This window comes from Pongo pygmaeus, chromosome 18, assembly GCF_028885625.2.
Source record: "Pongo pygmaeus isolate AG05252 chromosome 18, NHGRI_mPonPyg2-v2.0_pri, whole genome shotgun sequence".
Classification (NCBI taxonomy): domain Eukaryota; kingdom Metazoa; phylum Chordata; class Mammalia; order Primates; family Hominidae; genus Pongo; species Pongo pygmaeus.
Window position 1 is genome coordinate 33,943,802 of NC_072391.2, and position 72,089 is coordinate 34,015,890.

General features: G+C 38.4%; 1 protein-coding gene across 2 annotated transcripts; it reads left to right on the forward strand.

Moving 5' to 3' along the window:
* The first annotated feature begins 1,837 nt into the window (after window positions 1-1,837).
* Window positions 1,838-45,618, forward strand: ZNF267 (zinc finger protein 267). 2 transcript variants are annotated; one of them, XM_054452834.2, is made up of 5 exons: window positions 2,075-2,272; window positions 9,000-9,096; window positions 12,777-12,903; window positions 13,450-13,545; window positions 42,782-45,618. In XM_054452834.2, the coding sequence occupies exons 3-5, from the start codon at window positions 12,870-12,872 to the stop codon at window positions 44,785-44,787; spliced, it is 2,136 nt and encodes a 711-aa protein (XP_054308809.1). In that variant the 5' UTR covers window positions 2,075-2,272; window positions 9,000-9,096; window positions 12,777-12,869; the 3' UTR covers window positions 44,788-45,618. The 2 variants fall into 2 exon arrangements, with proteins under 2 accessions (XP_054308808.1, XP_054308809.1); XM_054452833.2 differs by lacking the exon at window positions 9,000-9,096 and having other exon boundaries at window positions 1,838-2,272.
* Window positions 45,619-72,089: the final 26,471 nt, after the last annotated feature.

A 72,089-nucleotide genomic window follows, 5' to 3' on the forward strand; every position in this document is an offset into this window, starting at 1 on the left:
GCAGAAGAAAATGTCTTCTCAGCAGATATACCTTTGTGTCTCTTGCTTTCAGAGTAAAAGGTTGTTTCAGTCACAGTTAATCTGTATTGAAAATCATCAACAGCCTACAAATACTGAAAGGGGACAAAAATAATTTGCAGACATATTGAGCCCATTACAAGTGCTTTCAAATCTCTCCTATAAGAAATGAAAAATAGAATGTTAGGCCTTGATCTCTTAAACTCAGCCTTCAGCCATTTTCCCAAATTATTCTAAATGTTTCCAAGACATTTCAGAAGCATTCTCTGGTGGGGATTATTTCCAATTGTGAAGAGTACTAGAAGGATGAGAATCAAAACAAATCTTTCTTCTATTGCAAAAGAGTCAGTCTCCAGGATTTCAAAGCCCTAGCGAAGCTGCTTGAGTTGTGAGGTCCATGGAGGTGCATGGGCTTTGGAGTCAGGCAGAGTTGATCCTGAGTTCCAGCCCAGCCCCTTAGTAGGCCCCAAGGACTCCCGTGGTGCTGTCACAAGCAGTGCTGCCTTTGGGAGCCCCTAACCTCCTGCCTTTTCTCCCCTCAGTGTGGGAAAGGGGTTTGGTCAGCCAGGGGTGTCAGCAGCCCTGTCCCACACCCATTGTCTACACCTAATCTGGTGGCAGGGAGGCCACAGAGTGCAGCGACTGGAACTGGGTGAGAGGGTGAGAGGCAGCCGGGCCCCACGCGGAGTCAAGCGCATGGAATCCTGACTGTCAGCAATCAGGGATCTTTCTGCTTTGGGGAGGGAAGTATTTGTTCCACATGTCTCACTGAATAAGGCACAGAGTCTGATCTGTCCCAAGTGGGAGTTTAACCAAGCTAGACGGGGGCCGAGGGCCCTGGCCCAGTTTGACACCCACCTCCTCTCCCACCTTCTACTCAGCCAGAAGACTAGAAGAATCTGAAAGCAGAGGTGCTGCAGCACCACTAGCTCCAAAACTCCAGAAAAACAGGAATAGGGCATTCTTGCAGGTCAAAGCAGACAGAATACTTGAGCTCAGGAGTTGGAGAACTGACTACTAACCTGTAGCCCCAGCTACTTGGGAGGCTAAGGTGGGAGGATCGCTTGAGCTCAGGAGATCGAGACCAGCCTGGGCAACATGGTGAAACCTCATCTCTACAAAAAATACAAAAATCAGCCGGGCGTGGTGGCATGTGCCTGTAGTCCCAGCTACTCAGGAGGCTGAGGTGGGAAGATTGCTTGAGCCCCGGAGGCTGCAGTGAGCCATGACTGCACCACTGCACCAGTGTGGGCAATAGAGTGAGACCCTGTCTCAAAACAAAAACAAAAACAAACAAAAACCAGAGGTAGGGCTGAGGAGTCCATGGCCACTGAGCCTGAGCCAGCAGGGCCCAGAGGAACTGAGCTCCCAGCCCTGTCGCTGCCAAGGACCCTTCTTCCCTGAGCTTGAAGGGATTGAGAAGGAGAGACAGACGGACAGTCAGCGGCCCCGTTACCAGTGATGCAGACTCCAGGAGATGCGGGCAGAGTTGTAGATTAGAAGAGGCCAGCCCCTCTTCCATGTTCCACCACCGCCCGCAACATCCTCCTGGGACCCCAGCCTGCATGACCCTATAAGATGCTTTTGCACTGGTTCAGTGTATGTATCATGCAAGGGCCTAATTGAAAACACGTGAATGAAGTGTATGGTCTTCTGTTCCCAGCTGAGGGGCCCTCTCCCACGGTGGCGTTAGCAGTGGGGTACAGTGTGGTAAGAGAGGTGCTAAGGGACAGGATGAGGGCCTTTCTTGCTTTAAAAGTGTCTAAATGTACTTCTTCTTAAACTTAATTAGGTAATAAGATGTCTTACACAAGCAGAACCAGGTAAGGGAAAGAGCAAGTGCATTTCAAGTCGTAGCTCACCCCTTAATCAGCTGTAATACCCGCCAACAGGCGGCCCCACCTCAATGCTCAATGAGCCAGGCTCCCTTCCAGAAAAAAAAAAAAAAAAAAAAAAAAAAGCACTAATAATGAGGGGGCGGGGCATGGAGCTTTATCCAATCAGGGGCGCTGGAATGGAAACCGTCCAATCAGGAGTGAAGCCGGAGAGCAGAGGCGGCTTCCGGGATTTGGCGGGGGCCTTTGTCGGCTCCAGTTAGAGCTCGGGTCTCCTAACCACAGCCCCGAGTCTTTCGTTCTGGGAGGCCCAGGCGGCTTCGCGTTCTGAGAATAAACAGAGCCTCTGTTGCTTTGTGACCTGCAGGCACTGGGAGATCCGTAGCTAAGACGCCAGGCATCCCGGAAGCTGGGAAATGGTGAGTGTGCTGGGTCGGGGGTCCCCAGAGGAGGGAGCGGGGTGGTCGGAAGCGGCGGGAACCCGCTGTAGGGGCACCCGGGCCTCCCCGCAGTCAGCTCTGGAGTGTCCCAGCGGGCGCAGCTCGGCCCTCTGTCCCCTCCGCTGCAAGATGGCGGCCAGGCCGGCCGCCGGGACCCCGCGCGTCCTGTCCCGTCCCGACCCGACCCCGCAGAGCGACCTCGGCCCTGGCCAGAGCTCTCTCTGGGCAGCTCCGCGCCGCAGCCCCGCGTCTCCCCCAGATTGTGCGGTGAGGACGGGAGCGCCTCAGGGGAGACCCAGGTTCGGTGTGTGGGAAGAAACTGTACCCTGTGGGGTCCTCAGTCACTCCTTTCTCCTATTAAGAATTAAAGGGAGTCACTGTTAAAACGTTGAAGAATTTGAGCAAATAGCGATTTGTGACATGGGAAGCCTGCAGTCCTGGTTTGTGGTTCGGAGAGCCCCAGAGGGGCTCAAGGAAAGGTTTTTACAAGGTGCATGAGGAAGCGGACCAAATTAAATAACCGATGGGTTACAGTTCTGTAGTTGCCTTATTTAGACTATGCAGATGGAGGTGAATTGGAGCTTTGTGGTTCGTTAAGTCTGAATTTTGTTTTTCCCTAAAGTTGTAATTTACAAGAAATGCATTTGAGTTTGGTTTTGGTTTTTCTCCCTAGAAACCTGGGGCACTATAACCACTTCCTTATAATCGCCTGCTCGTTAATCTTAACACTGCCCAGGGGAACTGGTTTTCCCCCTGCGGTTTCCTAACGTGTGGCACGCAGAGTCTCAAATCCACCACTGTGTTCCTCCAGTCTAACTGGGCTTGCAGTAAAATATTAAATTTCCAGTTCCTTCCCGACATTTCCAAAGGCTAACTTCCCCTCTCCAATTCACAACATTATTAACTATTGGTCATTTACTGTACGTTTCAGACAGAGTATTTTACTCATTAATCATGATTTCACAGAGCAGTGGATGACACTTTTTTAAAGATTTGTGTTTTTTTGGTAGAAAAAACGTGAGAGGAAAGCAGAGAATAAAAAGTCCCTGACACTCCACTGCAAAAAAATCTTTGTGCCTCTTTTTCATTCATCTTCCCTAGGCACAGACACGTTATCAGAAAGAATGTCTTTTGACTTGAGGTTTTGCTTTGGAAACTTTACAGGGCCCTGTATCTAGTCTTTTCCTGTTCCTGAATTTCAGAACTGTCTGGGATGACTCAAGGTGCCCACAGTGGCCATGTCTCTTGGAGTGTTTAGTGACTGTCAGCTCCAGGTCACCTCCTGTTAGAGGGCGGCCCAAGGTATGGAAGTGTAGCCCCCCAGGGGAGCAGCTGGATGCCCTGGGGCTGAGAGAAATCTCCTGGGACACCCTTAACCTAAAAAGATAACTCCTTGGGACATAAGGATTTTATTTCTTCAAAGCTAGTTTTCATCCCTTGGAGACACATTGCTGGTCAGCCAGTCGTTTGCTGGTGTTGAGAGGAAACAGTCACAAATGATTCCTGCCCCCTGGATTCATTCAGATTTGTGAAGGGAGAAAAACTCCCAAACGACCAAAAATGAAAACCCCACCCCAGTGAGGTGGTGCAAACTCCGCTGCGGTGTCCATGGGGCACAGTGCAGGATCTCCTGGGAGGATGGTCCCTGAGCATTTTAATGAGCAGTATTGGGGTAGGAGAATGTCTCAAATGATACCGTGACCTGACTTGACACTTGAGCCAGATATGTCTGTATTCCAACAGCATTACCACTCCCTGAGTTTGCTGCCTTAGATTTGTTCGTTTATTTCTACTTCAGTTTTTCAATTAGTGTAAATTTCATCAGTTGAGCTTGAAAGATAAAAAACATTTCCAAGGCCATGAAAGGTGGATTTCAGAAAATTAAAATATCAAGTCATATACTTCATTGTTAAAAATTCTTACTATCTTTTTTTCAGCAGAGTGAGTGTAGTAAGTTTCTCAGGTTTGTTCTTTTTTTGGGAGTAATTTAAAACAGAATCTCAGGGCTCACCTTTTGGAAATGCTGCCAGGGAAAAGAAACAGAAAATCTTTCTTTCATTATTGGCTGTAGAAAGTGAATACATTTTCACAACAATATGTGGTAAATTGGTGAATTACATAGTTTCATCAAAACATCAGTTTCTTTTTTTGTAGGGTGAGGAAGTTATGACAGTGGATATCTTTGTTCTTTATCCTCTTGTCTGGATGTTGAGTTTATTTTTTATTTTTTGTTTTTGGAGACAGAATCTCCCCTCTGTCACCCAGACGGAAGTGCAGTGGTGTGATCACAGCTCACTCAACCTCCTGGGCTCAAGTGATCCTCCCACCTCAGCCTTCTGAGTAGCTGGGACTTACAGGGGTGATCCACCATGGCTGGCTATTTTGTTTTTCTTTTTGTAGAGATGTGGGTCTCGCTTTGTTGCCCCCAGAATGGTCTCAAACTCCTGGGCTCAAGCGATCCGCCTTGGCCTCCCAAAGTGCTGGGACAACAGGCATGAGCCACTATCCCTGGCCTTGGATGTATAGCTTTAATGCCGAACTTAGCATCTGCTAGAATTGTTTATATATGATTATTTACTAAATGATCTGTTATCATGGAAATAAGTAAGTGGCCTATTTATTGTCTGAAAGGGGTAGATACTTCAGTGTTTTCTGTTGAGGTATAAATTATAAAGGCGTTTCAGTTTCCTTTATTCTATAAACACTGTTTGAGTAGTTTGGCTTTCTTCAAACACTGGGCATTTTCTCATTGAATACTAATTGAATAACCCTGACTGGGAAGCCTGAGCTCAGTGAGTGCAAACTAACCCAGTCTTGAGCCTGCAAGAAGAGGTCACTGAAGCCCCGTTAGTTCTTCTAGGGGAATTTCCCCTGCAGGTGTCCCAGCCTGCTTACCCCATCCATGGAAGGAGCCCTTTATACTGAGAAGCTACAGAGCCCTGGGAAGCTGAAAGCTGAAAATCCACAGAAAGAGGCATTTGGGGTTGGGATGGAAGGAGGGTTGGGAGGCTCTTTCTGAGGATAGAAATTGTTATTGTCCTGATTTTGGTTTTTCTGCCTAGAAACCCAGGGCACTACAACCACTTCCATATAATCGCCTACTCATTAATCATTTTAACACTGCCCCCGACAACTGGTTTCCCCCCGTGTTTTCCTAATGTGTGGCACGCAGAGTCTCAAATCTACCACTGTGTTCCCCCAGACTAACTGAGGCTTGCAGTAAAATATTAAGTTTCCAGTTCCTTCCCCACATTTTATTTGATTTTGTCAAATAAAACAAATTCAGGTTTGGGTAAGAAGTTCCTTAATTCTAAAGGAGTATTGCAACAGGGGGAAAGCACCAGCTCTAAGATCTTTGTGGATCGCAAAGGTTAGGCAGACAAAGACTTTCTTTCACAGGGAGGAGCAAACAAGCTCAGAAGGTAGGAGGGGAAGGGCAGGATTAAGGTGCCAAAATCAGATTCTAGATCAGAGAATGTTTCACTCTGATGTCAGCCTGTTCTTAGGAGGGGCTTAGGGAGGGGTTGAATGTTGACCAGGCTGTGAGTGTGTCAAAGTCCAGCAACCTGGAGAAAAATACAAAGTTTTGTTAAGTAGTTTATTCTGAACACTGAAGACAGAACTGTTCAGCTGAGTCAGAAGGGGAATTTGGAGAGTCTGTGGCTTTGTGATGACTAAATCAGGGAGCATCATCGAAGTCATAATAGGGTTGTTTTTTGCAGTAAGCTGTTCTTGGAAAACACGAAAGATGGGGGATTTCTTTAATCACAGCTATTTACCAGGTTACTATTCCTATCTTTTCCCACTACTTTTTTTTTGCCCTATATGTATTTATCTCATTTGGCTGTTCTGAACTGTATCCTTATGATAACCTGATAAACATAAGTAAAGTGATTTGCTGAGTTGAGTAGATCTTTGAAATGACTGAACTTAAAGATAGGGTTATGGGTGCTCTCGATTTACAGGCAGTAGCTTGGAAGTATAGATAGGGCCCCAGGCATTGTGACTGGCATCTGAAGTGGGGGCAGTGTTGTGGGACCGAGCCCAGAACTTGTGGGGCCTGCGCTGACTCTGCGTGGTGTCAGAATTAAGTTGTTGGCACCCAGTTGATGTTGGAGGATTGGTTGGTGTTCAGCAAACTCTACACATTTGATATCAGAAGACAGACCTCACAGAGGCCTGGGCTGGAGAGAGACTCCCAAGTGTCTGGGGGAAGAGAGGCTCTGTTCTGCACACAGGCTGCCACACTGTGCGTTGTCCTTTGATTCCAGGTCTCCTGCTAGGGTGAGAGGGGACTGAAGACTGAGAGGAAAGGAGTTCTGAGAAGAGACCCCCTCCCCCACCCAGCTGCCACCACATGATTCCCACCCACTCCTGGACATACCAACTAGGCATTAACATGTCCCCGTCCCTCAGAAGGCTTGACTGTCAGGAATTGCACCCACAGCACCTTTGCTTCCAGTTTCCTGCCAAAAACCCACACAAGTGCCTGAGGACTCCTGGCTTGTTGTAATCCCGGACACTGAATCTGTAGCAGCAGCCTAGTTTCTCCATCAACCTAGGCTTGTGGACCATCCAATCATAATCTCATCTGCCTGCATGGACCCAGGAATATGTCAGAGCACAGCCCCACCTGGGCCAGTATCTGTAGCACAAACCAGTCCTTCCACCAACTTGGTACTGCCCCCTGCTCATGGCTCAATAGCACCTTCCTCTCTTCTGCCTTTTACTTCCCCACAAGCCCCTTCTTTATGTGTACACAGTGTTCCCAAGGTCACCCCACAGGTGCCTGAATCCAGCACCTATTGGAACTCAGATGTCCATGAGCTCAAGACCATGGCCCTAGATCTGGTTGTTGTAAGAGCAAATACAAATTAGAAATACAAGACTTAATCCTTCTTGAAAAAAAGGAAATAAATTTTTCTTTTTTTTTTTTTTCTTAAAGCATTTACTTTGGAAAACTTTCATATGTAAATTATTTTTCTGTTTTACAATCTGTCTAAATCACTCTAACAGCCAAATAGGCCATTTGTCAGTCTTTTTGACTCAGTACTGCCTTTCTCTAGGAACTGGGAATCATTAATATAAAATGTAAATAGCAAAGAAGATAGAGCCGTATCCTACAGTTTCTCTAGGAGGGCAGGGACCTGGCTCCAAGTTGCAAATCTGCCTGTCATGAAGACATGAAGTTTATTTTTCCTTTGACTATAGCCAATTAAAAAACACAGATGGCCTCCCAATTCCCAGGTGAATTTAGGATGAACTCTATCTGACAAATGGTGCCATCAGGTCTTCTATTGAGGACTAATTATGGTGACTTTTCACCAGTGGGTGTTTTTCTAATCTCTTAGCAGGTTGCCTATCATTCCTTTACATTCTGGGCTAATTATGTCTCAAAACAGTTTTCTTTCTTTTCTACCACTGTGGATAGTTTTTCTGGGGTTGGAGATGATTTTATGATTTTCTTCTTCATTATATTTTTCAAACATTGCCCAGAATTACCACACAGAGTATAAACCTGTAAGGTGCCTGTAAGACTTCACTCCAGTGGGTCCTTTCCCTCTTTGATTTCTGTTCACAACCCACATTTGTGCAGCAAAGTGCCCATTGCCCCCAACATCTGCAGGCAGAATGGTCTCTCTGCTTACTTGGGATCTTCAGTCGCTTCTAGAACAGTTTGACTAGATTTCTATAAAAATAAGTTCACAGGGCATCAGTTAGCCATTCCAGCTCTGTCTTTCCATGCCCCTGGCATCTTCAGACCTGAAACTGATTCAGAGACCATGGGGGTGGAAACCAACCAGGCACACACATACATTGAGTAGGCCTGAGAATCTCAACATTCCCCTCATCCTCTTGCCCAAATGCCCATGAATGTGCAGAAGGTGCATGCCACTTCCCTGCGCCACCAGCACCTAAATCTGCAGCTGCAAATTCTGAACCTAGATCCTGGGGTTCTCCAGGATGTGTGAGAGCAGCCTTCCTGAGGGTCTGTCTCCTCTAGTTTTCTTCACAGCAACACACAAGAATTGCAGAGCCAGGTTGATTCCACCTGGGGTCTGCACATAAAGGCTGGTCTCCACCTGGGATCCACAAGACAGGGCCAGACTTTGGACTCAGCATATATAGAAAATCCAGGGGACATTTTCTGCATTGTGAGAGATCAACATGGATTTTGTAAAGCCCTACTTTTGGAGTGAGGCCCCCAGAGTTTTCAAGACCTTGTCCAGTGAGCTACAGCAGTTCTGTGAGGGGTTCCTTTTTATAAACAGAATCTTGTGGCAGAATCTGTAAGTGTAAAGCAGCACCTTAGCAGAGGGAGGGTGGGGACACCACTGTCCAGAGCCATGAGTAAAACTATGCCTACCTGTGAGCTGTGTTACTGGAGTAGGGTAATCTTGTCCTTTCTTGTACCCAAGAGTTAGCTGATCAGGTATAGGTAATAACATATCTGGATCCTGGATCTGTGGCCCTGCTATGACAACTCAATTTTCTGTTCTGGTTCCACAAGGACAACTTGAGTCTTTCCTGCCTGAATCACTATTGGGTTTCCATCACACAGTTACCAGGGACTCTTTCACCAGCACCTAGGGGACACTTGGCTATATATCCTGTGCAGGCAGGGGACAGGCTGACAATGAGATAATCTTGCTTCCGTCTCAGAGGGAGAAGAATGAGTCATCAGGGTTTGTTTCTTTTTTAACAGAAGGAATCTCCTTATTTGGTATCCAAGTGGGAGTTGCTCCAGTTTTCTAATGTGTGGGTGAAATACAAGGAGGAGGCCTGGAGACTCATACTGATAGGTAAACCAATTGCTTCCATTTCATATGGCCACTAGGAAAACAGATGCAGCAGCCATAGTCCCTGCCATCCAGGAACTTTCAGTCCAAAGCAGACGGATAATGGTTGAATTCAACATCACGTGGTCAGGAGCAAGAATGGAGATGTACAGGGAACTTGGGCTTGATTTGGGACACTGCCCTTATGTTGTGAGTTCTGATGTCACCACCTGAAGGGCCACCCATGGCAAAAGAGTTGTTATTATAATTTTTATTTATATTGCTTTTTTCTTGTTAAATGTAATTATGTAGCTACTAATATAATTTTCCTAGAAAGCCCTACGTATTTTGGTTAAATTGCTTGTTGTCGCGTGCTGCAAAATAGGATGAAGCTTAAACTATTAAAACAAGGCAAACCATGGGAGTCAAGTTCTTGTTGGTCAGGCTTAGGAAAGACAACTGAACATAAAGCAGCAATGTAGAGATGACAAGCCTAGCCCAGCCCCTACCCCAGCTCTGCCCAAATCCGCCCTCTTCTGAGCCTGGTCCAGGTCTGTCCCTACCCTGGAGCCTCCCCTCATAGAACTGACTAGAGGAGATCAGACTTCTGGGTGGCCGCTGCTATCTCTTCAGAGGTGGTGCTCACAATTTCCCCAAACCCAAAAGCAGGTAAATGGGAGCAAAGGACTCACTTTTTCAAAATTATTTGAAAATTAAACTTTTTTCTTATTGAAACCAGTACCTTTAGAAACATTCCACCTGGCAACCTCTTTTTCATTTCTGCAGATCCAGTAGTTGCTCCACAAGTTGTAACAAAGTCAGTGTAAAGATATAAAGAGAATAATGAGAAATTCTTTTTCTTCTTCTTCTTCTTTTTTTTTTTTTTTTTTTTGAGACCGAATCTCACTCTGTTGCCCAGGCTGGAATAGTGTCATCTCGGCTCACACAACCTCTGCCTTCCTGGTTCAGGTGATTCTCCTGCCTCAGCCTCCCGAGTAGCTGGGATTACAGGTGTGCCACCATGCACAGCTGATTTTTGTGTTTTTAGTAGAGACAGGGTTTCACAATGTTGACCAGGCTGGTCTTGAACTCCTGAACTCAAGTGATACACCCATCTTGGCCTCCCAGAGTGCTGGGATTACAGGTGTGAGCCACCGTGCTCAGTGGAGAAATTCTTGTGAACTAAACTTGACTCCTTCCTTTCTGTATCCCTCTCATCTGTCTATAGTTAGCTTTTATAGTGACAGGGAAACAAGAAGAAATAGAAAGGCTGGGCCATTATCTAAATCCTGCTGGGAATTATGGGATACGTAGGACCCACATCCCAGGGGTTTATATGGCTTAACTCACACCATGTGATGTTCCCAGCATAGTACATACTGTGAGCACATAGTGCAAGCTCAATAAACACTGCTTTAATGCATGTATCCATGCTGTTTTCCAAATGCTGATGTAGACATAACTGTCTTTTCCAGTCTCTGTATCTGTAGACTTTAAATGGCTGGCAAAGGATGTGATCTTTCAGGACAGTGGTTGGTGGTCCTCGCTGTGAACGAAAAGTATTTTTGTTGTGATTAGAGTATTGGGTGTAAGGGACTGTGTGCTGTGTCTGCTTCCTCTAGGTGAGTGCTATTGATAATGGGTCTAGGAGGAGCAACATCAGCATTGATGGGACTTGTTAAAGAAGCCAGTTCATGGAAGCTTTCCAAACCTGCAGAATCACATTACTTAGAGGGGGCTCAGAATACCAAATGATATGTATGTGTATTGAACCTTGAGAGGCAATGCTTAGCTAAGTGATTCTCAGCTCAGGCTTGTAAGTAGGGTCACATGGCCAGTTTGAAGATCTATGGCCACCTGTATCTTCCCCCACAGATTTTTTTTATGATTATATTAAGATTATATGATTTACTTTTCCCCTCCACCCATATCACAGCAATGATTATGGGCCCATCTGTGCATTAGCACTGATACCAATTTGTCTTACTACAGACGATGCTAACTTCATTCACTTGGTTCAGGTGCTCTCTGTCAGATTCCTTCGCTATAAAGTTAATCATTTTTCTCTTTGTAATGAGTATCTAGGAGGGAGGATTTACTGAGTGATGTGTATAAACCGTCACATTTAATCCAGAGACTCCCATTTCTTTTTGGTTTCCCTTTGCTTGTAGCTTTCTTTGCAGAGTAAAGGCTCTCACATTTGTTGACAGGAGATAACAGCTTTTAAGACTGGAAGTTCTGAAGCAGGTCTCAGTTCTGTAGGTTTCCATTTTATTTCATCTCATGTCACAAGCATATGCTTATTTATTCTGTATATTTTCAGAGAAAGAACAAGAATTAACATATAACAAATATGTCTATTGTCTTAAAATTCTAAAATATATAATAGCACATAGAATAAACATAACAAAAACTTGAAAAAAAAATACCAGACTCAGAAACAAGAGCTTTTACTTTATTTCATTGTAGGTATTGGTCTTTATAAAGGCATCACAGAAAAGGCATCACCCACAAAGAGTTTTATAGTTTTTATACAATTTAAAATATTTTTAAATTTTATTTACATAGAAATATTCTCTTACTTTTAATGTGTATATAGTTACCATTATGTGTACACACGCACATAAAATGAAAGCATTATTTGATCACTATTGTGTGGCTGCTTTCTTAACTTGTTTTCATTACTCAGTTACGAAATCTTCTGTGAACATTCTGTTAAGGTTGTCTCTTGTATATTGGCCTGTATGTCCCTTTGAGATAAATTCTAAATCAGATAAACTGAGGCAAAATACAAACTACTATATAGCAAATATTTGGAAAATAATTTTTATGTAAGAGGAAGGATATAATTTTTCTCATAGATTATTTATTGGGTTTTATATATGTAAACAACTGTTAGGATGATATCTGATATATAGTGTATGTTCAAAAAGGATTACTACCATTCTAGCTGTTATAACTTGTAAATTTCATAAAACTCTCAGTTTCACATCATGCCTGAATTCTTTCCTCAGTGTTCGACCTCTCTGCTATTCAAAAGTGGCTTCGGGGCCTGAAACATTAACACTACTGGTGAACTTGTTAGACATGCAGACACTCAGCCAGCCATGGTGGCTCATGCCTGTAGCCTTAGCTACTCAGGAGGCTGAAACAGGAGGATCGCCTGAGCCCAGGAGGTCAAGGCTGCAGTGAGCCAAGATTCCACCACTGCACTCCAGCCTGGGTGGCAGAGCGAGACCCTGTGTCAAAATTAAAAATTAAAAATATAGAAATGGACAAACTCAAAATCTAGATCTCCTGAATCAGACTCTGCCTTTGAAGAAGATCTCCAGTTTATTGTTGTATACTATACAATTTGAGAAGTATGCCTCTAAGTCACCATGACTTTTGCACCTGAGAATTATACACAGCTGATTCTGGATGATGTAAATATAGCACCCAAAAATGTATATTCCAGTGTTGATGCCTTAGTTTTATATTTTACATTCGATATAAATATCTACACTAGTTTTGTGGATTTTATGTTATTCTCTTTCCACAGAGTTTGAGACTACATTAGAAAATATTACTGTGTTAAAAATGATCTTACTGAATAATTCAGGTCACTCATATAAGTCAGAACCAATAACTGTAATTTCATCTTGGGACAAATGAAGAACTCTGCCATGGCCACATGGTCAGTGTATTCTTTATTTTTATTTCAGGGACTGTTGACATTCAGGGATGTGGCCGTAGAATTCTCTTTGGAGGAGTGGGAACACCTGGAACCAGCTCAGAAGAATTTGTATCAGGATGTGATGTTAGAAAACTACAGAAACCTGGTCTCTCTGGGTGAGGATAACTTGCCTTCAGAATATCTAATAACTAAGAGTTTTATTTCTTTTCTTTTCAGAATGTCCCTTGGGATCTTGTGCTTTGTATGAGTTAGTTTTAGATTCTTGTTTTCAGGAAAAAAAAATAGGGGTTTTGTTGATGTAGAAAAAATTTCATAATGTTTGATTTTGACATTTGCCTTTTTATTTGAGGTGATGTACAAGTTTCACTCTAGTCGTGATTCTAGAAATTGGTTGACATAAACTGTTGTTGCTTACACTTTAAAATCCAATTTTTTTATGTTTGTTTTTGATTCAGTCAGATTTGCAGGAGAAGCTCAGGATCCCCAGATTTAAAATTCTTCCTAAATATTCTAAAGAAGCTGGTAGGAAACAGTATTTTGAGAACTACTTTTCAAGAATCTTCTATAATGTCTTCTTTTTTCTACTGAGCACAGTACTAAGTTAGAAATTAATCCTGTCCTGTGGGGCCAAAAAAAAGTATAAAAATAAAAAATAAAAAGAACCCTCAGTAAGAGTCATGTGAATTTTTCCAATAAAACAGGTCTTGTTGTCTCTAAGCCGGACCTGATCACCTTTTTGGAGCAAAGGAAAGAGCCTTGGAATGTGAAGAGTGAGGAGACAGTAGCCATCCAGCCAGGTAGGTGGGAGCGAATGAAGTAGATGACATGGGCAAGAGGTCCAGAAGTCAAGAAAGAACCAGACCTTGAAGTGTGGGTTGGGAAGTTCTCCAATGGAAATGATTTTTGAGACACCTGGGTTTATTTCTTTCCGTTGCTGTCAAAGAGGGACATTTTCTGTCCCATGCTCTTAAATTATCTGATGATTCTCCTTCCCCTTCTGTGATCCACCATCCTACTCACAGTGACAGCCTAAGTGCTCCCCTTGGCCTGTGAGGGCCTGCGTGATCTGCCTGTTCTTCCATTGATTTGGGGGCTCTGGGAAAGTCTGTGCATGTTTCTACCTCTATGTGAAACCACTTCCAAAGTTCTGGTTTTGCCTCATGTCAGAAATGTGTGAGGAGAGTGATGGACAGTGGAATTTTTTTCAGAAGTCTCAGGAATTCTGTGGATAGATGTCACATATTTTCTGATACATTAATTTTTAATCCTATGTGGTTTCCGAGGTGATCCTATAGAAATTAAGATGCAGTAATTTTATCAAAATACAAGGCATCTTCCCAAATCTAAGAAAGTCTAATCTTATGTTTCACTTTAACTTCTCATTTTTCCTTACCTGAGCTACGATAAGAAATTTAAACTCTGTAGGCACAAATTCCACAAATGTAAAATAGTTTAATGTGTATTACTTATTATGTAGAATTCTTATCTAAACTTTTGTCTATGGGGAGCTTAGAACATTGTCCAGTATATAATAAACTCTAAACTGTTGCCTTATATCTTAATAACTATCATTCTATAATTTTGTCTGGTTCAGTATGAAGCTGAGAATGTGTCCTTTAGTTCCTTTTTTTTCTTTCTAGACATATGATTCTTTCCACAAATATAAATATTATCTATTTAAAGGGTACATCTTGATGATTTGGTATACATACACATTGTGTAATGACTAACACAGCAAAGTTAATTACCACATCAGTCATCTCACATTAGATGCCAATTTTTGTGTGTGTGGTGAGAACTCTTAAGATGTACACTGTTAACAAATCTCAAGTATACTATAGCGCAGGGGTCTATAGTACTGGTCTGTGGCCTGTGAGGAATCCGATCACACAGCAGGAGGTGTGACCATTGGGCCAGCGAGCATTACTGCCTGATTGCTGCTTCCTCTCAGATCAGCAGCAGCATTTGATTCTCATAGGAGTGTGAACCCTTTTGTGAACTGTGCATGCAAAAGATCTAGGTTGTGTGCTTTTTATGAGAATCTGTCTAATGTCTGATGATCTGAGGTAAAACAGCTTCATCCCAAAACCACCCCTGACTCGACCTCCATCCATGGAAAAACTGTCTTCCATAAAACTGGTCCCTGCTGCTGAAAAGGTTGGGTACTGCTACTATAGAGTATCATTAACTATATTTACAATGCTGTACATTAGATATTCAGAATTTATCTTGTAAATGAAAGTTTGTACTTGTTACCATAATGTCTACCTTGTTTATTCATCCATATTGTCAGAAATTGCAGTACCTTCTTCATTATGTCTGAATAATATTGTATATATTGTGAATAGTTGGCTATGAACATAGGGGTACAGATATATCTTTGACATATGATTTTATTTCCTTTGGTTATACAATTAGAAGTAGCCTTGAAGGTTCATATAATACTATTTTTAATTTTTTTTGAAGTGCTTCATGCCATTTTTCGTAATGGCTGAATCAATTTACATTTCCACCGACAGTGTACAAGGGTTTTCTTTTCTCCACACTCTGACTCTTAATATTTCTTGACTCTGACAGCAGTCATTCTAATAAGTGTGAATATTTATTTATTGACTCTTTGACAACAGTTATACTAACAAGTGTGAGGTGATATCTCATTAAGGTTTTACTTGCATTTTCCTGATGAATAATAACATTGAGAACCTTTTTATAAACTTGTTTGCCACTTCCATGTCATATTTTGAGAAATGTCTACTTGAGTCCTTTGCAAATTTTTGTCAGATTTACTATTTTTTTTTTTTGCTATCGAATTGTGTGAGATTCTTAATATTTTGGATATAAAACTCTTATCAGATCTATTTTCTCCCAATCCCTGGTTGCTTTTTCATGTTCTGTGTTTTCTTTGCTGTGCACACACTTTTTTGTTTGATTTAATGCTACTTGTTTTTATTTTTTGCTTTTTGTTGCTTGTGATTTTTTGATGTGATAGCCAGAAAAATTATTGCCAAGGCCAGTGTCAAAGAGATTGTTCCTTATGCTTTTTTCTAGAAGTTATACAGTTTCTGGTTTTGCATTTAAGTGTTAATTCTTTTGAGTTAATTTTTGTACATGCTATAAGTAAATTTTATTCTTTTGCATATGACTACTTTTTTTCAGCATTATTTGTTGAAGAGACTATACTTCCCCTTTGTGTATCTTGGTGCCCTTGTCAAAGTAATAATTGACTGTATTCACATGGGTTTCTTTCTGGTTTTTGTATTCTATTCCATTGGTCTATGTGTCTGTTTTTACGTCAGTACCATACTCTTGATTAGTATAGCTGTGTAATAGTTTGAAATGAAGAAGTGTGATGCCTCTAGCTTTATTCTTCTTTTTCAAGATTGCATTGGCTATTTGGAGTTATTTGTGATTCCATAGAAGTTTTATAATTTTTTCTATTTCTGTGAAAAATGCCATTAGAATGTTAATACAGATTTCATTGGATCTGTGAATCATTTTGTGAAGTATGGACATTTTAGCAATATTATTTTTTCCAATCCATGAAGAAGGGATATTTTTCCATTTGTGTCTTTTTCAATTACTTTCATCAGTGTTTTATAGATTTTACTGGACAGATCTTTCACTTCTTTTGTTAAATGAAGTTATAAAATTTAAAAAAAATTTTTGATACTATTATAAATCAGATTTTTTTGTAGCTTTTTTCTCAGTTTATTGTTTGTATATGGAAATGCAACTAATTTTTGTATATTTTTGTGGCCTCAACTTTACTGAATGGATATGTTAGCTCTATTTTTTGTTTGTTTGGTATAGTCTTTATGGTTTTCTGTATCTTAAAATCCCTTCGTCTGTAAACAGCAAGAATTTTACTTCTTTATTCCCGATTTGAATGCCTTTTTGTTTCTTTTTCTTACCTAATTGTTCTGGCTTGATTTCTCACTACTATGTTGAATAGAAGTGTTGAAATTGGGCACCCCTGTCTTGTTTCTGATAGTAGAGGAAACTTTCAGCATTTCACTGTTTACTCTGTTGAGATGGATACTTTTGTATGTATGTTGTTTGGAGTTTTTATTATGAAAATGTATTTACTTCTGTTATAGGCTTTTAATAAATTTTTTGAGAGGATTATATGATTTTCATCTTTTTCTTATTGTGATATATCATTTAAATTGTGTATGTTAAAACATTCTTGCATCTCAGGGATAAATCCTACTTGATAATGATGTCTGATCCTTTTAATGTGTTTTTGAATTTGGTATCTAGTATTTTGTTGAGAATTTTTGCTTGCATCTTTATAAGGAATATTGTTTTGTTCCTTTTTTGTAGTGTCCTTATCTGGCTTCAGTATGAGATGTTGGTGACCTCATAAAATGAGTTTGAAAGTGCTTTTTTCTTTCAGTTTTTTGGAAGAGTTTGAAAAGTGTTGACATTTCTTCTTTAAATGCTTGATACAGTTTACCCATGAAGTCATTTGGTCATGGGCTTTTTTTTTTTAAATTGGGAGATTTCTGAGTACTTCTGTCTTCTTTCTCATTATTAGTCTTTTGGGTATTTCTGTTTCTTCACAGTGTGGTGTTCTTTCTAAGAATCAGTTTCTTCTAAGTTATCTTTTTTTGTTATGTAATTGTTCATAATAGTTTCTTATTTTTTCTCTTTCTGTGATATCAGCTGAAATGACTACTTTTCCATTAATAACTTTTTGAGTCCTCTTTCTTTTTTCCCTTGGATAATCTAGGAAAAGTTTGTTCATTTTGTTTTTTTTAAAGACTCAACTCTTAGTTTTTTGATATTTTTTGTTTTTCTAGTCTCTCTCTCTTTTTGCTCTAATTCTTATTATTTCCATAATTACGCCAACATTGGGATTATTTTGTTCTTCTTGATCAAGCTCCTTGAGGATTACAGTTAGATTGCTTATTTGAGATCTTTGTTTTCCTTATTGTAGAACTTTATCATTTTATACTTCTGTCTTAGAACTGCTTTTGTTACATCTCAGAAGTTTTGGTTTCTTGTGTTTCCAATTTCATTTGTATCAAGATAATTTTTTATTTCCCTTTTGATTTCATGGTTGTTCAGAAGCATGTTGTTTAATGTCAACACTGTATTAGTCTATTCTAAAGAAAAGAGATTCAATTGGCCTACAGTTCTGCAGGCTGTACAGAAGCATGGCACCATCATCTGCTTGGCTTCTGGCGAGGGCCTCAGTAAGTTTGCAATCAGGGCAGTTGGTAAAGGGAGAACAGGCAGTCACATGGCAAGAGCAGGAGCACGAGACTGAGTTGGAAGGTGCTACACACTTTTAAACAACCAGATCTCATAAGATCTCACTATCAAGGACAGCACCAAAGAATTCTTGAGGGATCTGCCCCTATTATTCAAACACCCCATATTAGGTTCCACCTTCAAGATTGGGGATTACTTTTCAACATGAGTTTTGTGGTGGGAGACAAAACATCCACACTGTATCACACACATTTGTGAGCTTTCTAGTTTTCCTCCTGCTGTTGATTTTCTAGTTTTACACCATTATGATCAAAAACTTGATATAATTTTAATCTTAAATTTAAAAAGACTTGTTTTCTATTTTTGGTTTAACATATGATCTATCCTGGAGAATATTCCATGTATTCTTGAGAAGAATGTGTATTCTCATACTGTTTGATAAAATATTGTCTATTTAGTTTATGGTGTTATACAGGTGAACTCTTTTTTTTATTAGTTTTCTCTCTAAATATTCCATGCTTTGTTGTAAATAGGACATTGAAGTTCCCTGTTATTGCATTTCATTTTCTCACCACAGGTATGTTAACGTTTGCTTTATGTATTTGGGTGCTCCAGTGTTGAGTGCATACATACTTTTAATTTCTATATTCTCTTAACAAATTAACTTCTTTATCATCATGTGGTGAACTCCTTTCCTCTTGTGACAGATTTTTGCATGGAAGTCTGTTTTGTCTAATAGAAACAACAACCACTCCTGACTCTTGGTTGTTGTTTGCATGCACTATGGTTTCTATTCTTTAAGTTTATGTTTGTCCTTAAGTCAAAAGTGAGTCTTTTGTAAGCAGCATAGTGTTAGTTTAAAAAATTCATTTAGCCACTCTGTGTTTATTCTAGTCTGTTTTGTTTTCTATAATAGAATACCACAGATTGGCTAATTTATAAACAGGGGAAGTTTATTTGGCTTATGATTCCAGAAGCTTGGAAGGCAAAGAAAATGACACTGTTATCTGGTGAAGGCCTTTTCGCTGCATAATAACATGGCCAAAGGCCTGAGGGAGAAGAGAGCTCCCTTTTATAAGACTCACTTTTGTGATAACTAACACACTCCCATAAGGACATTAATTCATGAGGGCAGAGTCCCAATGGCCTAACCACTTCTTAAAGATCCCACCTCTTAATTCCATCACAATGGGTATTAAATTTTATCCTAAATTTTGGAGGTGACATTCAGTCTATACCAGTATCTGTTTATTGGATAATTTAATCTCTTTGTGTGTAAAGTAATTATTGATACATAAGGATTTACAATTTTAGTTTTGTTGTTTTCTGTTTTATAGTTTCTTTTTTTCTCATGCTGTCTTCTGTTAATTTTTGGATTTGTTTTTGTTGTTTTTGTTTTGATGGCTTTTTCCATTTGTGTATCTACTACAGTTTTTTCCTAGAGGTTATCATGAGACTTAGATAAAATATCTTATATTTATAAAGGTCTAGTTTAAGATGATAACAATTTAACATCTATCCATAGAAAAAAACTCCACATTTTTTCTCCCTTTCACACATTTTATTACTATATATGTTATACTTTATAACATTTTATACTGTGTATTCATTAACAAATTATTGTAGCTATATTTATTTTAATATAGCTTTTATTTTGTAGCTTTTATACTAGAGTTAAAAGTGATTTGTACACTAACGTTACGGTATTAGTGTATTCTGAATTTCACTATGTATTTACCATTTCCAGTGACATTTATACTTTTAACTTTTTTTGTGTTTTTCATTAGCATTTGATATGGTTTGGCTGTGTCCCCACCCAAATCTCATCTTGAATTGTAGCTTCCACAATTCCCACATGCTGTGGGAGGGACCCAGTGGGAGGTAATTGAATGATGGGGTGGGTCTTTCCTGTGCTATTCTTGTGATGGTGAATAAGTCTCACGAGATCTGATGTTTTTATAAAGGAGAGTTTCCCTGCACACGCTCTCTTCTCTTGTCTGCTGCCATGTGAGATGTGCCTTTCACCTTCCACTGTGATTATGAGGCCTCCTCAGCCATGTGGAACTGTGAGTCCACTAAACCTCTTTCTTTTGTAAATTGCCCAGTCTTGGCTGTGTCTTTATCAGCAGTTATGAAAACGGACTAATACAGTAAATTGGTACCAGTAGAGTGAGGTGCTGCTGAAAAGATAGATACCTGAAAATGTGGAAGCAACTTTGGAACTGGGTAGCAGGCAGAGGTTGGAACAGTTTGGAGGGCTCAGAAGAAGATAGGAAAATGTGGGAAAGTTTGGAACTCCGTAGAGACTTGTTGAATGGTTTTGACCAAAATGCTGATAATGACATGGACAACAAAATCCAGGCTGAGGTGGTCTTGGATGGTGTATTAGTCTGTTCTCACACTGCTGATAAAGACATACCCAAGACTGGGTAATTTGCAAAAGAAAGAGGTTTAATGGACTTACAGTTCCATGTGGCTGGGGAGGCCTCACAATCACAGTGGAAGGCAAGGAGGAGCAAGTCACGTCTTACATGGATGGCAGCAGGCAAAAAGAGAGGGAGCTTGTGCAGATAAACTCCCCTTTATAAAACCATCAGATCTCGTGAGACTTATTCACTGTCACAAGACTGGCACAGGAAAGACCTGCCCCCATGATTCAATTACCTCCGACCAGGTCCCTCCCACAACACATGGGAATTCAAGATAAGATTTGGGCGGGGACAGAGCCAAACCATATCATTCCGCCCCGGCTTCTCCCAAATCTCATGTCCTCACATTTCAAAACACAATCATGCCTTCCCAATAGTCCCCCAAAGTCCTAACTAATTTCAGCATTAACGCAAATGTCCATAGTCCAGAGTCTCATCTGAGACAAGGCAAGTCCCTTCTGCCTGTGAGCCTGTAAAATCAAAAGCAAGTTGGTTACTTCCTAGATACGTTGGGGGTGCAGGCATTGGGTAGCCATTTCAAGTGGGAGAAATTGGCCAAAACAAAGGGGCTATAAGCCCCATGCAAGTCCGAAATCCAGCGGGGCAGTCCAATCTTAAAGCTCCAAGATGATCTCCTTTGACTCCATGTCTCACATCCAGGTCACGCTGATGCAAGAGGGGGGCTCTTACAGCCTTGGGCAGCTCTGCCCCTGTGGCTTTGCAGGGTTATAGCCACCCTCCTGGCTGCTTTCACTGGCTGGCATTGAGTATCTGCAGCTTTTTCAGGTGTCCAGTGCCAGCTGTCAGTGTATCTACTCTTCTGGGGTCTGGAGGACAGTGGCCCTCTTCTCACAGCTCCACTAGGCTGTGCCCAAGTAGGGACTCTGTGTGGGGGCTCCAACTCCACATTTCCCTTCTGCACTGCCCTAGCAGAGGTTCTCCCTGTGGGCCCTGCCCCTGCAGCAAACTTCTGCCTGGGCATCCAGGCGTTTCTGTGTATCCTCTGAAATCTAAACGGGGGTTCCCAAACCCCAATCCTTGACTTCTGTACACTCGCAGGCTCAACAGCACGTGAAAGCTGCCAAGACATGGGGCTTGCACCCTCTGAAGCCACAGCCTGAGCTCTGTGTTGGCCCCTTTCAGCCACTGCTGGAGCCGCTGGGATGCAGGGCACCAAGTCCCTAGGCTGCATGCAGCATGGGGACCCAGAGCCTGACCCAGGAAACCACCTTTTCCTCCTAGGCCGCTGGGCCTGTGATGGGAGGGGCTGTCGTGAAGACCTCTGACATGCCGTGGAGACATTTTCCCCATTATCTTGGTGATTAACATTTGGCTCCTTGTTACTTATGGAAATATCTGCAGCTGGCTTGAATTTCTTCTCAGAAAATGGGATTTCTTTTCTATTGCATTGTTAGGCTGCAAATTTTCTGAACTTTTATGGTCTGCTTCCCTTATTAAACTGAATACCTTTAGCAGCACCCAAGTCACCTAGGTTACAGAGCTTTAAGATTCACAATGAGACTAATGTTAGCAGGCATGCCTTTATGGGCACAGATGTGTGTGCCTTCAGGGAGGTCTCAGATGAAGCATAACTGCTCCAAACTGTGGCTGCATGCAGCTGGAGCCAGGTTACAGTGCCACTTCAGGTCCACATTCAGATAATTGTTGATGGTCCTATGTATAGAACCACAGATAGATTTTTTTCCCTGAGAATCTCTGTGTGGGCAGGACTTTTTTTCCAGACCATGGGTGAGAGGTGAAGAAGGTGGGTTTTGCCTGATTCATGTGTCACAGAAATTCTGCATGTATGTCACCTAAGACTTAGGTGGGTATAAGTTGTCCTCGGTTCTTGGCAGATGGTCCTAGTGACAGGACAAAGGCCAAGTGGATTATAGCTAAGTCTACAGTGGGATGTGGCAAGTTTTGTTCTGTAGCCAGGACCATGATCAGCAAGCCTGCCACTTGGCCAAGGGCAGTGTCTAAGGTCGACCAGCAAGGTCGCATTTTTCAAGAGTAGTGATTCTCTCTTCCATGTCTTCCTTTTGGGCCATGGCTTTATGGACATCTTCTTGCAATTTGGAGTTCATTTCTTCAAATTTGATGAAATCTTTCCTAGATTTGATGAAAATCTTTCAGATCCTCTTCCAGCTCTGTCACATGACTGGAGAGGGCAGCCAGGTGCTCTTTCATTTGGCTCTGCTTCCTTGACTGTTTATGATTTCTTGGACCTCACTTACTTTAGCAAGGTCTTCCTCATAGCTTAAAGAACCATCAGAAGATCTCTTTCCATTCATGTTTGGTGTATTTTCTTGTTCATGGTTTATGTTAAGCACTCCACCTGTTAGTGTTTTTTTTTTTTTTTCTGACTGTTCTGTTCTTTAAGAATCATTAGCTCTTTGTGTGTGACACCTAATTCTTCTTCTAACAAACTACATCTTTCAAGTGCTGCTCATAATTGCGCTCTCACCTTTTCATCCAGAGCTTTGTGCTGTTCAGATAATGACTTCAGTGCTTTCAGCACTTCAGCTTCGCTGGACATGCCTGCTGGAGACTGCATTTGTTTCTTCACCACTGTCATCCTAAGATACCACTCATGCCTGGAGACAGGGCATTCCAAATGCTCTAATAGCAGCCTGGTGGTGTTCCTTTCTGCTTTCATTTTTCAGCAGTTTCTTCTTTCCTTTCAAGGAGCTGTTCCCTGCATACATTGACTTCTTTAGTAAGTGCCATGAACTCCTATGGAGGTGGAGTATTGAGCTGTCTCTGCAAGGAATCTCTTTCATGACCAACCTCATGTAATTTCCCCTGGGTTAGTGCCAGCATTTCTGGAATCTCAGTGTGTCAAGAAGACAGCCTCTTCCTTCTAGCATGCAGACCATCCACCGTTCAAAATATGAATCTGCATCTGGCTGTGAAGGGGAGCCGGACCCATGGCTCCCACTTCCTCCCAGGGGGCCTTCTGCTTCGCTGATGGCCGACGTCACCTCTCATATCATCTTGCTTGCCATGGGAGCAGGCAAGGAGGCTCTGCAGTGTCTAGCAGGTGGGTGCGAGCTCTGGGTGAGCTCGGGAACTGACGAAGGCAGCCCGCGGCCAGACATTGGCAGACAAAGTATTTATTTTTCTACATATGGCTTATTTCACTTAACATGAGATTCTCCAAGTCCATCCATGTTGTTTCAAATGACAGGATTTTATTCTTTTTTAATGGCCGAAAAGTATTTAATAGTATGTATGTACAGCACATTTTCATTATTTATCTGCTGCTGTACACTTGAATTGGTTTTCTATCTTGGCTATTATAAATAGTGCTGCAATAAACATGGGAATGCAGATATCTTTGTCAAACTCTGATTTCCTTTCTTTGGGGATATACACCCAGTAGTGGAATTGCTGGATCGTATGGTACCTCTGTGTTTGATGATTTTTTGAGGAATCTTCATACCATTTTCTGTAGTGGCTATACTAATTTATAATTCCACCAACAGTGTTTATGCTTTCCTTTTCTTTACCTCCTCACCAACACATTTTTGTTATTATATTTTGTCTTTTTGATTATACCCATTGAAACTGGAGTGAGGGGGTCCCACTGGGTTTGGATTTGCATTTCCTGTGTGATTAATGATTTTGAGCATTTTTTATGTACCTGTTGGCCATTCGTATTTCTTCTTTTGGGAATGTCTAGTAAGGTCTTCCACACATTTTAAAATTTGGTTATATGTTTTTAGTATCTTGAAATCTTAAAGCTTCTTATATGATCTAGATATTAACACCTTTTCATAGGTATAGTTTGCAAATACTGTCTCACATTGTTTAGGTTGTCTTTTCACTCTGTTAGTATTTTCATTTTGTATTTAAACTCTTTTTAGTAGGATGTAATTATATTTGTTTTTTCTTTTGTTATATGTGCTTTTGAAGTCTTTATTTTTAAGAAACAGGGTCTCACTCTGTCACCCAGGTTAGAGTGAAGTAGCATGATCATAGCTCACTGCAGTCTTGATTTCCTGGGCTCAAGTGATGCTCCTGTCTTGTCCACTTGAGTAGGTTTACTATAGACATGTGCCACCACACCCAGCTAATTTAAAACATTTTTTTTTAGGGACAGGATCTCACTATGTGGCCCAGGATGCCCTCAAACTCCTGACCTCAAATGATTCTCCCACCTTCGCGTCCCAAAGCATTGGGATTACAGGCATGAGCCACTGCAACTGGCCATGCTTTTGAAGTCTTATTTGAAAAATATTTTCCAAGTCTGTTGCAAAGCATTTGCTGTATGCAAATGCTCTATGCAAACTATGAAATAGTTTGGGCTGATTACATTTAATTCTTTAACCCAGTTTGAGTTGATTTTTTTGGTATATGGTGAGTGGTAGGGGTGTAGTCTGATTCTTCTGCGTATGGATATTCAATTTTTCCTGCATCATTTCTTGAGGAAACTGTCTTTTCCCCAAAGTGTATTCTTGGCACCTTTGAAAATCAGTTTGCTTTAGATGCATGAATGCATTTTTTGGCTCAGCAGGCATATTGGTCTATATGTCTGTTTTGGTGCCAGTACAATACTGTTTAGCTTACTGTAGCTTTGTCGTAAATTTTGACGTAAGGTATTGTATTGTCTCCAGATTTATTCTTTTTGCTCAGGATTGTTTTGGCTATTCAGGGTCCCTTGTGGTTCCATATAAATTTAGAATTTTTTTCTCTATTTCTGTGAAGAATGCTGGTGACTTTTTGATCAGAGTTGCATTAAATCCATAGATCATTTGGGGTAGTGTGGCCATTTTAATTATATCTTTTCAGTCTATGAGCACAAGATATCTTTTCATTTATTCACATATATTTTATTTTTTCATCCATGCTTTGTAGTTTTAGTGTAGGAATATTTCATCTTCTTAGTTATGTTCATTGCCAGGTATCTTAATTTTAGTACTTAGTAGATGTCTTTTACATCTAAATTGGAAACGAGGAAGTTAAATGGTTCCTGTTAGAGACAAAAAGATCTTACATTTACAAAACCTGAACACAACACCAAACACCAAAAAAAAAAAAAAAAACAGAAAAAAAAAACACCCAGAAACAACAAAACTGTTAGGAGTAATAAATTCATTAAAGTTGCATGATATAAAATTTCATAATTCCATTCACAATAGCTACAAAAAGAAAGTCAGTTCATTTAAAGTTCATGTTTGTATATGGTACAAAGTGAGGTTCAACTTTATTCTTTTCCATGCAAATTTCTAGTATTTCTAACATTCTTTGGTGAGGAGACTGTTCTTTCCTCATTGTGTGTTCTTAGAACCCTTGTTGAAGATAAATTTACTATATACATGAGGATTTATGGGCTCTCTAATCTTTACATCATCTATAATACTTGTCTGTCTTTGAGTACCACACTGTTTTGATTACTGTAGCTTTGTAATATGTTTTAAAATCAGAAAGTAGATGTCTCCTTTTTTTCCCCCCAAGATTGTTTGGCTATTTCTGATTTCTTGAAATTCCATAGATATTTTAGAATATTTTAATACTTCTGCAAAGAGATCTATTGGTATTTTGATAGAGAGTACATTGAATCTGTAAACACCTTGGATAGTATTGACATCTTAAGAATATTGAGTCTTCAAACTCTTAAGTGTGTGTTTGAGACTGTTTAATTTCTACATATTTGTAGGCCTGCCAGTTTTCATTTTTAACTTCAAGCTATTCTGTTGTAGTCAAAAATAATATTTTGTGTCATTTCCATCTGTTTAAATTTGTTAAGACATTTTATGGCTTAAAAAGTTGTCTATCTGGAATAATGTACCATATGTGATTAAAGACATTGTGTATTTTGCTGTTGTTAGGTGAAAAGTTATGTACATATGTTAAGTCTAATTGTCTTTAGTGTTCAAGTCTTCTGTTTTCTTATTGATATTCTTTCTGTTTTTGGGTTTGTTCATTTTTGCATTACTGAAAGTGGAGTATAGAAGTCTTCTACTATTATTATGCTGCTGGCTACTTGCTTCAATTCTGTGAAAGGTCACAATGTATATATGGGAGCTGTGACATTAGGTGCATATATGCTAATGCTTGTTATAGCTTTCTGGTGAGTGGACACTATTATTATTACATAATGCCCTTTCTTGTATTTTGTGACAGTTTTTGATGTAATGTGTATTTTGTCTGATAGTATTTTACTTTGCATTTAATTTCTTTTTTCCATGCTTTCACGTTCAGCCCATGTGTGTTTTTGTATCTAAAGTGGGTCTTTTATTGAAAGCATAGTCGGATCTTGTTTATTGAATTTCAGCCAAATTTTGTCTTCTGAATGATTTAATTTTTTTTATATACAAAGTAATTACTGAAAGGGAATGACATTGCTTTTTGTTTTTTGTTTTAGATCTTGTAGCTTTTTTGTTTCTGTTTTCCTCTTGCTGTCTTCCTTGGTGTTTTATTGATTTTTTTTAGAGTGGCATATTTTGATTCCTTTCTCATTTCTTTTTGTGTATCTACTATAGGTATTTTTGTGGTTACCATAGATATTACACAAAACATCTTAAAATTATTAATTTGTATTAACCTGATAACTTTAGTAGCATACAAAAATCCTGACTCTTTATGTCCCCTTATTGTGTTTTATTGAGGTCACAAATTATATGCTTTTTATTGTGAATCCATTAACACAGATTTACGGTTATTTTTAAGTGTTGTCTTTTCACACACATAGGCTCAAAATAAAGGGATGGTGGAAGATCTACCAAGCAAATGGAAAGCAAAAAAAGCAGGGGTTGCAATCCTGGTCTCTGATAAAACAGACTTTAAACCAACAAAGGTCAAAAGAGACAAACAAGGCCATTACATAATGGTAAAGGGATCAATTCAGCAAGAAGAGCTAACTATCCTAAATATATATGCACCCAATACAGGAGCACCCAGATTCATAAAGCAAGTTCTTAGAGACCTACGAAGAGACTTAGACTCCCACACAATAATAATGGGAGACTCTTAACACCCCACTGTCAATATTAGATCAAGGAGACAGAAAATTAACAAGGATATCTAGGACTTGAACTCAGCTCTGGACCAAGCAGACCTAATAGACATCTACAGAACTCTCCAACCCAAGTGAACAGAATATACATTCTTCTTAGCACCACACTGCACTTATTCTAAAATCGACCACATAATTGGAAGTAAAACACTCCTCAGCAAATGTAAAAGAACAGAAATCACAACAAACTTTCTCTCAGACCACAGTGCAATCAAATTAGAACTCAGGATTAAGAATCTCACTCAAAACTGCACAACTACATGGAAACTGAACAACCTGCTCCTGAATGACTACTGGGTAAATAACCAAATGAAGGCAGAAATAAAGATGTTCTTTGAAACCAATGAGAACAAAGACACAACATAGCAGAATATCTGGGACACATTTAAAGCGGTGTGTAGGTGGAAATTTATAGCACTAAATGCCCACAAGAGAAAGCAGGAGAGATCTAAAATCGACACCCTAACATTACAATTAAAAGAACTAGAGAAGCAAGAGGAAAAAGTCTTAAAATTACATAGTAAAAGGAAAATGTGAGAGATGTGCCTAACTGTGGTATTTAGGAACAGGAAGTCTACATACCTGTATGTATTTCAAAGTTAACAGGCTCTCTAATGCCTAGTTATTGGTTATACAGATTGCATAATGCCACTCAATATTTTTATTTAAAATACTTTATAAGCATATTATAAATGATATACTCATGAGTGTATTTTCTAATAATCTAGATTGTAATACAAAACAAAAATGAATCAAAAAATAAATTGCAATTAGGACTTCTTAATTACCTTTTTAGAAATTAATCTAGCTGCCAATTGCATTTTAATTGGACCCTTGGTGTCAGCCATATATATATATATATATATATATATATATATATATATACACACACACACACACCACACACACACGATGTGTTTGTTTATATATATATAAACTGTGTGTGTGTAGTGTATTCATTTCCACAAGATACTGAAAATTTCTTGTCGTCTTTGTATCCTATATTTCCATGTAATTATTAATAATACAGAATTGTATCAGGTAAATTTAAAAAATTAAAAGGACAGCCATACAGTCACACACACGAGAAAGTGTTTGTCTTTTCAAATGTATAGCAGAATTAAAAGTATTCTATATACTATTATTACAATAATACCAAATACTTTGTGTATATTATTACCTTAACCAGAAAACTTTATACTGTTACATGATTTTGTGTTCCTCCCTACCATCATGTTATTTTTCAATGTAAAGAACTGACTCCTTTAGCATTTCTTGTATGACAGGTCTAATGGATATAAATTCATTTAGCTTTTATTAAGAATTCTTTATTTTTTATTTTATTTTATTTTTCCTGAAACGGAGTCTGGCTCTGCCGCCCAGGCTGGAGTGCAGTGGCGAGATCTTGGCTCACTGCCAGCTCCACCTCCTGGGTTCACACCATTTCCCTGCCTCAGCCTCCTGAGTAGCTGGGACTACAGGTGCCTGCCACCACGCCAGCTATTTTTTTGTGTTTTTAGTAGAGATGGGGTTTCACTGCATTAGCCAGGATGGTCTCGATCTCCTGACCTCGTGATCCGCCCATCTTGGCCTCCCAAAGTGCTGGGATTACAAGTGTGAGTCACTGTACCCGGCGCCAAGAATTCTTTATTTATTTATTTATTTTTCCTTATTTTTATTTTTTTATTTATTTTATTATTATTGTACTTTAAGTTTTAGGGTACATGTGCACAATGTGCAGGTTTGTTACATATGTATACACGTGCCATGTTGGTGTGCTGCACCCATTAACTCGTCATTTAGCATTAGGTATATCTCCTAATGCTATCCCTCCCCACTCCCCCGACCCCACAACAGTCCCCAGAGTGTGATGTTTCCCTTCCTGTGTCCATGTGTTCTCTTTGTTCAATTCCCACCTATGAGTGAGAACATGCGGTGTTTGGTTTTTTGTCCTTGCGATAGTTTGCTGAGAATGATGGTTTCCAGCTTCATCCATGTCCCTACGAAGGACATGAACTCATCATTTTTTATGGCTGCATAGTACTCCATGGTGTATATGTGCCACATTTTCTTAATCCAGTCTATCATTGTTGGACATTGGGTTGGTTCCAAGTCTTTGCTATTGTGAATAGTGCCGCAGTAAACATACGTGTGCATGTGTTTTTATAGCAGCATGATTTATAATCCTTTGGGTATATACCCAGTAATGGGATGGGTGGGTCAAATGGTATTTCTAGTTCTAGATCCCTGAGGAATCTCCACACCAACTTCCACAATGGTTGAACTAGTTTACAGTCCCACCAACAGTGTAAAAGTGTTCCTATTTCTCCACATCCTCTCCAGCACCTGTTGTTTCCTGACTTTTTAATGTTCGCCATTCTAACTGGTGTGAGATGGTATCTCATTGTGGTTTTGATTTGCATTTCTCTGATGGCCAGTGATGAGCATTTTTTCATGTGTCTTTTGGCTGCATAAATGTCTTCTTTTGAGAAGTGTCTGTTTATATCCTTCGCCCACTTTTTGATGGGGTTGTTTGTTTTTTTCTTGTAAATTTGTTGGAGTTCGTTGTAGATTCTGGATATTAGCTCTTTGTCAGATGAGTAGCTTGCAAAAGTTTTCTCCCATTCTGTAGGTTGCCTGTTCACTCTGATGGTGGTTTCTTTTGCTGTGCAGAAGCTCTTTCATTTAATTAGATCCCATTTGTCAATTTTGGCTTTTGTTGCCATTGCTTTTGGTGTTTTAGACATGAAGTCCTTGCTCATGCCTATGTCCTGAATGGTATTACCTAGGTTTTCTTCTAGGGTTCTTAGGTTTTAGCTTTAACATGTAAGTCTTTAATCCATCTTGAATTAATTTTTGTATAAGGTGTAAGGAAGGGATCCAGTTTCAGCTTTCTACATATGGCTAGCCAGTTTTCCCAGCACCATTTATTAAATAGGGAATCTTTTCCCCATTGCTTGTTTTTGTCAGGTTTGTCAAAGATCAGATAGTTGGAGATATGTGGCATTATTTCTGAGGGCTCTGTTCTGTTCCACTGGTCTATATCTCTGTTTTGGTACCAGTACCATGCTGTTTTGGTTACTGTAGACTTGTAGTATAGTTTGAAGTCAGGTAGCGTGATGCCTCCAGCTTTGTTCTTTTGGCTTAGGATTGACTTGGTGATGCGGGCTCTTTTTTGGTTCCATATGAACTTTAAAGTAGTTTTTTCCAATTCTGTGAAGAAAGTCATTCGTAGCTTCATGGGGATGGCATTGAATCTATAAATTACCTTGGGCAGTATGGCCATCTTCACGATATTGATTCTTCCTACCCATGAGCATGAAATGTTCTTCCATTTGTTTGTATCCTCTTTTATTTCATTGAGCAGTAGTTTGTAGTTCTCCTTGAAGAGGTCCTTCACATCCCTTGTAAGTTGGATTCCTAGGTATTTTATTCTCTTTGAAGCAATTGTGAATGGGAGTTCACTCATGATTTGGCTCTCTGTTTGTCTGTTATTGGTGTATAAGAATACTTGTGATTTTTGCACATTGGTTTTGCATCCTGAGACTTTGCTGAAGTTGCTTATCAGCTTAAGGAGATTTTGGGCTGAGACATTGGGGTTTTCTAGATATACAATCATGTCATCTGCAAACAGGGACAATTTGACTTCCTCTTTTCCTAATTGAATGCCCTTTATTTCCTTCTCCTGCCTGATTGCCCTTGCCAGAACTTCCAACACTATGTTGAGTAGGAGTGGTGAGAGAGGGCATCCCTGTCTTGTGCCAGTTTTCAAAGGGAATGCTTCAGTTTTTGTCCATTCAGTATGATATTGGCTGTGGGTTTGTCATAGATAGCTCTTATTATTTTGAGATACGTCCCGTCAATATCTAATTTATTGAGAGTTTTTAGCATGAAGCGTTGAAGTTTTTCAAAGGCCTTTTCTGCATCTATTGAGATAATCATGTGGTTTTTGTCTTTGGTTCTGTTGATATGCTGGATTATGTTTATTGATTTGCGTATGTTGAACCAGCCTTGCATCCCAGGGATGAAGCCCACTTGATCATGGTGGATAAGCTTTTGGATGTGCTGCTGGATACGGTTTGCCAGTATTTTATTGAGGATTTTTGCATCAATGTTCATCAAGGATATTGATCTAAAATTCTCTTTTTTTGTTGTGTCTCTGCTAGGCTTTGGTATCAGGATGATGCTGGCCTCATAAAATGAGTTAGGGAGGATTTCCCTCTTCTTCTATTGATTGGAATGGTTTCAGAAGCAATGGTACCAGCTCCTCCTTGTACCTCTGGTAGAATTCAGCTGTGAATCCATCTGGTCCTGGACTTTTTTCGGTTGGTAAGCTATTAATTATTGCCTCAATTTCAGAGCCTGTTATTGGTCTGTTCAGAGATTCAACTTCTTCCTGGTTTAGTCTTTGGAGAGTGTATGTGTCGAGGAACTTATCCATTTCTTCTCGATTTTCTAGTTTATTTGCGTAGAGGTGTTTGTAATATTCTCTGATGGTAGTTTGTATTTCTGTGAGATCGGTGGTGATATCCCCTTTATCATTTTTTATTGTGTCTATTTGACTCTTCTCTCTTTTCTTCTTGATTAGTCTTGCTAGCGGTCTATCAATTTTGTTGATCTTTTCAAAAAACCAGCTCCTGGATTCATTAATTTTTTGAAGGGTTTTTTGTGTCTCTATTTCCTTCAGTTCTGCACTGATCTTAGTTATTTCTTGCTTTCTGCTAGCTTTTGCATGTGTTTGCTCTTGCTTCTCTAGTTCTTTTAATTGTGATGTTAGGGTGTCAATTTTGGATCTTTCCTGCTTTCTCTTGTGGGCATTTAGCGCTATAAATTTCTTTCTGCACACTGCTTTGAATGTGTCCCAGAGATTCTGGTATGTTGTGTCTTTGTTCTCGTTGGTTTCAAAGAACATCTTTATTTCTGCCTTCATTTGGTTATGTACCCAGTAGTCATTCAGGAGCAGGTTGTTCAGTTTCCATGTAGTTGAGCGGTTTTGAGTGAATTTCTTAATCCTGAGTTCTAGTTTGATTGCACTGTGGTGTGAGAGACAGTTATCATTTCTGTTCTTTTACATTTGCTGAGGAGAGCTTTACTTGCAACTATGTGGTCAATTTTGGAATAGGTGTGGTGTGGTGCTGAAAAGAATGTATATTCTGTTGATTTGGGGTGGAGAGTTCTGTAGATGTGTATTAGGTCTGCTTGGTTCAGAGCTGAGTTCAATTCCTGGATATCCTTGTTAACTTTCTGTCTCGTTGATCTGTCTAATATTGACAGTGGGGTGTTAAAGTCTCCCATTATTATTGTGTGGGAGTCTACGTCTTTCTGTAGGACACTAGGGACTTGCTTTATGAATCTGGATGCTCCTGTATTGGGTGAATGTATATTTAGGATAGTTAGCTCTTCTTGTTGAATTGATCCCTTTACCATTATGTAATGGCCTTGTTTGTCTCTTTGGATCTTTGTTGGTTTAAAGTCTGTTTTATCAGAGACTAGGATTGCAACCCCTGCCTTTTTTTGTTTTCCATTTGCTTGGTAGATCTTCCTCCATCCCTTTATTTTGAGCCTGTGTGTCTCTGCACGTGAGATGGGTTTCCTGAACACAGCACACTGATGGGTCTTGACTCTTTATCCAATTTGCCAGTCTGTATCTTTTAATTGGAACCTTTAGCCCATTTACATTTAAGGTTAATATTGTTATGTGTGAATTTGATCCTGTCATTATGATGTTAGCTGGTTATTTTGCTCATTAGTTGATGCAGTTTCTTCCTAGCCTCGATGGTCTTTACAATTTGGCATGTTTTTGCAGTGGCTGGTACTGGTTGTTCCTTTCCATGTTTAGTGCTTCCTTCAGGAGCTCTTGTAGGGGAGGCCTGGTGGTGACAAAATCTCTCAGCATTTGCTTGTCTGTAAAGTATTTTATTTCTCCTTCACTTATGAAGCTTAATTTGGCTGGATATGAAATTCTGGGTTGATAATTCTTTTCTTTAAGAATGTTGAATATTGGCCCCCACTCTCTTCTGGCTTGTAGGGTTTCTGCCAAGAGATCCGCTGTTAGTCTGATGGGCTTCCCTTTGTGGGTAACCCAACCTTTCTCTCTGGCTGCCGTTAACATTTTTTCCTTCATTTCACCTTTGGTGAATCTGACAGTTATGTGTCTTGGAGTTGCTCTTCTCGAGAAGTATCTTTGTGGCATTCTCTGTATTTCCTGAATTTGAATGTTGGCCTGCCTTGCTAGATTGGGGAAGTTCTCCTGGATAATATCCTGTAGAGTGTTTTCCAACTTGGTTCCATTCTCCCCGTCACTTTTAGGTACACCAATCAGACGTAGATTTGGTCTTTTCACATAGTCCCATATTTCTTGGAGGCTTTGTTCGTTTCTTTTTATTCTTTTTTCTCTAAACTTCTCTTCTCACTTCATTTCATTCATTTCATCTTCCATCACTGGTACCCTTTCTTCCAGTTGATCGAATCAGCTACTGAGGCTTGTGCATTCGTCACGTAGTTCTCTTGCCTTGGTTTTCAGCTCCATCAGGTCCTTTAAGGACTTCTCTGGATTGGTTATTCTAGTTAGCCATTCATCTAATTTTTTTTCAAGGTTTTAAACTTCTTTGCCATGGGTTCGAACTTCCTCATTTAGCTCAGAGTAGTTTGATCATCTGAAGCCTTCTTCTCTCAACTCGTCAAAGTCATTCTCCGTCCAGCTTTGTTCCATTGCTTTCGAGGAGCTGCGTTCCTTTGGAAGAGGAGAGGCACTCTGATTTTTAGAGTTTCCAATGTTTCTGCTGTTTTTTCCCCCATCTTTGTGGTTTTATCTACCTTTGGTCTTTGATGATGCTGAAGTACAGGTGGGTTTTTGGTGTGGATGTCCTTTCTGTTTGTTAGTTTTCCTTCTAACAGTCAGGACCCTCAGCTGCAGGTCTGTTTGAGTTTGCTGGAGGTCCACTCCAGACCCTGTTTGCCTAAGTATCAGCAGCGGTGGCTGTAGAACAGCAGATATTGGTGAACCGCAAATGCTGCTGCCTGATCATTCCTCTGGAAGTTTTATCTCAGAGGAGTACCCGGCCATGTGAGGTGTCAGTCAGCCCCTACTGGGGGATGCCTCCCAGATAGGCTATTCGGAGGTCAGGGGCCTACTTGAGGAGGCAGTCTGCCCATTCTCAGATCTCAAGCTGCGTGCTGGGAGAACCACTGTTCTCTTCAAAGCTGTCAGACAGGGACATTTAAGTCTGCAGAGGTTACTGCTGCCTTTTGTTTGTCTGTGCCCTGCCTCCAGAGGTGGAGCCTACAGAGGCAGGCAGGCCTCCTTGAGCTGTGGTGGGCTCCATCCAGTTCGAGCTTCCTGGCTGCTTTGTTTATCTACTCAAGCCTGGGCAATGGTGGGCGCCCCTCCCCCAGCCTCACTGCCGCCTTGCAGTTTGATCTCAGACTGCTGTGCTAGCAATGAGCGAGGCTCTGTGGGCGTAGGACCCTCCGAGCCAGGTGTGGGATATAATCTCCTGGTGTGCCGTTTGTTAAGCCCATTGGAAAAGTGCAGTATTAGGGTGGGAGTGACCCAATTTTCCAGGAGCCGTCTGTCACCCCTTTCTTTGACTAGGAAAGGGAATTCCCTGACCCATTGCAGTTCCCGGGTGAGGCGATGCCTCGCCCTGCTTCGGCTCATGCATGGTGGGCTGCACCCACTGTCCTGCATCCACTGTCTGGCACTCCCCAGTGAGATGAACCTGGTACCTCAGTTGGAAATGCAGAAATCACCCGTCTTCTGTGTCGCTCATGCTGGGAGCTGTAGGCTGGAGCTGTTCCTATTCGGCCATCTTGGCTCCCCCCAGAGTTCTTTATTTCTAATTCATTTTTCAAGTATAGTTTGGGCAGATGTAGTGTTCATAGTAGGTAGTTGTCATTTTTTCATCACTTTCAATATATCTTCCTGCCATCTTCTGGCTTGTGAGATTTTTTGCTGAGACATCTGTTGATCATTTTATAAGAGTGGCCTTGTACGTGCCAAGTCATCTTTTTCTTTCTGACTTCAAGATTCTCTTTGTCATTTTTGAATTTCTGATTATAATGTCTCATGTGAGTCTCTTTGTGTTGCTGCTAGAGTTGGTTGAACTTTAAATTTTAGGCCATTTTCTCCATCAAATTTGGAAAATTCTTAGTCATTATTACTTCAAATAAATTTTCTGCTCTTTTTCAGTCTAGAATTCTCATGAGTATGTTGGCCTACTTGATAGTATCCCATAGGTTTACTAGGCTCTTTTTTCCTTCATTTTTTTATCCTGTTTGCCTTCCTGACTCTAAAATTTCAAATGACCGGTTATCAAGCGTGCTGGGGATTTTTTACCTGCTATATCAGGTCTGCTGTAGACCTCATCTGGTGAATCTTTAAATTTAGTTTTTATTTTTTACCTCCACACTTTGTGTTTTTATAGTTCTAATCTCTGTTCATTTTCATCATCTGTTTTCTCTTTTAGTTTAGTTGTGTTCTCCTTTAGTTGATTGAATATTTTTAATATAAATATTTTAGCCAGTTATGTGGCTCATGCCTGTTATCCCAGCTACTTTGGAGGTTGAAGTCGGAGGATCGTTTGAGGCCAGGAGTTTGAGACCTGCCTGAGCAATATATTGAGACCCTGTGTCTATAAAAAATAATAAATATGGCTGGGTGCGGTGGCTCATGCCTGTAATCCCAGCAATTTGGGAGGCCGAGGCGGGCAGATCACGAGGTCAGGAGATCGAGATCGTCCTGGCTAACACGATGAAACCCCGTCTCTACTAAAAATAAAAATAAAAAAATTAGCCGGGTGTGGTGACAGGGGCCTGTAGTCCCAGCTACTCGGGAGGCTGAGGCAGGAGAATGGCCTGAACCCGGGAGGCGGAGCTTGCAGTGAACCAGGATAGCACCACTGCACTCTAGCCTGGGCGACAAAGCAAGACTCTGTTTATAAAAAAAAATAAATAATAGTAATAATAATAAATACACTAGGTGTGATGGTGCATGCCTGTAGTTTTAGGTACTCAGGAAGCTGAGGCAGGAGAATCAGTTAACTTCAGAAATTTATGCCTGCAGTGAGCTGTGATTGTGCCACTGCTCCCTAGTTTGGGTTTTTTTGAGAAATGTCCCTTCAAATCTTGTGCCCATTTTTGATTGGATTATTAGATTGTTTCTTATAGAGTTGTTTGAGCTCCTTACATATTCTGATTATTGATCCTTTGTCAGATGGGTAGTTTGTGAATATTTTCTCCCATTCTGTGGGTTGTTTCTTCACTTTATTGAATATTTCCTTTGTTGTCCAGGTGCTTTTTAACTTGACATGATCCCATTGTCCCTTTTTGCTTTGTTTCCTTGTGCTTTAATACATTACTTAAGAAATTTTTACACCAACCATTGTCCTAGAGAGTTTCCCCAATGTTTTCTTGTAGTAGTTTCATAGTTTGAAATCTTAAAGTCCTTAATCCATTCTGATTTGATTTTTGTATATAGTGAGAGATAGGGGTCTAGTTTCTGTTTTTAATGAATAGCTTTTCTTCATATATATGGATATCCAGTTTTTTTTAGCACCAGTTATTGAAAAAAACTGTTCTTTCTCTACTGTATGTTCTTAACATCTTTGTTAAAAACGAGTCCACTCAAGGTGTCTGGAGTTGTTTTTGGGTTCTCTATTCTGTTGCGTTGGTCTGTGTGTCTGTTTTTATGCCAGTTACCATGCCATTTTGATTACTACAGCTCTTCAGTGTAATGTGAAATCAGATAATGTGACTCCTTAAGTTTTGTTCTTTTAGCTTAGGATAGCTTTGCTATTCTGAGTCTTTTGTGGTTCCATATATATTTTAGGATTGTTTTTTCTAATTCTGTGAAGAATGTCATTAGTATTTTGATAGGGATTGCATTGAATCTGTAGATTGTTTTGAGTAGTATGGATATTTTAACAATATTGATTCTTCCAGTCCATTGACATGGGATATTTTTCGTGTGTGTGTGTGTGTCCTCTTATCTTCTGTTTCTTTTCTTTTTTTTTTTTTTTTTGAGACGTGTCTCCCTCTTGTCGCCCAGGCTGGAGTGCAGTGGCGCGATCTCAGCTCAGCTCACTGCAACCTCCGCCTCCCGGGTTCAAGTGATTCTCCTGCTGCAGCCTCCCAAGTAGCTGGGAGTCCAGACATGCGCCACCGTGTCTGGCTAATTTTTTGTATTTTTAGTAGAGATGGGGTTTCACCATGTTGGCTATGCTGGTCTCAAACTCCTGACCTCAAGTGATCTGCCCACTTCGGCCTCCTAAGGTGCTGGGATTACAGGTGTGAGCCACTGCACCCAGCCATCCTCTTCAATTTCTTTCATTCATGTTTTACAGTTTTCATTGTACGGATCTTTCACTTCTTTGGTTAAGTTAATGTCTAGGTATTTAATTTTATTTGTGGCTATTGTGAATAGAATTACTTTCTAATCTCTTTTTTCAGATTCTCTGTTGGCATATAGAAATGCTACTGATGTTTGTATGTTCATTTTATAGCCTGCAACTTTGTTTATCAGTTCTTATCGTTTTTTGGTGGAGTCTTTAGATTTTTCTAAATATAAGATTGTACCATCTGCAAACAAGAATAATTTGACGACTTCCTTTCCAATTTGGATGCCATTTAGTTTTTTCTCTTGTTTTACTGCTGCTGTAGCTAGCACTTCCAGTACTATGTTGAATAACAGTGGTGAAACTGGACATCCTTGTCATGTTCCAGATCTTAGAGAAAAGACTTTCAGATTTTTTTCCTCCATTCAGGGTGATACTAGCTGTGGATCTGGCATATATGGTTTTTATTATTTTGAGGTATGTTCTTTCTGTACCCAGCTTTTTGAGGGTTTTTATTATCAAAGGATGTTGAATTTTATTAAATCCTTTTTTTCAGCAGCAGTTGAAATGATCATATGATTTTGTCCTTCATTCTGTTGATATGATGTATCATATTGATTGATTGCATATGATGAACCATTCTTGCATCCCTGGGATAAATCCCACTTTGTCATAATGAACAATCTTAATGTGTTGTTGAGTTCTGTTTGCTAACATTTTGTTATTTTTACATAAATATTTATTATAGGTATTGGCCTACAGTTTTCATCTTTTGATGTATCTTTTTCTGATTTGGGTATTATGGTAATACTGGCCTCAAAGAATGAGTTGGGAAGTATTCCTTCCTCCTCTGTTTTGGAAGTTTTTGAGTAGGGCTGGTATTAGATCTTTAAATGTTTGGTAGAATTTAGCAGTGAAACCATCAGGTCCTGGGCTTTTCTTTACTGGGAGACTTTTTATTATGGCTTTGAACTTGTTACTTGTTATTGGTCTGTTCGTGTTTTGGATTTCTTCCTTGTTTAATGTTGGTAAGTTGTATATATCTGGGAACTTACCCATTTTTGTTAGATTTTCTAATTAGTTGGCATACAGTTGTTAACAATAGCCACTAATAATCTTTTGAATTTCTGCAGTATCAGTTATAATGTCTCCTTTTTCATCTCTGATTTTATGTGGGTCTTCTTTTTTTCTTAGTCAAGCTAAAGGTTTGTAAATTTTATTTATCTGCTTAAAAAATCAACTTTTCATTTCATTGATTTTTTTGTATTTTTTATTTGAATTTTATTTCTGCTGTGATGTTTATTATAATTTTTGTTTTGTTTTGCTGTTTTTTCTTTAAGATGCAACATTAGGTTATATGGTTTTTTTCTTTTTTGATGTAAGCACATATATCTATACATTTCTCACTCAGTACTGCTTTTGCTGTATCCCATAGGTTTTGGTATGTGTTTTTTCATTATTTGAAGAAATTTTTCAATTTCATTCTTAATTTCTTTACTGATCCAATTTTCATTCAGGAGCATATTGTTTAATTTACATTTGTTTGTATAGTTTCCAAAATTCTTGTTACTGATTTCTAGTTATATTCCATTGTGGGCAGAGATATTTGATATTATTTCACTTTTCTGAATGTTTTAAGACCTGTTTTGTAACCTAAAATGTTGTGTATCTGAAAATTATGTATGTGCTGAGAAGAATGTGTGTTCTGTAGCCATATTAGATAAAATGTTCTGCAAATATTTATTAGGTATATTTGGTTTATAGCACAGATTAAGTCTGATGTTTCTTTCATGATTTTCTATCTGTAGGATCTGTACAATGCTGAAAGTGGTGTGTTGAAGTCTCAATTATTATTGTATTGGGGCTTCTCTCTTTAGCTCTAATACTCTGTGTCTCAGTGCTTTAGTGTAGGGTGCATGGATATTTAAAATTGTTATATTCTCTGACTGAATTGATCCCTTTATCATAAAATGACATTTGTTCTGTCTTCACAGTTTTTGTCTTGAAATACATTTTATCTGATGTAAGTATAGCTACTTTGGTTCTTTTTTTTGTTTTCATTGGCATGGAACATTTTTCCATTCCTTTATTTTTCAGTCTATATGTATCTTTATAGGTGAAGTGTATTTCTTGTAGGCAGCAGATAATTGGTTCTTCCTTTTTCTTTTTTTCACCCATTCTGTGTCATTTAATTGGAGTGTTCAGTGCATTTCCATTCAGCGTTATTATTGATAAGTATGTGTTCACTCCTGCCATTTTGTTATTTGTTTTTGTATCTTCTCTTTCTTTTGTCCTTCCTTCCTGTCTTCATTTTAGTGAACATGATTTTTCTTGGTGGTATGATTTAATTTCTTGCTTTTTGGTTTCTGTGTCTGTTGTATGTTTTTTTATTTGAGGTTACCATGAGACTTACAAATACTATCTTATAACCTATTGTTTTAACTGTTGACAACTTCACACTGATTGCCTAAGTGAACAAATAAGCAACAAGAAAACTAGTAAAAAGTCTACCTTTAACTTTATTTCCCCATTTTTAAACTTTTTGTTGGTTCTCTTTATGTCTTATTTTACTGTCGATGTCTTGAAACATTGTTGTAGTTGTATTGAGTCATCATTGAGTATTTCTACTTGAGTATTTTATACACCACAATTACCATGTTATAATATTCGGTTTTTCTCTGTGCTATTACCAATGAGTTCTGTACCTTCAGATGACTTCTTATTGTTCATTAACATTCTCTTCTTACCGATGGAAGAGAATGTCCCTTAGTGTTACTTGTAGGACAGGTCTGGTTTTAATGAAATCTCTCAGTGTTTGTCTGGGAAGGTCATTTTTTTCTCCTTCGTGGCTATGGAATATTTTCACGGGATACGCTATTCTAGTGTAAAAGCTTTGCTACTTCAGCACTTTAAATATGTCATGCTGTTCTCTCCTGGCCTGTAAGGTTTCCACTGAAAATCTGCTGCCAGACATACTGGAGTTTCATTGTATGCTGTTTCTTTTTTCTTGCTGCTTTTAGGATCCTTTATTTTTAATTTTTGGGAGTTTGATTATTAAATGTCTTGAGGTAGTCGTCTTTGGGTTCAGTCTGCTTTGTGTTCTGTAACCTGGTTGTACTTGGATATTGATATCTTTATAGATTTGGGAAGTTCTCTGATCATATTCTTGAAACTTTCTACCCCTTTCTCTTTCTCTCTTTAAGGTTAATAACTCTTAGATTTGCCCTTTTCAGGGTGTTTCCTAAATCTTGTAGGCATACTTCATTCTTTATTGTCTTCTCTACATATTTTCAAATTGCCTATGTTCAAGCTCAATAATTTTTTCTTTTGCCTGATCAGTTTTGCTATTAAGAGACTGATGCATTCTTCAGTATGCCAGTTGCATTTTTTAACTTCAATTTCTGCTTGATTCCTTTTAATTATTTCAACCTCTTTGTTCAATTTATCTGATAGAATCTGAATTCCTTCTCTATTTTATCTTGAATTTGTTTCCTCAACACAACTATTTTGAATTATCTGTCTGAAAAGTTACTTTTTTGTTTCTCCAGGATTGGCCTCTTGTGCGTTACTCAGTTTGTTAGGTGAGGCCATATTTTACTGGATGGTCTTAATGTGTAGATGTTCATCTGTGTCTTGGCATTGAAGAGTTAGGCATTTATTGTAGCCTTTGCAGTCTGGGCTTTGTGTCCACCCTTGTTGGGAAGGCTTTCTGGAATTTGAAGGTACTTGGATCTCAAACTCAATAACGTTGTTCTTGCAGACTCATGGAGGTACCATGTGGTTGGTCTTGGTTAAAATCGATGAATTATCTGGATTACCAAGCAGAGACTCTTGTTCTCTTCCCTTAGTTTCTTCCAGACGAATGGAATTTCTTTCTCTGTGCTGAGCTGCCTGGAGCTGGGGTGGGATGACACAAGCTTCCCTGTTGCCCCCACCACTGGGACTGTGCTAATTTAGACCTGAGGTGAGCACAGCACTGGGTCTCACCCAAGGCCCAGTGTAATTACTGCCTGGCTACCACCTAAGTTTACTCAAGACCTTAGGCCTCTACAATCAGCAGGTGGTAACCAGCCAGGTTTGTGTCTCCTCAGGGCAGTGAGTTCCCTTTGGCCCCAGGTAGGTCCAGAGATACCGTGTGGGAGCCAGGTATTGAGGTCAGAAGCCTTATTTATCTCATGTTCTATTCTACTGCAGCTAAGCTGGCATTCAAATTATAAGACAACATCCTTCCCACTCCTCCCTCCCCTTTCTGCAGGCAGAGAAGCCTCACAATGTGTCTGCCGCCACCACCACCCCACAGGGGTTTCCACTGGGCTATCACTGATGTTCACTCAACGCCCAAGCACTCTTTAGTCAGCTCATGATGACTGCTTCCACATCTGGGACTTACTCTTTGGTGCAGGGCAGGTCCAGAAATGCTGACTCAGGGACCCTAAGAGTCTGCTTGGTGCTCTACCCCACTGTGGCCAAGCTGGTACCTCAGGTGCAAGACAGAATCCCATTTACTTTTTCCTCTGCTTTGCTCAAACAGAAGGTGTCTTTCACTATACCCACCACAGTGGGAAATGTTCTGGGTCACACCTGAAGCCAGCACATCTCGGAGTCCAATGTTCATGATGTGTTATTGGGGTACCACTGTTGGTTATTCAGAGACCAGCAGCTCCTAAGTCAGAAGGTGATGAATCCTGCCAGGACTCTGCTGTGATAGGGCAGCACTGGGTTCATTGTAGTACCCTAGTCACTGTGCTCTCCATCTCCCAAATGAACAGATTTCTCCCCGCCATGCAGATGCTGCCGAGGGGCAAGGGCAAGGTGGCACAAGCACTCCCTTTCCTCCACTGTTGGTGTCTTAGTAGTTCACATGCCACTTTATTGTAGTAAAGTTTGTATATCACTTGAGAAAACAGGGCCTCAGGTTTTTCACTCAACTGTTGTTGTATTCTCAACTTAGCATAATTTTGTATATTAGATTTGTAAAATATATGTACCTGAATCTAGTAATTGGAATTCTTAAAATTTTTATATCTTTCAGATGTGTTTTTGCATTATAACAAGGACCTGTTGACAGAGCACTGCACAGAAGCTTCATTCCAAAAAGTGATATCGAGGAGACATGGGAGCTGTGATCTTGAGAATTTACATTTAAGAAAAAGGTGGAAAAGGGAGGAGTGTGAAGGGCACAATGGATGTTATGATGAAAAGACTTTTAAATATGATCAATTTGATGAGTCCTCTGTTGAAAGTTTGTTTCACCAGCAAATACTTTCTTCTTGTGCCGAAAGCTATAACTTTGATCAATATAGGAAGGTCTTTACTCATTCATCATTGCTTAATCAACAAGAGGAAATAGATATTTGGGGAAAACATCACATATATGATAAAACTTCAGTGTTATTTAGGCAGGTCTCTACTCTAAATAGTTACCGAGATGTTTTTATTGGAGAGAAAAATTATCATTGCAATAATTCTGAAAAAACCTTGAACCAAAGCTCAAGCCCTAAAAATCATCGGGAAAATTATTTTCTAGAAAAACAATACAAATGTAAAGAATTTGAGAAAGTCTTTCTTCAGAGTATGCATGGGCAAGAGAAACAAGAACAGTCTTACAAATGTAATAAGTGTGTAGAAGTTTGTACCCAGTCATTGAAACATATTCAACATCAGACCATCCATATCAGAGACAACTCATATAGATATAACAAATATGATAAAGACCTTAGTCAGTCATCAAATCTTAGAAAGCAGATAATCCATAATGAAGAGAAACCATACAAATGTGAAAAATGTGGGGATAGCTTTAACCATAGTTTGCACCTTACTCAACATCAGATCATTCCTACTGAAGACAAACCTTATAAATGGAAAGAATGTGGCAAAGTCTTTAACCTTAACTGTAGTTTATACCTTACTAAACAGCAGCAAATTGATACTGGAGAAAACCTTTACAAATGTAAAGCATGTAGCAAATCTTTTACTCGTTCCTCCAATCTTATTGTGCATCAGAGAATTCACACTGGAGAGAAACCATACAAATGTAAAGAATGTGGCAAAGCCTTTCGCTGTAGTTCATACCTTACTAAACATAAGCGAATTCATACTGGAGAGAAACCTTATAGATGTAAAGAATGTGGAAAAGCTTTTAACCGTAGTTCATGCCTTACTCAACATCAGACAACTCATACGGGAGAAAAACTTTACAAATGTAAAGTATGTAGCAAATCTTATGCTCGTTCTTCAAATCTTATTATGCATCAGAGAGTTCATACTGGAGAGAAGCCTTATAAATGTAAAGAATGTGGCAAAGTCTTTAGCCGTAGTTCTTGCCTTACTCAACATCGGAAAATTCATACTGGAGAAAATCTTTACAAATGTAAAGTATGTGCCAAACCTTTTACTTGTTTCTCAAATCTTATTGTGCATGAGAGAATTCATACTGGAGAGAAACCCTATAAATGTAAAGAATGTGGCAAAGCCTTTCCTTATAGTTCACACCTTATTCGACATAATCGAATTCATACTGGAGAAAAACCATACAAATGTAAAGCATGTAGCAAATCTTTTAGTGACTCCTCAGGTCTTACTGTGCATCGGCGAACTCATACTGGAGAGAAACCCTATACATGTAAAGAATGTGGCAAAGCCTTTAGTTATAGTTCAGATGTTATTCAGCATCGGAGAATTCATACTGGCCAGAGACCCTACAAATGTGAAGAATGTGGCAAAGCCTTCAACTATAGGTCATACCTCACTACACATCAGAGAAGTCATACTGGAGAAAGACCCTACAAATGTGAAGAATGTGGCAAAGCCTTCAACTCTAGGTCATACCTCACTACACATCGGAGAAGTCATACTGGAGAGAGACCCTACAAATGTGATGAATGTGGTAAAGCCTTTAGCTATAGGTCATACCTCACTACACATCGGAGAAGTCATAGTGGAGAGAGACCCTACAAATGTGAAGAATGTGGCAAAGCCTTTAACTCTAGGTCATACCTCATTACACATCAGAGAAGTCATACTAGAGAAAAACTTTAAAAATGTAAAACATAGAGCAGATTTTTTACTTGTTACCCATGTCTTATTGTGCATCAGATAATTTATATGGGAGTGAAACCCTACAAATGTTAAGAATGTGGCATAACCTTTAACTATTTTTCAAGCCTTACACAACGGCAGAGAATATAAACTGAAAAAATCCATACAAATATTAAAAATGTGTCAAATTATTTTAAACTGTGCTCAACCCTTACTCAAGATAATCCATACTAGAGAAACACTATAGATGTAAAACTGTGAAAAGTTTTATTCAAAATATCAAACTTATGAGTCACCTAAGGGTTCATAGAAAAAGAAAGTTTGCAGATGCAATAAATGTGAGGAAGTATTTAATAAAAAATGAAGTCTAAATGTGTCAGAATTTATGTGAGAAAGGACTAAAGCACAGACACTTTCAGCCTTTATACTAAATAAGAGTATTTTTTATACAGAATAATCCAAAGGCAAAATAATTAGATAATTTATTTGCTTATATGTTTTAAAGTAGCAAGAACATTGATGTTTTGACAGGTATATTTCATAGATACTTCATTTGTATTTACAGTATTTGAGGTTTTTGGAAAGCAAATATTATTTGTATAATTCAGCTTTCAAATCTGTTGTTGCTTTTCCTTAATCCATGGCACTCATGTGAAAATATGTGTTCTGTTTTTTTTTTTTCGCATCAGAACAATGTGAGGTCCTTCTATGTTAATATCATTAATATCAACATTTTTCATGGAAGTTTAATGCCAAATGTAAAACACATGAAGAAAAAATTTTAAAATATGCTCTTTGTGTTTGAATAAAGTAGTAATGCATGTAAACATGTACGTGTTTAGAGCATTTTCTATATTAAAGTAAGAGGGATATTCTGAATTTTTGAAATTACTTCACCAATTCCTCTGTAAGTTAAAAAAAAAAAAAAAGACTTCATTTAAAGCAGAGGTCCCCAATCACAGGCTGTAGACTGGTTACTGGTCTGTGGCCTGTTAGAAACTGAGCTGCACAGCAGAACATGAATGGTGGGTGAGCAAGCATTACCACCTGAGCTCTGCCTCCTCTCAGATGAGTGGTGGCATTAGATTTTCATAAACCCTATTGTGAACTGTGCATGTGAGGGATCTAGGTTGTGTGCTCCTTAGGAGACTCCAACTAATGCCTGATGACCTGAGGCAGAACATTTTCATCCCAAAACCATCTCTCTCCTTGCCAGTTTATAGAAAAATTGTCTTCCATGAAACCAGTGCCTGGTGCCAAAAAGGTTAGGACCACTGAGTTGAAGTACTAACATATCTTTAAAACAGAACAAAGTAGGAGTCTTTAGTATTATTTGATGTGATAGAAGACATAGTGAAAAAGTTGAGTATTTGATGTGATGAGAATAACATCTTCACCTGTATCAGGGAAATGTGAGGATAATTCCTATCAACATTCACTAAATAATTAGCCTCACTTTAAAAAAAAGTAGAAAACAGAACGCAAGATTAGTATATTGCAAAAAAAGAATGCTTCTTGATTACTTGTAACTGTATTTTGACCAGGAAGAATATAGTGGATTTTAAAATGTAGACTATGGGTGAACTTAATTTCTTTTAATAAAATGAGTTGGTTTTTCATGTTTTAACACTGATGTACAATGAATGAAATGTTGTACTGACACCAGTGTTAAACTATTCCATCTGAGATTGTGGTTAACAGATGGAAATAATATACTATGGGTTAACAGTGAAATGTCTTCCCTAATAGTCCTTTTGCTGGAGAACTTAAACTTTCAATAATTTGGAGAATAGTTTTCTCATAGTGACTATCTTGATAATGATTAGATAAGGCAGGTAAGACTGAAAGGCCACAACTTAGCAGCAAATGTTTTACATTCATTTGAGAGCCAGTTTGTAAGTAGTTCACCAAAAGATGTTGGGTTAAAGCAGTGGTTTGAATTAATTGCATAGCATTCATATAACAGAATACAACTCAGCCTAAAGCTCACACCCTATATGAATCTCATAGACCTCGTAAGTGAAAAAAGGTGGACATGAAATTGTGTTTTGTGTATTTATGTATTGTATTATTTCAGGCAAAATAAACTTATGGTGAAATAAACACATTGATAGCCTCTGGCTGAGGAAGAAAAGATAGGTGCCTGGGACAAAACACGAGTGAATTTTCTGAAGATGATGAAAATGTTCTGTTTCTAAACTAGGTGAAGGTCGTAAGGGTTTATTTGTCGAAAATTTACAACTAGAGTTTGTGTCAGCCCATTGGTGCTGCAGAGTCTGTTTCCTTTGGGTTGGGACCTCATTCCTTTGAGTTGGGACTTCACCTCATTGAAGTCCTGGCAGAGTCACTAGAAGAGACGTGATGATCTTGTCCCAGACCCCAAGAGTGGGTTCTTGAATCTCACACAGGAAAGAATTCTTGGTGAGTTGCAGAGTATAGTAAAGTTTATTAGAGATTACTCGGTTACAGAGTAGGGCATCCTCAGAAAGCAGGAAAAGGAATGTCTTGCAATGAGAAGAGATAGTTTATTGAAAGCTCCTCTGTTAGAGCAGGCCTTCCTCAGAAAGCAAGTGGAGAAATGCACCCATTTCAAATGGTTATATAGTTTATTAAGAATGGTATACTTTATTACAGAGGATTCTAATCAGCTTGTGACAGGCTAATAGTATTGTTACTTTTCTATGTTACTATTGATTTCAGCAACAATTTATGAGTGTACCAAAACATACTTAAACTAATAATGCTTTTTCTTAAAGTACTGGGACATTTTCTTAAGTTTTGAGTTCTTATTTAGTTGATTAACATCATTAACTCAGTGTCTCAACCATAAACATCTTGTGACCAAGAGTGCCCAGCCCCCGTGGAAAGTAATCCGGCAGGTTTGGCTTTTTTTTTTTTTTTTTCTTTTTCTCTTGAGACAGAGTCTTGCTCAGTTGCCCAGGCTGGAGTGCAGTGGTGCAGTCTCGGCTCACTCCAATCTCCGCCTCCTGGGCGTAAGCCATTCTCCTGCCTCAGCCTTCCGAGTAGCTGGGATTACAGGCGCCTGCCACCACACCCGGCTAATTTATATATTTTTAGTAGAGACAGGGTTTCACCATGTTGGCCAGGCTGTTTTTGAACCTCTGACCTCAGGTGATCTGCCCACTTCAGCCTCCCAAAGTGTTGGGATTACAGGTGTGAGCCACTGTGCCTGGCCACAGGTTTGGCTTTACCTGGCCTTTATTCAAGATAGGGCCACTAGTTAGGATACTTCTGGCAGAATTAGCATGATTGTTATCTGAGAGCAGTCCATCACACTGCAGTGAGGAAGGGTGTTGAACAGCGACTAAGGTGTAATGGCTGCTCATTTGGCTACAGAGGTCCAGCTAGCAGCAAAAGTATAATGGCTTGAGTAGGAATTACAGTCAGGAAAAGGATTTTTAAAGAGCTCTGTAGTCAAAAGTTGACTTAATAAAAACTGATATTTACTCTGTGTACATACACATATGCATGGTTTTAAGATCTCCTCTCTCTGTAAAAGTCAAATGAATTCTGTTTCTCCATTTACTTCTGTCTGTCCTTCCTCTTGCCACTCCAAATGCCACAAGAGGGAACCCCCCCCAAAAAAAAAATTCTAACAGAATTCTAGCCTAGAATTACAGAAAACAGAAAAGTTGGCACAGTCTCCTCCTTTTGGGAGGAAACTGCTTTTTCTCATGAGGCCCTCAGAGTTGTAAGCAGAGAGATTCCTCTCAGGTCTAACACTCTGCTCTTTTTTGTATTGCATTACTTGATCTCCTTGGCTTCGGGGGATACCAGAGATTACATTGTACTATGAGAGAACTTGACTAGGTGGATGTAATTGCTGGTGACTCACTGGCAAGAGCTATGGTGTTAGAGAGCTGACAGCAGTAGCTTACGGTAAATGTTTATTACTCTAGAGAGTTGCTTATTTCTTTGAGTGTTTGGATAGAAAAAGTATGGTTTAGAACGTAAAGGCTACAGAAACAGCCCCCAAGCCACCCCACCGAGGGGTAAGACACCCATGTGGGATGCAGTAATCATAGTGTGTGCTGGCATAGGATTGCCTACCAACCTCAAAGGAATGTCTCTCTACTGAGGTGCACTGTGGAATCATTGAACTGCCCAGGCTTCTGGCATTTCCTTTCTTTTGGGGGTTCAGAATTCAATGTAAAAATGGGATTCTTGATTTGGGAGGATCTAAATGTTATGCCTTCCAGCTGCTCCTGCTTTGCACATATTTAAATATTAAGCCCTAAAAACTGCGTGCTTCCTTTGCTTTATTAAGTGGCTCCACCCTGAAGCCAGTAATCTAATTAAGAAACAAACTAAGTTAAAAAGCCCATCTATCCAACTAAATCAGTCTCCAAAATGTGCAACTTTCCGACATTTAGCTGGCTGGTTTGCTGCTCTTTGTAAAAAACAACAACAACAACAAAAAAAACACACACACACACGGGAATACTTTTCTCCAGGACCTGGGAACAATGTATTTGAAATATAAATATGAAAAAAGATAGTACCCGATCTCACAATTTTGCAGTAAGATAGAAGCCTAATTTTATCAGGCACTTAATTCCAAGTAGCAAAACAATTATCTGTCACAAAAGTTAGAAGTGTATTTTTCCCCCTTTTTTTTTTTTGAGATGGAGTCTCGCTCTGTCACCCAGGCTGGAGTGCAATGGCTTGATCTCGGCTCGCTGCAAGCACCGCCTCCGGGGTTCACGCCATTCTCCTGCCTCAGCCTCCCAAGTGGCTGGGACTACAGGCGCCCGCCACCACACTAATTTTTTGTATTTTTAGTAGAGATGGGGTTTCACCGTGTTAGCCAGGATGGTCTCGATCTCCTGACCTCGTGGTCCACCTGCCTCGGCCTCCCAAAATGCTGGGATTACAGGCGTGAGCCACCACGCCCAGCCTATTTTTCCTTTTAATAAAGCCAATTATCAAACCTAGATCATCTTTCTGGTTACCAGGTGAATTTAGGATAAACTGTGCCAAATGGTGCTGTCACATTTTCCTACTTGAGCGCTATTAATATTAATCTTGACAACACATATGTTTTATAACTCAATTAAACCAGACTGTGATGTTTAAACACTGCATGTTTTGCTTCTGATGCACATCACATTCTGGTTTGAGTTATAAAACAATTTTATCTCTCTTCTACCTTTGTGGAGAGGCATTCTAGGTTGGGAGGCAATGTTGTTTTAATTATATTTCCCAAGCACTGTTCAGAATTACAAGATCAAATATAAACATAAAAGGTGCCGATCAGGCTTCATACTAGAAGGGACTTTGGCAGATACCCATCAAATTTTCTTTCAGGCTTTCTTCCCCCAAGCCATAATTGTTCAGTGAAGATCTTGCCTGCCCTCAAAATCTGAATGCAGTATGATCTCGCTGCCTATTTTGGGCTCTGCAGTTTCATCTGGGGCACAGTTAGAAAAGATTTGTAATAAAATAACCTCATAAAGTGGCAATCATCAGTTCCAGCCCTGTCTTTCAATGCACCTGGTGACTTTATAACAGAAATTGATTCACAGAACATGGGGCCTGGAAGCACAATCAGATACGTACGTGCGCATTGAGTTGGCGTCTTCCACTTCCCTGTCTCTCTGGGGACCTAAATCTGCACCACTAAATTTTGAGTGCAGGATCTGGGGCTCTTCAGAATGCTCTATAGCAGCCTTCCTGGGAGGAATCTCGTCTCCAACTTGTCTCTTCTTGCTGTAAAACCCAAGAATACAGAACAGATGTGATCTCTCACAGAATTTGCACACAAGGGGAATTTGCCTGCCCCTGAGATCATAAAACAGGGCCAGCCTTCAGTCTGAGGATTACAGAAAATCCAGGGCAGACCTTTCTTGTATCATAAGAGATCAATACAGACCCTATAAAGTAGGAGGATTGCTCAGGATGGGGCCTGTAGAATCTTTTAGATCTTGTTCACCAACCTGCTGCCATTGTGTGAGGAGCTTCTGGTGGTCAATGCAGAATCTACAAGTGTAAACAAGCATTAACATCAAAAGTACCACTTCCAGGGACACCAGAACCTGCCTTGTTTAGAATGTTAAATATATCTTTTCCAAAAAATTGATAATATTTGATTATCTAATCAAAATATTATAACTATACATTAAACCTTACATAGAAAGATGTTAAAATTCTGTTAAACTTTCTTGAATTTTGTTTAAATGATCTTAAAATTCTACACTTTGGAATACTGACTTCCATTCTTTAAAATCTGTGCTTTTCTAGGCAGCCTATCCTAAATGTTTGTATTTAAATAAAGTCTTTTAAACTTAGATTCTAATCTTTTTGATGATTTTAGGTTGACATAACTATAGTCACCATGTTGTGAAAGAAATCTCGAAAACATATTCCTCTTTTGGGTTTCTCATAAACGGTTTGGCCACAGAGTCAAGGAGAGAACTTTGGAGTGTCTGAGAGCGTGGGTCTTGACTAATTTCAATCAGCGTTCCTGGGCACAGAGGACACAGCCTCCATTTCATTCCTGATGCAATATTTGATGTAATTCATGTTACTATAATCTTGTTACTGTGATCCACCAAAATTTGGGGTTAAAAGACCTTTCAATCTTTTAGGAAGAAAAAGTGTTATATTTTCCTTATCTTTTTGGGTTTTGTGGTCAGAAACATGCACTGGCAGACAGGATTTTTAAAGTTTCCAATAATTTGTAGCTCAGGATTTGTGTCGTTTTTCTGTCTCCTACCTCTGCAGCTGCCTTGTCTGTCTCATGTGTTTCTCACATGAGCTGAAAATAAAATGTCTTGAGATTGGGAGTGTCCATGATTTCCGATGTATCTTATTCTGTTTAATGAATAGTAGATGCATTTCAGTTTTTTGATGGCATCTAAAATATCATAATTCTTATCTTGCCATTTGTGCATTTTACACAAAGATTTAATGAAACTGTTATTAGCCAGGAAGGGCAGTTCCCTTTTCTGATATTGCTAGCTGTGTTTCTTGGGTTGCCACTATTGCCGCTGAATGAAAAAAACCTTTTCTTCACCAAACCAGGTAATCTGCAGTTCTTACAATCGCTTTGTGCTGTTGATGAGCAGTCATATGTTTTTCAATGCTATTTATAAAGTACAGTAAAATTGATGAGGAATATGATGCTTTTGATTGTCATACTAATAAAACAGGATATTTTGTGATATATAGCTATACTTAAATATGTCAGGAAGAATGCAAGTAACTATTAAAATAATATTGTTAATAAAATGATGTTGTAGAATTCCAAATCCTGGCTCATGAATCTGATGTACAGCTGAGGCGAAACAGTGTCACTGGTGCTTGGAGATAAAGGAAGGTTTATTCAATGGGGCCAAAGTAAGGATGTAGGAGAGACAATTTCTCAAATCCATCTGAAAAAGCAAAGCAACATTAGGGGATATGTATTCAGCCAGAAGATAAGGAAAGGGGAGATTAAGGGAATTGAGGGGAAAAGTGTGTATTTCTTCAGTCTCAGATAACACCTTGACCAATAAGACTTCTCGGTGTCAACAACCGGTAACAATGTCCTTCAAGGCATGTATTTCTTCTGCAAAATGTTTCTGTGACCTTCCTGCTTGACAAAGAAAATTCTCTCTTCCTGCTTGACAAAGAACAGTATATCAACAATTTATAATTTTATTGTAGAAACAAGGGATGCTGGCTTTTGTGCAAGCAAGCGTTTAATTAGAAATTTCATTATTTCAGTCGCTAAAAATGCTGGGGTGCTGAAATCTCAAGGGGCTTGGTTATAATAATACAACACTAAACAATAGATATTATTATAAAACTGAGGAAGTAAGTCTTATAAAACTTTATTTTTGTCTAAGGTAACATTCTGTAATACAAAATAACATTGGTTTTGGAAATGGCTTCTTTCTTTGAAGTCCTTATTTTTTTTTCAGACATTTGATCTAAGCACATAGACTTTATGATTAATTTTTAGTTCCTGGTTCACTTGATGATGTTTTTCCTGATATTTCCATGATTGCATGGATGCTTTCGGGCTTGCAATATCATAAACAAGCTAAGATGAAAGTGAGAATAAGGAAGATGAATTTGATCTGCATTATCTGTCTCTGAGAGTACTCAGGGGCTTCACCCTCAGCCTAGGGACAAACTATCACTGTTCAGAGCAATCTGAGATGTGCATTCAAATACATATATTTGTATGGTATCAGATAGCACCCAATCCTCCTCCATGCTCATTCCAATCTATATGACCTCTATGGATTTTTCTTCTTTTGCTTTTCTCCCAGGTCTGCATCATGTTTTCAGATCCTATGACTATTTCATGTTGGCGTTGATGGATTCAGCAAGCAAAACTACCAGACACACAGTTACATCTAAAAAGCAGAAAGACAACTACTAACCCTGTAGTATAAGTATTTGGATACTCTATATGTAATTCATTATCTGAAATTTATTTAACTATCTTGTACTTTATTTGTTAACTCCAGTCGGTGAGAAACATAGTCCTATCCAGCTAGGCTCAACACCAATGCCCCTCCAGAGTCTCCTTGGAGAGGGAGGGCTCATGCTGATGTAGGATAAATACTTTTTTTATCAGTACATCAGAGTTATTTAGAGTAAAGAGCATACATTAGAGGTGATGAACTGGATATCCCATGTGGTAAGAGAAGAAAATATTAAAATTTTTATCTGTTTTCTATTATTTTTATCTCTTTTGGTTATATGAACTATCATATAAGAGGATAAAAATAAAATAATTCAGATATGCAGTTATTAAATAATTTCATGAATATTAGCATTTTATGTCCAAATATTGTTTTACTTGTATGGGATTGTGAACCTTCAGATGTGGAGACCATTGAGCCTTTAAGGCAATATTCTTCTGGCAATTCTCTGGCTTCTTATTGTTAGCAAACTTCTGAATGATTCTACTCTGAGGTCATGCCAAGATGGTCTTCTGTTGTTGGATAAATTCTTCTATCAGGGAAGAAATGTTTATTGGGCTGTGTTTTCTTGCTATCTAGGGGGTTGAAAAACACTAAGTGTTAGTCTCTTTTTTTCTCAGTTGAGTTAGGGGAATAACATGCATTGCCACAAAACAATTCCTTCAGTTCTGGAGTCCTTAAACAGATTGTCTTCTTCCTACCACCTTTCAGAGCTCTCCTTTCAAGGCTTCCTGTGTGATTTTCAAGGTTTATAGCTGTAGTTACTGGAGAAATGCAGGGGGAAATGGGTCTGCTATAAGAAAAATCTTAGACTGTAATGTTTCCCTGTCCCACAATCTGGAAGGGAGTCGAGACCAAATAATGACCTGAACCAATCCAGCTTGGCAAGTATATAAGTGTATTAAGACTTACATGTGGGACCCTCCTAGGAGGCAGCAGGACAGCTTTAGAGTCCACATCACCTCCCATCTCTAAGCTGCTTTTAAGCTAATTTTACAGCTCTTTGCCTACTATGTGTGTATCATGGGATTCTCCCTTCGTATGTTCTCAGATACTCTCTAGGATCTTTGCATTCTCAGAAACACCTGCTCCTCAGCTGGTCCCTATGGCCTTGGCTCACTACCTGGCCTTCAGTGCTCAAGCAGTGGATACACACCTTTAAGTAATCTAGTGGAGGACTTGTCACACTACAGGGTCTATATCGTCCTTTCCAGACTCAAAGTTTCTACTCACAGACTTTTTTGTTGACTCAGGATTCTTCTGACATACTGAACTAACTTATTTAAGATTGCCTGGAAATTCTTCCAACAAATCAGTAATAAAATTTATTCCTTACATCCTGTTTCATCTTGAACATAATGGAATACATGGCCCAAACAAACTCACCAGTGTTAGTCCACCAGTATTGCAATACCACAAAATAAGAGAAATATGATAATATAAATAAAGAAACCGAGTATGCTGCCTTCTATTTTCATTATAACAACATCAGCAAATAACTGACTGACACCCCCTCCCCTGATTTTCAGGCATTAAAATTAGGGTTCTGTGAGTTAATCTTATATCAATGTGGAGGGCTGTTTCTTTTTGATGACATTACCATTGAAATTTGTAATCTTTGAGTAAGCAGATTGTCCTACATACTGCGGGTTAGGCCTCATCCAGTCATTTGATGGTTTAAATAAAACAAAAAAGCCAGCCTTCCTGAACAAGAGAAATATCTCCATTAGATCGCTTTTGTACTTTATCTGCACCATTAACAATGTCAAATTTTTCTCAAAATTAAGACTGGAATTGCCCTCTCAGAACTCAGTCTTGATCTTCTCAGCCCACATTGCAGATTTGGACTTGCCAGTCTCCATAATCAAATGAGCCTGTGTGTGTGTGTATATATACATATATATATACACATACGTATATATGTATATTATATACTATAATATATTATCACAAACATATACACACATGTGGGTGTGCATGTCTGCATGTGAACATATAGTATATAATATGTATTATAAGTATTGAATTATACACTACATATATTAAGGTTAAATGAGTTCATAAGGGAGAACCCTTATTCTGGTAGGAATGGTATCTTTATAAGAAGAGGAAGGGACACCAGAAAGCTCTTTCTCCACACAGAGAGGAAAGCTACATGAGAACACAGAAGGGAGCCTCCTATAAGCCAGGAAGAGAGGAGTTACTGGAAACCAACCCTGCATAATAGGACCTTGATTTTGGACTTAAAGCATCCAGAATTGTAGAAAAATAATTGTATGCTGTTTAATCCACCCAGTTTGTGGTACTTGTTATGAAAACTTGAGATAACTTATACAATATACCATTGGCTCTATTTCTCTAAAGAATCTTGGCTAATACAGATTTTGGTACTAAGAGTGGTTTTATAGGAATGACCTTGATAAATCTTATTATTCGGTTCTGAAGTTTCTGTATTGGGCTCAATAATTTGATTAAATTCAGACACTATTAATTATTTCCAGTAGTAATAAGAGCATTGATAGTACATGTCATGATATGGCAAAAAAGGTGCAGAATATTGCCATTCAATAACCCTAATGAAGCATTTTTAGAATCAAGAACCTGAACAACCATGCATATAATACTTTGAAACATTTTTTTCAAAATAAAAATATGTGAATATTGACTGGTTGTTTGTAATGTTAGTGGACAAAGTGGGGAAAGAAAAGAATAAGCTCAGAAAAAAAATGTGTATGCCAAATTCCACGCTCATTACCTAAAGCTTCTATGTCTGCCATGGAGATGCTTATCTCCAGTAACCACAAGGCCAAGATCGCTGAAAACCAAATGCAGAATCTCACCCTGTGAGTACCTGAATTACAACACAAATTAAATTACCAGACTAGTGTCATGTCACATATCAAAATGATGACAGAAGAGACTGGGAACCTATATTCAGCATTCTAAAGAAAATAATTTCTGACTAATAATTTTATATCCAGCCAAATTAAGCTTCATAAATGAAGGAGAAATGAGATCCTTTTCAGGCAAGCAAATACTAATGAAATTTGTTACCACCAGACCTGCCTTACAAGAGTTCCTGAAGGGAGTGCTACATATGGAAATAAAAGACTGTTATCAGCCATTATAAAAACACATTTAAATACATAGACCAGTAACACTATAAAGCAACCACGCAAACAAGTCTGCATAATAGCCAGCTAACAACATGATAGCAGGATGATGTCTGCATATATCAATACTAACCTTGAATGTAAGTCAGGTAAATGCTCCAATTAAAAGGCATAGAGTAACAAGTTAGACAAAGAAGCAAGACCCAATGGTATGCTGTCTTTGAGGGAAACATGTCACATGCAGTGATACGTGTAGGCTCAAAGAAAAGGGATGGAGAAAAATCTACCAAGCAAACAAACAAACAAAAAGCCTGGGGTTACTATTTAATTCCAGACAAAATAGAATTCAAACTAACAAAGATCAAAAAAGACAAAGAAGGACATTACATAATAGTAAAGAACTCAATTAAACAAAAATACCTAACTATCCTAAATATATATTCATGCATCACAGGAGCACCCAGGTTCATGAAGCAAATTCTTAGAGACCTGCGAAGAAACTTAGATAACCACACAGTAATAGTGGGAGACTTCCACAACGAATTCAGAGTTATTAGACAGATCACTGAGGCAGAAAACTAACAAAGGTATTCAGGACCTGAACTCAACACTTGACCAACTGAACCCAATAGACATCTACAGAACTCTCCACTCCCAAACACCAGAATACACATTCTTCTCATCTGCACATGGCACACACACTCTTAAGACTGGCTACACAATTAGACATAAAATAATCCTCAGCAAATTTTTAAAAAATCATACCAACCACATTCACAGACCAGAGAGAAAGAAAAATACAAATTAATACAAAGAAAATTGATCAAAACCATACAATTACTTGGAAATTAAACAACATGTTTCTGAATGACTTTTGGGTAAACAATGAAATTAAATCAGAAATTATGAAATTCTTTGAAACTAATAAAGTTACAACATACTAGAATCTCTGGAACACAGCTAAAGTAGCGTTAAGAGAGAAACTTATACACTAAACACCCACATCAAAAAGTTATATCTGAAATTGACAACCTAACATCACAACTGTAGGAACTAGAGAAACAAGAACAAACCAACCCTAAAGCCAGCAGAAGACAAGAAATAACCAAAATCAGATCTGAACTGAAGGAAACTGAGATTTAAAAAACCCATATAATAGATCAATAAATTCAGAAGTTGGTTATTTGAAAGAATTAATAAGCTAGACTACTAGCTAGAAGAGTAAATAAAAAAAAAGAAAAGGTTCAAATAAACAATCAGAAAAAAATGGGACATTACCACTGATGCCGCAGACATACAAAATACCCTAAGAGACAACTACAAACTTATGTACATACAAGCTAGAAAACCTAGAAGTAGATACATTCCTGGAAACATACAACCTCCCAAGACTGAACTGAGAAGAAATTGAATCCCTGAACAGACCAATAATGTGTTCCAAAATTGAATCAGTAAGAAAATACCTACCCACCAAAAAAATCCCAGGACCAGATAGATTCACAGCAAAATTTTACTAGATGTGTAAAGAAGAGCTGGTACCATTCCTACTGAAATTATTTTTAAAAATTGAAGAGAAAGGGCTCCTCTCTAGCTCATTCTGTGAGGCCAACATTATTATCATATCAAAACCTGGCAGAGATACAGCAAAGAAAGAAAACTTCAGGCCAATATTCTTGATGAACATAGATAGAAATATCTTCAACAAAATATCGGTAAACAGAATTTAGCAGCACATCAAAAAGCTAATTCACCATGATCAAGTAGGCTTCATCCTTGGGATGCAAGGTGGGTTCAGCATACACAAATCAAAAAAAGTGATTCACCACATAAACAGAACCCAAACCAAAAACTACATGATCATCTCAGCAGATGCAGAAAAAAGCTTTTGATAGGATTCAACACTCCTTAATGTTAAAAACTCTAAGCAAACTAGGCATCGAAGAAACATACCACTAAATAATAAAGCTCTTCTATGAAAAACTCACACCCAACATCATCCTAAATGAGTGAAAGCTAGAGGCATTCCCCTAGAGAAACAGAACAAGACAGGGATACCCTCTCTTATCACTTCTATTCAACATAGTACTGGAAGTCATAGTCACAGAAATCAGGCATAAGAAAAAAATAAAAGGCATCCAAATAGGAAGACAGGAAGTCAAACTATAACTGTTTGCAGACAATATAATTATATACCTAGGAAACCCCATAGTCTCTGCCCAAAAATTCCTAGATCTGATCAACTTCAGCAATTTCAGGGTACAAAAATCAATGGACGAAAATCAGTAGCATTCCCACACACCAACAACATCCAAACTGACAGCCAAATCAAGAATGCAATTCTGTTCACAACAGCCACAAAAAGAGAAAATAATACCTAGGAATGCAGCTAACAAACAATGTAAAAGATCTCCACAATGAGAATTACAAAACACTACTCAAAGTAATTAGAGATGACATAAACAAATAGAAAAACATTTCATGCTCATGGATGGGCAGAATCAATATTGTTAAAATGGCCATACTGCCCATGACAATTTACAGATTCAATGCTATTTCTATCAAACTGCCAATGACATTCTTCATAGAATTAGGAACAACTATTTTAAAATTCATATGAAACAAAAAAAGACCAAATAGCCAAGGTAATCCTAAGCAAAAAGAACAAAGTTGGAGACATCACATTCCCTGACTTCAAACTATACTATACAGTAACTAAAACACCATGGTACCGGTACAAAAATAGACATAGACCAATGGAACAAAATAGAGATCCAGAAATAATGCCATACACCTTTAATCTTCTCATTTTCAATAAAATTGACCAAAACAAGCAATGAGGAAAAGACTCCCAATGCAAAAATGGTACGGGGATAACTAACTAGCCATGTACAGAAGAGTAAAACTGGACCCATCCCTTACACAATATACAAAATACAAAAATCAAGTCAAAGTGGAATAAATACTTAAATGTAAAATCCAAACCAATTAAAAACCCTGAAGATAACCTAGGAAATACCACTCTGGACATGGCCTTGGCAAATATTTTATGACGAAGACACCAAAAGCAATTGTAACAAAAAGAAAAATTGACAAATGAGACCTAGTTAAACTAAAGAGCTTCTGCACAGGAAAAGGAAACTATGAACAGAGCAAACAGACAATCTACAGAATGGGAAAATAGTACTTGTGAACTATGCATCTGACAAAGGTCTAATATTTAGCATGTATAAGAAACTTAAATACTTGTACAAGCAAAAACAAAAATGCCCATTAATAAGTTGGCAAAGGACATGAACAGACACTTCTCAAAAGAAGACACACACAGCCAATGAGCATATGAAAAAAATGCTCAACATCAGTAATCATTAGAAGAATGCAAATCAAACCCACAATGAGATACCATCTCTCACCAGTCACAGTGGCTTTTATTAAAAAGTCAAATAAAAAAAGATGCTGTCAAAGTTGTGGAGAAAAGAGAAAGCTTATATACTGTTAGTGGGAATGTAAATTACTTCAGCCACTGTGGAAAGCAGTTTGGCAAATTCTGAAAGAACTCAAGGCAGAATTACCATTCAATCTCACAATCCCATTATTGGGTATATACCCAAAGGAATATAAATTGTTCTACCATAAAGACACATTCAGATGTATGTTCATCACAGAACTATTCACAGTAGCAAAGACATGGAATCTGTCTAAATGTCCATCAGTGATAGACTGGATAAAGAAAACATAGTACCTATACACCATGGAATACTGTAGAGCTATAAAAAATAGTATCATGTCCTTCGCAGCAACATGGATGGAGCTAGAGGCCATTATCTTAAGTTAACTAGCACAGGAACAGAAAACCAAGTATCACATGTTTTCATTCATTAGGGGGAGATAAACATTGAGCATGTATGGACACAAAGAAGGGAACAATAGACATCAGGACCTACTTGAGGGTGGAGGGTAGGAGTAGGGTGAGGACAAAAAGCTACTTCTCAGGTACTATGTTTATTACCTGGTTGATGAAACAATCTGTATGCCAAATTCCTGTGACACACAAGCTACCTATATAACAAACCTGCACATGTACCACTGAACCTAAAATAAACTTCTTAAAAAGAAAACAAGAAGAAAATCAAAGTAATAGACTACAAAACCGAATACTAGAGAAGGGAGTAATGTAGGCAAAAAGGGCCAAAAACTGGTTTAGCACAGGTAGAAAATGAATAGAAAAATGAGAGAAGCCAGTCCTTTCTTGTAGGTAATGACTTTAAGATAAATGGGTTAAACTATTCAATGAAGACCACAGGATGGATAATAGAAACCATCGTCTAATTGTATGCTGTCTACATAACATCGAAAAGCTCAAATAGTTTAAAAGAGAAAGAATCAAAAAGGATATTACATGCAAATAGTAATCAAAGGAAAGGTGGTTAGTATACTAACATCAGAAAATAACAGGCTTCACATCAAAGTTGTAACAAGAGACAAAGACAATGTATTGATAATAGGGTCCATCCAGTAAGAAAATATAACAATTATAAGCATATGCATATATTACAGAAGAACCCTCAAATATCTGAAAATATATTAAATATACAATATGTTAAAAATGGACAGAATTTAAGAGAAAATGAACAATTCTACAGTAACAAATAAATACCCCAATAACACATTTTCAATAATAAATAGACACCAGCCATCAGGCAGAACATCAATAAGTAATAGGGGACTGGTACAATGCTATAAACAAGTAGACCTAACAAATATACATGAAACACTCCACCCACCCCCACAAAAAAAGCAGAATACTTTCTTTTCAAGTGCACATGGAACAATTTCCAGGAGACATTCTAAATTATTAGGACACAAAAACAATTCTCAGTTAATTTGAAAATGATGAAAAGAAATCAAAGAATTTTCTCTGGCCAAATGGAATAACATGAGAAATCAACATCAAAAGGAAAACTAGAACATTTGTAAATAGATTTAAATAAAACAATACACTCAAACAGAGGGGCAAAGAGAAATCATAACAATTTTTTTTTGAGATGGAATCTCACTCTGTCACTTAGGCTGGAGTGCAGTGGCACAATCTTGGCTCACTGCAACCTCTGCCTCCCAGGTTCAAGTGATTCTCCTGCCTCAGCCTCCCGAGTAGCTGAGATTACAGGTGTGTGCCACCACGCTGGGCTAATTTTTTGTAGTTTTAGTAGATATGGGATTTCACCATGTTGGCCAGACTGGTCTTGAACTCCTAACCTCAAGTGATCCACTCACCTCAGCCTCCCAAAGTACTGGGATTACAGGAATGAGCAGAATCAACTACTCTTCTAAATCTCCTCTACACAAAGAGGAGGAGAAAATACTTCCTGACTCATTTTATGAGGTTATGACTGCCTTGCTTATCAAGGCTGTAAAAAGACATTAGAAAATAGAAAACATCATCTCAACCTCCCTTATAAATATAAATGCAAAAATCGTAAGTACAATCCTAGCAAACTTAATTCAGGGGATAATTAAAATGTTATATATCATAAACACATGGGATTTATTCTAGGAATGGAAAGGTGTTTCAACATAAAAAATCAATTTAATATACAATAAACCACATTAACAAAAAAAGACAATTGTAACTGATGCATGATAGGCATTTTACAAAATCTAATAGCCATTAATGAAAAAAACACTCAACAAATTAGAAATACAAGGGAGTTCTAAAACCTGATACAGGTAATTTATGAGAACCACACAGCTAAGATCATATTCAATGGTTGAACACTAAACTCTTTCTTTTTAGTACCAGGAGAAAGGCAAAAATGCCCAATTTTGCCACTTCTACTGAACACCATACTGTTCATTTTAGCCAGAACAATTGGTCAAAAAAAATTAATAAAAAGCATCTAAATTGGAAAACAAAAAGTAATACTATCTATTTGCAGGCAGACTGATATATAAAACCTTTAAGAAAATAATAAAATAACTATTAAAACTAATTTAAAATTCAGCAAATAATATCAGCACAATAACAGTATTTTATTTCTGTATACTAGCCATAATCATTCTGAACAATAAACACTATTACATTTACAATAGCATCAAAAAGAATAAAATAGGTATCCTCAAAATTATGGAGTAGGCAAACTCTTATTCCCACCACAAAACCATCACAAAATAAACAAAAAATATCCAAGCCAAACTGGACAGAACTCTACAGAACAAATCAGCCTGGAGCAATGAAGCAAAGGCTGAATAAAATAAAAGACAACTTAGAAATGATAGAAAACAAAGTGTATGTTTTAATTGCAATTGCCTTATTTTCTCTCTGTCTTATCCACATTTGTCAAGAGAGCAACATGTTTTTCCAGTGTGGCATTCTAGTACACGGTCACAGAAGGAGAAGAGAAGACCCTACTCACAAATTATGTGTTTGTATGTTCAAACTTGTCTCAGGGCCACCTGAAATATTGACACAAGGCACTCATTTCTGTTTTGCATAACCGAGAAATCAGAAGAGAAAAGTAGCGATCATTGCTTAAACATTTCTTAGGAGATTAAAAACAACTGCAGCAACATAGTAACCTGGGAAAAAAGATTATGACTGAGAAAATAGACAGCTGCTATGGTTTAAATGTTTGTGTCTTCTTTAAAATTCATATTTAGCCTAATCTCCAATGCAATAGTATTGAGAGGCTGGACTTTTAGGAGGTGATTAAGTCATGAGGGTTTCTCTTTTGTAAATGGGATTAATGCCAATGTAACGGAGGCTTCACATAGTATTTGGTCCTTTTGCCCATTTGCCTTCCACCATTTGAGAACACAGCAGTAAGATGCCATGGGAAGCAGAAATTAATTTGTACACAACACTGAACCTACCAGTGCCTTGATCCTGAACTTCTCTGTCTCCAGAACAATAAGAAATAAATTTCCATTATTTACAAATTACCTAGTCTCAAGTATTTTTCTACAGCAGTATAAACAGAGTAAGACAATAGTTTAACATCTGAGATGAAAACTGCAAAGAGAGTAAAAAGCGACACCAGAAACATGAAAGATTAGGAAGCTCCAGAGTCTGGCCCCCATGGAAACATCAAATGTACAACTACACGCTGAGTAAAATACCTTTATAGCCATTCTAAAATCTAGTTAGACAATGTCAAGAAAAAGAGATATTTTAAATGGTAGAAATTTTTGTGTCCTTTTAACTCATTCTTTACCCAACCCCTTCCTACATGGCGTAAGAGTCAGAGGAAGTATGGTCCAAGTCCCAGTTACTACCATTATCAAAGCTGGAATAGCATGTAGCTTGGCTGAAATGTTCAAGTTAGTGTGTGGCCTACCCACAAGACTGGATTCTGTCTCCCCTGACTTAAAGTTTAGACTAAGAATGGTGGCATAGCGTGGATGTCAGATTAGATTCCATGGAAGAGGAGAGAGCTGCTCTGAAATGCAAAAACTGCAGAGGGATAGTAAGATCCTCAGACGCCTATGAAAAAGAAATTAGTGAGGAATGTAATGGGAAATCTAAGAACCTGGGAAAAAGCTTGGGTGAGACCCTTTAAAAAAATTAAGAGAGTTAAATGTAGATAAGAAATACTGAAGAAAATAATAAAAACTACAACACAGGCCCAGACAGTTCCAGGCCTAGAAAATACCTGAGAATTCCTTATGTCTTCACCCTAGGATAAACTCAAGGTCTAGAGGCCTGCTAATTAGTAAAGGTCTTCCTTACCAGTCTACAAATAATGGGAGATGTGGCTGCTTTGCTTCATACCAAATTTTTGACAAAAGATTACAAGGCATACAAAGAAAGAGAAAAACATGATCCATTGAAAAGGAAAAATGAATATCCACAAACTAACCCTATAGAAACATAGACATTTGGTGACTAGAAAAAGACTTTAAAATAACCGTCTTAAATATGCTGAACATCTAAAGGAAAACATGGAAAAATAACTAAAAGATATCAGAAAAACAATATATTAAGAAAATGAGAATGTTCATAAAGAGAGATTATAAAAATAACCAAAGAGAGATACCAGAGTTGAAAAATGCAATAAGTAAATAGAAAACTTGACTACAGATGTGCAACTGTAGACTTGAATTAACAGAAGAAAGAGTCAGAAAACTGGAATATAGGTAAGTTGGAATTATTGAATCTGAGGAACAAAATTATTTTAGAGAGGAATGGTAAGAAAAATTGAAGAGAACTGAAGGGACTTTAGAGATATCATCAAATGGGCCAATATATGCATTACGGGTATCCCAGCATCAGTAGAGAGATAGAAAGGGACAGAAAAATGTATTTAAAGAAATACTGAATGAAAACTTCCCAAATTTCAGGAAAGACAGAAATAAACAAATGCAAGTTTCATATATATTAATTAGGATAAACCCTAAGATCCACACCAATACATTTAAATCAAGCTGTTAAAAGGCAAAATAAGGAGAATATTGAAAATAACAAGAGAAAAGTGATTCATTACATGCAAAGAATCACAGAAAAGATTACTGGCAGATTTCTCAGTGGAAACATTGCAGGAAGAAGGTAATGAGATGATATATTTAAAGGTATAAAAGAAAACAAGCATAGAAACAACAGAAAACAAAACAAAAAAAGATAAACCCAGACTTCTGTATCTGGTGAAATTGTTCTTCAAAAATGAGGGAGAAATTAAGACATTTTCAGGTAAACAAAACCTGGAGGGCAGTTGTTTTTTTACCCTTAGACCTGCCCTGCAAAAATGCTAAAAAGAGTCCCTTAGGTTAAAATGAAGATTGGTTTATAAAAAGTACCCTAAGGCATATGAAAATGTGAAGTTATACAGTAAAGTTAAACACATAGGCAAATATTCTTAAAACTATTATAGTAATTTTGGCTTCTAACTACTTCTATTTCCTAAAATTTTTTTAAAATAATGAGTAATGATGATAATAAATCTGTGTTTACAACTACACAAAAATAAACATGTAATTTGTGACATTAATAAATAGAGGAGGTGACACACTAAAGTATTATAGTTTTGTACACAGTATGAGTTGGTATATATTTAAGATAGATTTTCATAGTTTTAGAATGTTGTATGCAATTTCTATGGTAATGACAAAAAATATCTATAGAATATACACAAAAGGAAATGAGAAGAAAATAAAAATGTGTCTGTGTACAACAAATAAAATAAAACAAAAATGAAAGCAGATATGGAATAAATGAGGAAAAAGTTGTAAGATATACAGAAAACAATAATACAATATACGTTTTCCTTCTATTAGCAGTTACTTTAAGTAAAAAATAAACTCTCAAATAAATAGATCCAATTTGGAAAAATAAATTTTACAAAAGGATCAAACTATACAGTGTCTGCAGGAGACTCACTTTAGATCCAAAGACAAATATAGATTGAAAGTGAAAGAATGAAAAAATACATCTCATGCAAACAGTGCCCAAAAGACAGATGGGGTGGCTCCACTCACATCTAAACAAGAAGATTTCAGTCTAAAACTATTATAAAAGACAGAAAGGATATCTATGATAAAAAGATTATTTTATCAAGAAGATAACAACAATTATAAACACAAATGCCCTGAACATCAAACCTACAAAATACAAGAAGCCAACACTGACAGAATTAAAGGGAGAAATGAACAGCTCTACAATAATACTAGGAAGTGTAAATATTCCACTTTCAATAATGAAGACTCCAAATGGTGAGGAGGTGGAAGGAGAATGAATGATGAGAAGTTACTTAATGGGTACCTTGTATGTTACCTAAGTGATGACTATCTAAAAGCCCTGACTTGACCACTATGTGATCTATGCATGTAATAAAATTGCACTTGTATCCCATAAATTTATGTAAGTGAAAAAAATGAGTAGTACAACTACCCAGAGAATCAACAAGAAAATAAAGAACTTGAACAACACTATAAGCCAATTGGAATTAACAGACGTAAAAACACAACACTCCACTCAGATGGAGCAAGACGGTTGAATAGAAGCCTACACCATACTTTCCCCCAACAGAAACACCAAATTTTAACAACTACACACAAAAAAGCAACATCACAAGACCAAAAAAAAAATGAGCAATCACTGTATCTGGTTTTAACTTTATATTGCTGAAAGAGGCACTGAAAAGGGTAGGTAGGAGAAACAGTCTTGAATCACCAATGCCACACCTCACCAACTTGCTGGCAGTGGCCTTGCAGCACAGAGCAAAAGTCTGTGGCTTTAGGGGAGGGAGATTGCAGAAACTGGGGGACTTTACATTGAGCTCAGTGCTTCTCTGTCACAGCAGAGAGCAAAGCCATGTTGGGCTTAGCCAGTGTTCATGAATTAGGGCCAGTTCTAGCCAGAGGGATTAGCCTATCCTAGCAGTCAAAACTTGAGCTTCTTGGCAGGCCTTTCCACTGCCAGCCAAAGTGCTCAGCATTCGTAGGAAAACTTGAAAGACTGTCTAGAACACAAGTATTGCAATTCCTAGGCAACTCCTAGTGCTGGGTTGATCTTAGAGCCAGTGGACTAGGGTGGCACAGGAACTAGGGAGACACTAGACAGGGTGGCTAAGGGAGGGCTGCTGCTATCTGTCCCCCAAACTCAGCCGGGATAGCTGGCAGTAACAAAAGTGATTCCTTCCTTCTGGTTGAGTAGAGGAAGGAGATTGAGGAGTAAAGAAGACATCATCTTGCATCTTGGATACCAGCTCAGCCACAGTAAGTTAGGGCAGCAGGCAGAGTTGTGAGGCTCCCATTCCAGACCCTAGCTCTTGGATGACATTTCAGGAAACCCCTTATGCCAAAAGGAAACCTGCTTCATGCCTTCAACAGAAGGACCTAGTCCTGGCGAGATTCATGACATGTTGACTAAAGAACCCTTAAGCACTGAATAACCAACAGCAATACCCAGGTAGTACACCATGGACCCTGGGTTTTGAGACATGCTGGCTTCAGATGTGACCCAGCACATTCCCAGCTGTGGTGGCTATGATGAAAGACTCTGTTTGAGAAAAGCCGAAGAAAAAGTAAAATGACCTCAGCTACAATGGGGTAGAGAACCAAGTGGGCTCGTGGGTCCCCAAGTCCAGGCCTAGGCTCTTGGACAGCATTTATAGACCTGCCCTGGGCCAGATGGGAGCCCACTGCCCTGAAGGGGGAGTCCTATGCCTGGCAGCATTCACAACAAACTGACTCAAGAGCTCTTAGGCTTTAAGTGAACATTGGCAGTGACCTAGCAGAAACCTCCATGGGGCAGTGGTGTTGGTGGACACAAGGCTCTTTTTTCTATAGGCTCCTCTGCCTATAGAAAAAAGATCAAAGTGTGAGAAGAGCTTTGTCTTGTGGTTTGAGTGCCAGTTTAGCCACAGTAGAATTGAACATCAGGTAAATTTATAAGGTTTTAAACTCCAATCCCAGGCCCTCAGACAGCATCTCTGGATTCACCTGAACATGGGAAAACTCACTGCCCTGAAAAGAGGTTCACAAACCTGGCTGGCTTCACAACCTGAAAATTACAGAGCACTAGGCCTTGAGTGAACATAGGTGGTAGCCAGGCAGTGATTACAGCAGGCCTTGGGCAAGAGTCAGTGCTGTGCTGGTTTTCTGTCTGAACGAGTGCATCCCCAGTGGTGGTGGCCACAGGAGTGCTTGTATCCACACAAGCCCAGTATTGTATGGAGAGAGAGAGACTCCATTTCTTTGGGAGGAAGTAAGGGAAAAGAACAAAACCTCCACCAGGTAATCCATAAAATTCTTTAAGATCTTATCCAAGACCATCAAAGCAGTACCTCTACGAATTTGAGACAACCAGAGCATTATTGGGCTTGGGGTCTAAGTCCCTATGAATACCTGGAATGTCTTCCCAAGGACAGGCAGAAAAAAGCCCAGACTGTGAGGACTACAATAATTGCCTAATTCTGCAATACCTAGAAACTGACAAACATCTACAAGCATTAAGACCATCCAGGAAAAGATGGCCTCACCAAACAAAGTAAACAATGGACCAAAAAAAATCCTGGAAAAACAGGTATGTGACCATTCAGATGGAATATTCAAAATAACTCTATGGAGGAAACTCAAAAAAATTAAAGATAACACAGAGAAGAAATTCAGAGTTCTATGAGATAAATTCAATGAAGAAACTGAAATTATTAAATAGAATCAAGCAGAAATTCTAACTTGAAAATGCAATTAACATACTGAGGAAAGCATCAGTGTATCTAGGAGAATTTATCTAGCAGAAGAAAGAATTAGCTTGAAGACAGGCTATTTGAAAATACACAGTCAGAGGAGACAAAAGCAAAAGAATAAACAATGAAACATGCCTACAAGATCTAGAAAATAGTCTTCAAGAGAAGCTCTCACAGTTATTGGCCTTAAAAAGGAAGTAGAGAAAGAGGTGGGCTTGAAACTTTATTCAAAGGGATAATAACAGAGAATTTTCCAAACCTAGAAAATATATTAATATTCATGTACAAGAAGGTTATAGAACACCAAAAAGATTTAACCCAAAGAAGACAAAACCAAGTCATTTAATAGTCAAACTCCCAAAAGTCAAAGATACAGAAAGGATTTAAAAAGCTGCAAGAGAAAAGAAACAAATGTCTGGCAGCAGACTTTTCAGTGGAAACTTTACAGGCCAGGAGAGAGTAGCATGACATATTTAGAGTGTTGGAAAAAAAAAAAAATCACCACTTTTATCTAGAATACTATATTTACTGAAAATATTCAGCATGGGACAGATCTTCCACAGAGAAAACCTACTATGTACCCACAAAAATTAAAAATAAAACTTTTAAATAAAGGACAAAAAATACACCAGAATACACATGTTTTCTATTGTACATAGAACACTATTCAAATAAATTACATGCTGGACTACAAGAGTCATAATAAATTACATATTATTGAAATTATATAAAGTATTTCTTTTGAACACAGTGGAAGGAATCTCAAAAATCGACAGCAGAATGAAAAATGGGAAATTCACAAACATGAAAATTATATAACACAACTAACTGATTGGTCCTAGAAAAAATAACAAGGAAATTTACATAATTATTTTGATACAAATGAACATAAAAGCAAAACACAACAAAATATTTGAGATGGATGCTGTGAAACCAATGCTAAAAAAGAAATTTATATCTGTAAATGCTTACATTAGAAAGGAGAGTCCTCAATCAACAGCATAACTTTATGCCTTAAGAAAATATTTTAAAAGAACTGAATCCAAGGCTAGTGTAAGAAAAAATAATAAAGACTAGAGCCTAAGGTAAACCAAATAGAGATTTAAAACTATAAAGAAAATCAATAATACTAACAGTTGGTTGTTGGAAAAGATAAACAAAATTCGGCTGGGCACGGTGGCTCAGGCCTGTAATCCCAGCACTTTGGGAGGCCGAGGCGGGCGGATCACCTGAGTTCGGTAATTCGAAACCAGCCTGACCAACATGGAGAAACCCCATCTCTACTAAAAATACAAAATTAGCCAGGAGTAGTACACATGCCTGAAATCCCAGCTACTCGGGAGGCTGAGGCAGGAGGATCACTTGAACCCGGGAGGCGGAGGTTGCCATGAGCCAAGATCACGCCATTGCACTCCAGCCTGGGCAACAAGAGCGAAACTTAAAAAAAAAAAAAATTGACATACCTCTAGCTAAATAACCAAAACAAACAAATAAGAAAGAGGAAGTACATAACTAAAAAAAAAAATAGAAATATTACTGCTGATTTTATAGAAATAAAAAAGACTATAAGAGAGTATTATGAACTCCTGAAAACCAGTTGGATGACCTCAATAAAATGGGACAATCCTAGAAACATACTGCCTGCCAAGTGTCAATTATGGAGAAATAGAAAATCAGAATAAAGCTGTAACTAACTAGTAAGCAGATTGAATCACAATCAAATTTCTCAGACAAAGAAAAGCACAGGATCAGATAACTTTACTGCTAAATTCTACTGATCATTTAAAGAATTAACAACAATCTTCCTGAATGTTTTCAAAAAGTTGCGTAGAATGAAACAGTTCATTTTTCGAGGCTAGCATGACCCTGATACAAAACACTATGAGTAAAAAAAAAAAAATACAGACCAAACTCCCTTATGAAAACTGACTCATACATTCTCAATAGCATGCTAGCAAACCCAAGAACAACTTATTAATAGGATTGTAGACTATGATTAAGTTAAGTTTATTACTACAATGCAAAGTTGGCTCATCAATGAAATACACCACATTAACAGAATGAAGAAAAAAAGACTATACATGATTATCTCAATTGATGCAAAAAAGCATTTGACAACACTCAACACATTTTTATGTTAAAATTACTAATAATACTAGACAATGACAAAAACTACTTCAACACGAGAAAGGATGTGTATTTAAAAACCCACAGCTAACATCATACACAGTGGTGAAAAAATAAAAGTCTTTTCTTTGAGATCAGGAGCAAGGCAAGGATGCCTGCTTTCATGGTTGCTATTCAACATAGTACTGAAGTCATAGCCAGATAAATTCAGCATGAAAAATAAATGAAATCCATGCATATTGAAAAGGAAGTTTTAGAAGATACACAACCAACCATCAGGGAAACACGAATCATAAACAAAATGAGACATCATCTTATCTCACTTAGGATGGTTATAATTTAAAAAAATTACAAATGCTGGTATGGATGTGGATAAAGAGAAACATTTATACACTATTGGTGGAAGTTTAAATTAGTACAGCCATTAGGAAAAACAATATAAAGTTTCCCAAAAAATTATCAATAGAACTACCAAATGATTCACCAAATCCAATGCTGGCTATATATCCCCCAAACTGTAATCAGTATATTGAAGAGACATATCCACTTCCATATCTAGCACTATTTACAATAGCTAAGACATGGAATCAACCTAAGTGTCTATCAATGGATAAATGAACTTACAAGTGTGGCTCACATACACAATGAAACACTATCCAGTCACAAAAATGATGAGATTCTGTCCTTTGCAGCAACATGAATGAACCTGAAGGGCATTGTGTTAAGTGAAATAAGCCAGGTATCAAAATATAATACTGCATGTGTTCACTAACATATGGAATCTGAAAAAGATCTCATGGAAGAATGAGTAGAATGGTGGTTACTAAAGGCTAGGGGGAGCAAGAGAGGGGGGAACAAGAAGAGACCGGTTGATGAGCACAAAGTTACAGTTAGGTAGGAGGAATATATTCCAGTGCACAATAGGGTGACTATGGTTAAAATTTTTGTATCATATATTTCAAAATAGCTAGAAGAGAGAATTCTGAATGTTCTCACCACAAATTAATGAATGTATGAGGTGATGGATATAAGTCCCCCAACTCGATTATACACAATGTAAACACTGTATCAAAACATCACACTGTAGCCCATCTATATGCACAATTATGGTGTCAATTAAAAACAAAATTAAAACAAGAAAAATGAGGTCATCAGCTAAACTTCTGCCAACTAATTGTACAGAAAGACATTCAAATACAGAGAATCACAACTCACCAGAAGAGAAACCCATAAGAGAAAACTTCAGTAACCACCAGTACTGGGGTAGGAAACCTGCATTGTAATTGAGGAATCGCTGAAGCCTGAGAGTGGTGAAGTTTAAGACCTAAAACTCTGGGGGGCCCAGCCTTACGTCCTCGTTTTCACTTTTGAGAGTTTTTTTTTTTTTTTTTTTTTTGTTTTTTTTTTGAGATGGAGTCTTGCTCTGTTGCCCAGGCTGGAGTGCAGTG

Bases quoted from the DNA above. Each gene is read 5' to 3' on its own strand.
- ZNF267 (XM_054452833.2), top strand. The intron at 12,904-13,449 runs GTGAGGATAACT...CCAATAAAACAG, and splicing joins CAGAAACCTGGTCTCTCTGG to GTCTTGTTGTCTCTAAGCCG. The intron at 13,546-42,781 runs GTAGGTGGGAGC...TATATCTTTCAG, and splicing joins GACAGTAGCCATCCAGCCAG to ATGTGTTTTTGCATTATAAC.